Below are 72089 nucleotides of genomic sequence, written 5' to 3'. Positions count from 1 at the left end.
ATGATAGACCCTGTATGCTGTTTTGACATTATGATAGTCCCTGTATACTGTTTTGACCGTATGATAGTCCCTGTATTCTGTTTTGACCGTATGATAGTCCCTGTATACTGTTTAGTCCGTATGATAGTCCCTGTATACTGTTTAGTCCGTATGATAGTCCCTGTATACTGTTTAGTCCGTATGATAGTCCCTGTATGCTGTTTAGTCCGTATGATAGTCCCTGTATACTGTTTTGACCGTATGATAGTCCCTGTACGCTGTTTAGTCCGTATGATAGTCCCTGTATACTGTTTAGTCCGTATGATAGACCCTGTATACTGTTTAGTCCGTATGATAGACCCTGTATGCTGTTTAGTCCGTATGATAGCCCCTGTATTCTGTTTTGACCGTATGATAGTCCCTGTCTTCTGTTTTGACAGTATGATAGACCCTGTATACTGTTTAGTCCGTATGATAGTCCCTGTATACTGTTTAGTCCGTATGATAGTCCCTGTATACTGTTTAGTCCGTATGATAGTCCCTGTATGCTGTTTAGTCCGTATGATAGTCCCTGTATGCTGTTTAGTCCGTATGATAGTCCCTGTATTCTGTTTTGACCGTATGATAGTCTCTGTCTTCCCTTTTGACATTATGATAGTCCTTGTACGCTGTTTTGACATTATGATAGTCCTTGTACGCTGTTTTGACATTATGATAGTCCCTGTATTGTCTTTTGACATTATGATAGTCCCTGTCTTCCCTTTTTGACATTATGATAGAACTTGTACGCTGTTTTGACCGTATGATAGTCCCTGTATTCTGTTTTGACCGTATGATAGACCCTGTATGCTGTTTTGACATTATGATAGTCCCTGTATACTGTTTTGACCGTATGATAGTCCCTGTATTCTGTTTTGACCGTATGATAGTCCCTGTATACTGTTTAGTCCGTATGATAGTCCCTGTATACTGTTTAGTCCGTATGATAGTCCCTGTATACTGTTTAGTCCGTATGATAGTCCCTGTATGCTGTTTAGTCCGTATGATAGTCCCTGTATGCTGTTTTGACCGTATGATAGTCCCTGTATTCTGTTTAGTCCGTATGATAGTCCCTGTATTCTGTTTAGTCCGTATGATAGTCCCTGTATACTGTTTTGACCGTATGATAGACCCTGTATACTGTTTAGTCCGTATGATAGTCCCTGTATTCTGTTTTGACATTATGATAGTCCCTGTATTCTGTTTTGACATTATGATAGTCCCTGTATGCTGTTTAGTCCGTATGATAGTCCCTGTATGCTGTTTAGTCCGTATGATAGTCCCTGTACGCTGTTTTGACATTACGATAGTCCCTGTATTCTGTTTTGACCGTATGATAGTCCCTGTATACTGTTTAGTCCGTATGATAGTCCCTGTATACTGTTTTGACCGTATGATAGTCCCTGTATGCTGTTTTGACCGTATGATAGTCCCTGTATGCTGTTTAGTCCGTATGATAGTCCCTGTATGCTGTTTTGACCGTATGATAGTCCCTGTATGCTGTTTTGACATTATGATAGTCCCTGTATGCTGTTTTGACCGTATGATAGTCCCTGTATGCTGTTTAGTCCGTATGATAGTCCCTGTATGCTGTTTTGACCGTATGATAGTCCCTGTATGCTGTTTTGACATTATGATAGTCCCTGTATGCTGTTTTGACCGTATGATAGTCCCTGTATGCTGTTTAGTCCGTACGATAGTCCCTGTATTCTGTTTTGACCGTACGATAGTCCCTGTATACTGTTTAGTCCGTATGACAGTCCCTGTATACTGTTTTGACAGTATGACAGTCCCTGTATTCTGTTTTGACCGTATGATAGTCCCTGTATACTGTTTTGACCGTATGATAGTCCCTGTATTCTGTTTTGACCGTATGATAGTCCCTGTATGCTGTTTTGACCGTATGATAGTCCCTGTATTCTGTTTAGTCCGTATGATAGTCCCTGTATACTGTTTTGACCGTATGATAGACCCTGTATACTGTTTAGTCCGTATGATAGTCCCTGTATACTGTTTTGACCGTATGATAGACCCTGTATTCTGTTTTGACATTATGATAGTCCCTGTATGCTGTTTAGTCCGTATGATAGTCCCTGTATGCTGTTTAGTCCGTATGATAGTCCCTGTACGCTGTTTTGACATTACGATAGTCCCTGTATTCTGTTTTGACCGTATGATAGTCCCTGTATACTGTTTAGTCCGTATGATAGTCCCTGTATACTGTTTTGACCGTATGATAGTCCCTGTATGCTGTTTTGACCGTATGATAGTCCCTGTATGCTGTTTAGTCCGTATGATAGTCCCTGTATGCTGTTTTGACCGTATGATAGTCCCTGTATGCTGTTTTGACATTATGATAGTCCCTGTATGCTGTTTTGACCGTATGATAGTCCCTGTATGCTGTTTAGTCCGTACGATAGTCCCTGTATTCTGTTTTGACCGTACGATAGTCCCTGTATACTGTTTAGTCCGTATGATAGTCCCTGTATGCTGTTTTGACCGTATGATAGTCCCTGTATACTGTTTTGACCGTATGATAGTCCCTGTATACTGTTTTGACCGTATGATAGTCCCTGTATTCTGTTTTGACCGTATGATAGTCCCTGTATGCTGTTTTGACCGTATGATAGTCCCTGTATACTGTTTTGACAGTATGACAGTCCCTGTATTCTGTTTTGACCGTATGATAGTCCCTGTATACTGTTTTGACCGTATGATAGTCCCTGTATACTGTTTAGTCCGTATGATAGTCCCTGTATGCTGTTTTGACCGTATGATAGTCCCTGTATACTGTTTAGTCCGTATGATAGTCCCTGTATGCTGTTTTGACCGTATGATAGTCCCTGTATACTGTTTTGACCGTATGATAGTCCCTGTATACTGTTTTGACCGTATGATAGTCCCTGTATACTGTTTTGACCGTATGATAGTCCCTGTATACTGTTTAGTCCGTATGATAGTCCCTGTATGCTGTTTTGACCGTATGATAGTCCCTGTATACTGTTTAGTCCGTATGATAGTCCCTGTATGCTGTTTTGACATTATGATAGTCCCTGTATTCTGTTTTGACATTATGATAGTCCCTGTATGCTGTTTTGACCGTATGATAGTCCCTTAAACTATCAGTTTACCCCATGCTGTGCATTATTTGGGAAAATCCTTTACATGTTGTAGTCAAAGCCCAGGATGTCTTACAGGCCCAGGATGAATATGTTCTTCTCTGTGGTACTGTGTCCTTCCTATATAAGCAGGACAAATACAGTACAATGTATCAGATGGATAAATTACCAAAGATAACCTTGCTCTATAAAACAAATATGTATATACAAGTTGCTGTATACATCAACAGATTACGTTTTCATTTTACCGTTTTTCTCCATGCAGATATGATTATACGTGTGAACTTTATATTTTTTTTTCAAAAAGAATGTTCAGATACTTTTTAAACCCCCTTTGTGTTTTTTCACTATGCCCATATCTACTGTACTTACAGTATATTTGTGACCAGACAGGCCTTCTCTCTCTCTCGTCCCTGGTGTGACATCACTCAAGCTGTCCATAATGGCCACAGTGGGAACTCTTTCTTCCCAGCAGGAGCCACATTGCATGTGCTACAATCAATGACATCATCCAGCGTCAACCAGACCTCCTAGGGAGTGCTATAGAAGGAAATGATCTCAGTTCCACCTCAACTCTCTGAGCCGTTCGGGGTAAGGGAATAATAACGACATGAAATAGGTGCCCAAGGGACCCAGGGTCAAAGGTGACTATAAATCAAAGCCCTGTTCTAATGTAGCCGTCCTTGTTTCCTTGATGTGAGCACACAATGTATATACAGTGCATTCAGTGTATATACAGGAAAGTATTCAGACCCCTTCCCTTTTTCCACATTTTGTTACATTACAGCCTTATTCTAAAATGGATTAAATTAATTCATACATTTTTCCTCATCAATCTACACACAATACCCCATAACAAAAATCCCAAAATTGCAAATGTATTAACAATAATAAAGAAAATACCTTATTTACATAAATATTCAGACCCTTTACTATGAGACTCGAAATTGAGCTGTTTCCATTGATCATCCTTTTGATGTTTCTACAACTTGATTGGAGTCCACTTGTGGTAAATTCAATTGATTGGACATGATTTGGAAAGGCACACACCTGTCTACCTGACAGTGTATGTCAGATCAAAAACCAAGCCATGTGGTCGAAGGAATTCTCCTTAAAGCTCCGAGACAGGATTGTGTCGAGGCATAGATCTGGAGAAGGGTACCAAAAAATGTCTGCATCATTGAAGGTCCCCAAGAACACAGTGGCCTCCATCATTCTTAAATGGAAGAAGTTTGGAACCACCAAGACTCTTCCAAGAGCTGGCTGCCCGGCCAAACTGAGTAATCAGGGAAGAAGGGCCTTGGTCAGGGAAGTGACCAAGAATCTGATGGTCACTCTGACAGAGCTCCAGAGTTCCTCTGTGGAGATGGGAGAACCTTCTAGAAGGATAACCATCTCTGAAAAACTCCACCAATCAGGTATTTTATGATAAGAGTGGCCAGACGGAAGCCTCTCCTCCGTAAAAGCCACATGACAGCCTGCTTGGAGTTTGCCAAAAGGCACCTAAAGGACTCTCCGACCATGAGAAACAAGATTCTCTGGTCTGATGATACCAAAATTGAATTCATTGGCCTGAATGCCAAGCGTCACGTCTGGAGGAAACCTGGCACCATCCCTTCGGTGAAGCATGCCTCATGCTGTGGGGATGTTTTTCAGCGGCAGGGACTGGGAGACTGGTCAGGATCGAGGGAAAGATGAACAGAGGAAAGTACAGAGAGCTCCTTGATGAAAACATGCTCCAGAGCGCTCAGGACCTCAGACTGAGGCAAAGATTCAACTTCCAAAAGGACAATGACCATAAGCACACAGCCTAGACAAAGCATGAGTGGCTTCGGGACAAGTCTACGAATGTCCTTGAGTGGCCCAGCCAGAGCCCCGACTTGACCCCCGATCTGACATCTCTGGAGAGACCTGAAAATAGCTGTGCAGCGACACCCCTCATCCAACCTGACAGAGCTTGAGTGAATCTGCAGAGAAGAATGGGAGAAACTCCCCAAATACAGTTGTGCCAAGCTTGTAGCGTCATACCCAAGGAGACTCTAGGCTGTAATCACTGTAAAAGGTGCTTCAACAAAGTACTGAGTAAAGGGTCTGAATACTTATGTAAATGTGATATTTCAGTTTTTTTATTCTTAATAAATTTGCTAACATTTCTAAAAACCTGTTTTTGCTTTGTCATTATGGGGTATTGTGTGTAGATTGATGAGGGGAAAAAAAATATTTCATCAATTTTAGAATGAGGCTGTAACGTAACAAAATGTTGAAAAGGTCAAGGAGTCAAAATATTTTCCTTAGTGAGTGATTGGAGTGATTGGATACGTGAAAGCAAGGTCATTCTCCCTTTACTTTAACCAATCCAAAATAAAATGTGATCTGTGATCACTTCAAGGAAGGATGCATTTCAAACAGGCCTCAAGTCATGTTTCCTTGAGTGCTGGGGCATCTGTGAAGATGGTGAACATCCGGTTGAAGTTGAAAACTTCATCACAACCACATTTTCTAAATCTAAACTGAATAGAAAATAACAATTAATATACTTGTATTTTGTCCTCCACAATGAAATGGGGCAAGGGGCTGTGGATCTGTGTCCGTCCGTTCGCTTGTACCGTTAGTCACACCCAGGGGCGCCGCCGGGGATTTTGGCCACTATGGAAAGATATCACATTGGGGCCCCACCACCACAGGTCACACCAACCCTGCAAAATTGCTGTAACCACACACCTCCAGAACCCAATCGACCCATTCAAAGCTTTAAATAAGTCCTACCTTCGCAGGCTTGCAGCTCTCTTGTAGGTCAATATTTACTGTATGATATTTACTGACAGTGAGCTATGAAAATATAACACTGTGCAGACATGCATGCAACATTCTGCATACAGTGGAATTCACTCTTTGATGCAAGACTGATACCCTCTATAAGAAATGTGCTAAAGGCCATCTTTTATAGTGTAAATGTCATTTTAATGGGAAAATTATTGAATGGGAAATTCTCTTAGCATTAATGAATAACTTAAAATAAATATAACTTAAATATACATTAACCTCTTCCATTAAAATAACATCATTTATAGAATGATATAACAAACAAAATAATAAAATCAGCAGCGGATTTTTGAACAAAGTATACATACCAACGAGACAATAAGTAGCTGTAAAAATGGAAAATGGAAAAGAAAATGGAAATGAAAAGGCCTGATGGTGGCGCTAGAGTCAAGTGGTCATCAAATCAACATGTTTCTTCCACTTGGGGTTTTGATTGTGCGCAACTAATGTTATGGCAATCCAGCCATTATCATGTTCTCAGCCTGTGGGGCATCATGTGTGTAGTGATCCAATATCCATAGCCATGCCATTTAACAGCTATCACTGGCCCGTGCTCAGCCTTACTCACCGAGAGCCCAGCGCCGAGCCTTCCTGCTAGCAAAGTCACCGATCAAGTCTTTGAAGTCCAGCTTTGTAGCTAACTGACTTTCAATGGACAGCATGGCAAGACTGCAACGCCTGTCCTGGGACATAGTGGACCTCAAATAGTTGTTTATCAGTTTTAGCTTACTGAAAGCTTACTGAAAGCTTCCTCGCCACAAGCAACAGTCACAGGCAGTGTGCAAAATATACGTAAAGCAATGCTTTAAAAAGCATCCAAAAATGCTTTACAGCTGCATCTTACAAAATGCTTTCAGGAGACCAAGAGGGGACAAGTTAGAGGGGAAAGTGGCAGCATATACAGTGTTCAGGTGTCTTACTTCATTTTGAAACAACAGGTGTCAGATCTCTGGAATACTTCATGATCAGTGGTTGGCACACAGAAGGGACTTTATCCTGACTAATCTGCCCAACTTTCAGAACAGCAGAAAATTATTCTACAATTTTTTGCAGTGGTGTGGAGCCTAGTGTCCAAGTCACTTATGTTGTCCATAGCAGTAAAAAACACTGTTTCGAAACACTGTTGCTGCACTGTCCTGAGCCGTCTCTTCTTGAGAGGTCTCATCGTGGATTCTCTTCCTTTTCCTCTGGCGACTGTGTTCCTTGATAAATTGAGGTGCAACATCCATTTGCGTAGCAATCAGTGTTGCCTCAGACAGGAGAGACTCCCATCCATCTCTAAGAGCCTGCATCTCTTCCTTTACTCTCTGGATGTTTACCTTTTTTGCCAAAAACAAGAAAATAAAAAGAAACCGTTAGTTTTATTAGTGCATTGTAAATATTATATTAATAATGATAGGTTATTAATTTAATATTGAAAAAAATGTTCCTAATGTTGAAATAATTTGTTAGGGCCCCTGCCCTTTGAATCGTCCTGACTCCCCCCATACGGTGCCCCTGGTCACATGCGATATCTCAGACAGGACTGGGACAATTTTGACGAAACATGGGTGAATGGACCAAAGCAGGAGCTATGGTAATTAACAAAAATGTGTTAGTCACACGATATCTCAATTGGCACAAGTTGGGAGATGGGACGCGCTGCTTCATTCGTGGGAGACAATATGTTTACTATTGTCATTTGATTTGATTTTGATTTACTGTTCGTTAAGTTTATCAAATATTTTGTAGAGGTCACCCATCAAAATCTATTACAGTAGGAACCCTCTCACAGTTTACCTTTCAACAATCTCAATTTGACGGAAATGTATGATATCTCATTTCAACTTCCCTCTGGCCTGTCTCTCCCTGTTTTATAACACCCATCGTGATCATTGCCTATAAGTTAGCCAAGTAACAGGCTCTTTTTAAAAGCAGTCTTTTACAATAATTATGCTCATTATCTCCTTCAGCCTTCTCAGGGAAGGGCACACTGACATATTTCACTCTGGTCCCAGCGGGTTACATTGTAATCACCTGAATGCAACACGGGAGCCATTGGCACTGAAGGGTCTCGAATACAGAGCATGCTAATGTCTCAAAATAACCACTATTGACATTGTACCTCCTTTGCGAGAGTCTATTGGAGACGGGGGGAACGGAAAGGATACATGAAGGATGAAAATTCTAATATAGGTACCATTGACTTGCATTGGATTTGTGACATAAATGCTGAAAGGTTAGCATTTGAAACAGTGGACAGGTAAACAAAACCAAAGCATGGGTTGCTTTCATACCTGGTCCATAAACTGCTTACAGGGTAAGAAAACCAATATGTACATTTATTTGGGTTAACTATCCCTTTAACAATGGAAGAAGGGGGGATTCTTTAAAAAATAATCACCTAATAGCAGGAACAGCACCATCTAGTGGTCAGAACCTGGTAATATCCGAACGTAGGATGGGACATAAACCCAAAAACCTAAATGACTAATTTCTCTGAACAAGGTAACAAAAAAAGCATCACCAAATACACTGAGAATACATTACATAGGATGAAGAAACAATACTCTAAGCCGCAGCTCCGTAATACTTGTAAAACATAGAGATCTGATACTGTGTACTCGTTGTTGAGGTGGGGTGTGGGGGATGCGTGGGTGGCTTTTGACTATTTATTTGGATTCCTTATGTCTTACTCATTGTTCGAAAAATGTTTGGTCCAAATCGGATGTTAGGTACTAAAATTATTGAATATTATATGAATCCTATAACTGAAAATTTCCAATTTGGGTGCAATCAATTAGCTTAATTTCTCAGATCAGCGCATCTGCACTGTTCTTCAGGGTTACCACTCTATCACTTTCTAAAATACAACTAACCTGTGATTATTTCAAGGAAGGAAGCATTTTGAAAAACAATTGAACAGGGAATGTTTTCTTTTTTTTAGGTGTTTGAATGCAGTCAGATTTTCTTCCATCTTCCTATCAGCCCTTTTTTAAATCTACTTTTAAACTATATGAGACTTTTGTCCAATTTGAATACTTAAAAACGGTGTTTCCCAACCCTGGTCCTCCAGTACCCCCAACAGTACACATTATAGTTGTTGCCCTGGACTCAAACCCCTCATTCAGCTCATTTGAGGGCTTGATGATTAGTTGACAAGTTGAATCGTGTGTGTGTGCTTGTCCAGGGTTAAAATTAAAATGTGTACTGTTTAGGGTGCTGGAGGACCAGGGTTGGGGAAACACTGCTTTAAAACACTCTTTTCTCCCTTCCATGAACTAATCCCAGATTGAACACAAATTGATAGGTGTAAACACAACCAATGCAGCCATGTCAGATCAGGGATTTCTTCAAGGAAAGCAGTAAGGAGAAATGCATTCTTAAAGTATTGGAACGAGGCCATTGTGTAACATAATTCACTCTGTTATGGCTGTGTCAGTGGAACTTTTGATGCGATTTGAAATTGTCATTCACTACAACAAAGCAACGTGCAGGACTTTGGCGAATTACCATCAGGTTGCATTACCTAAATAAAACACTGAGTGCTCAAATTAATTCTGATGTAAATGCAGACGAGGCTTATATTATGTTGGCCTGCTTGACGACCATCTTGAGAACATGCACAGGGTGATGCTGATACTCAGATTTGTCACTTTAAAATGTGTCAATTGTGCTGTTGGTGCCGTCATTCTGTTACCAAACTTTGCCTCTGCACTGTTCTTCAAGTAAATGTGTTTCTGTCAAATGTTCAGTGGAAATTGTTAAAGGTTCAATGCAGCCATTTTTATCTCAATATCAAATAATTTCTGGGTAACAATTAAGTACCTTACTGTGATTTGTTTTTAAATTAAAATGGTCAAAAAAAATAAACAAATAGCTTCTTAGTAAAGATCAATTTCTCAAGCAAGAATTTTGCTAGGACTGTGTGGGAGTGGTCTGAGTGGGGAGGGGAAAACTGGAAATTAGCTCTTATTGGTAGAGAGGTTTGGAACTCTCTTTCTTATTGGATTACTAACTAATTTACCGACAGGTGATGTCACCAGGCAGGCCAAAACTCAAACCTACCAACAGACTTAAATTCCAGGCGGTCTTTTCAAGCAGCTCTTACACTAAAAGGGCATTATCATAATTTTCACAGTATTATTCCAACCTCATAGTGTGGAAATGTATATGAAACACAGGTAAATCATGTTTTGGATTGCACTGGGCCTTTAAAAGTCGTCTTTGTGGATAGAGTTGTATGGTATGTTTTAACTTTGCAATCACTGTTTTTTGATTGGAATACATTTTAAAGTGAAAAATCTGAGTCATTATCATTCTGTGTTGGAATTGCCCATCCCTAAAAGACTCTTAGTAGTGCTATATATTCTGTCTTTCATAGCTGATCTAGGATCATGTTTCACGCCCTTAGCCCTGACTTTAACCATTGCACAGATAAATAACAAAACAGGCCTTGGACCTGTTGTTTGGGGGCAATAACCTATTATAGGTTATGTAGGTTTACACACACAGTATAGTTATCCATACCATTTTTGAAGATGCACAATGTAGGTCTATCCACTATTCAACATGTAGATCTTTTGAAAACGTGACATCTACTTGTACTCGGGCAATGCTTATGCCTACGTACACCTAGTTATGAATAACAAAGCTAAAACGCTGTGGGGAAAGCAGTAGGCGAAATGTCTACACGCGCTTAGTAAGTACAAAGCGCAGAGGAAAACCTCGTGCTCTCTGTCAGAACGCTGGTTCGCTGTCCTTGGTGCTGAAAGCTGTGGGTTGAATGCCGATTTCTGGATTTCTTCGTGCGGTATGCATGGAAGTACGACAGCAATGCCTCTTAATCCACACACTGTTTTGCGTTGGTGCAACATATTGGCTTTTATAATGTGCAGTAAAGATCTGTAGGATATAGCATTTTAATATCGTAGACCTATGGCACACGGAGTAGACTAGGCTATATTAACTTGAAAAGCTGTGAAGTAAACTCAACAGTTTAGATACCTCAACGAATAACGAAAAGTTGAGCGGGGCTTTAGTTTATAGCCTACTTCATTCAATTGAAAATACGTTCCCACGTGTTGGAAATGTCTCCTTGCATGATCGACTCTTTCAATAGGTAAAGGGATCTTACTGTAACCTATAAAACGGCAAGATTCTAAAGCATATTTTTCTGTTCAATCCACGACAAATGAATTATCAAGCAAGACATTTTTTTCATTCCTGCGTGCCAGATATTATGTGGCAAGTCAGTATTGTTAGACATCAAATTCCATATTAAGGAAAAAAACGTGATCTTTTTGAATGGCATCAAATAGAACCAATAGAAACCCGATGAGGACGCGTTATAGCCAATTACATTCAGGCACCTCGATGCATCACGGTGGACGGAGCTACTCCGGGTATACTTCCGCGTGCATGCGTGCTCGTGTGTGTAGGTTGAATGGATGAAACAGCGAGAGCGGAGAGGTATAGCGTTGCTGTGATACGGCCCTATATATTTGCTGACAGGACTATCTTCCTTTTAAAGACAACCTCCTCCTTACATTGGTTTTCACTTAGTGATGTCGCGTATTTGTGTGGTGAACCTGTAAAGAGCAAGACAGGCAGAAGCCAGCTTTTTTAATTATTTGATTCATTTTATTTCTTCAGTTATTTTGATTTTATTTAATCCATTGGCTGAAAGGGACTCATTTCTGTATTTTGGTTAAATAAATATTTAATTTAATCATTTTATCTTGTTTATGTGTTGATTTTCTGTTTCCAAGTTTGAACTAAGAGAAAGGCCGAATTCATCTTTTTATAGCCTATTTGCAAGTGTCTTCATCATTCTCTATTTTTAAAGAGATTGTTTGGCTAAGGACGTCCGTAACTTTCATTTCTAGAAACGGTAAGACATTTATTCATTATTAGCCTATGTGAAATCGATATTTTGTGACTTCCAAGTTTTATAACAATATGATTTGTAGGCTATTGTTTGATATCGTAGCCTGCACTCTCATCGCATGAGGACCATAGTCAAATGTTCCAATTACATTTTTGTTGTAGTGTATTTTTTTCCAGAGATGAATTGTGTAGAATTGCGGTGTATAAATATGAATGTCTCGACTAGATCAATCCATCTGCGCCTAGATTCTTTGCTACCCATGTCAAGCTACATTCTGCGTGTCAGGTGAACGCGAATCTTTGGGTTTCGCATGTCTTATTGGTAACCAAGCCACGAGTGTGAATACTACAATATGTATTTGATAGGCTATAGGCAGCGCGTTGTCTTCAATAGTATTGGTTAAATTGGTTATATATTCTGTAGTCTTCTTTTCTATGCAATGGGAGTGACACATTTGCTGATAAGTAAGCCGGTCTCTGCACATGGATGGTTATTTTGCTTATTACCAGTTTACATGATTAGGGTCGCAATCCCAGACCCTATCCTACTTAACTGAGATAGGTTATGGTCTAAACTGCACGACAAAAAAAGTGCCATAGTTTTTCTGGGGGGGGATCAACTACGGATTGGTGGTAACCTTGGCTGCTTTATCGATTTAAAACTTGGTGCATTCATCTCTAAATACACTAATTGATAAATACAACTAAACACATGTAACTTATGCACTCACTCGTTTGCCAATACGATTGGATTGGCTATTTTTAAACAGGCCCTGGAATTAATTGAAGAATCGATGATGTAGGTCTAAGGTGTGAAACATTTTGCTTGCGAATTCACGTCTGATTTGCATTTTAAACCCAGACTACCTGAGAATAGCCTATGCAACACGAAGACCCACATTCAGGTGGATGTCTAGCAAAGGAGGCTGCTGAGGGGAGGTTCGCTCATAATTATGGTTGGAACGGAGAGAATGGAATGGCATGGCATCAAACACATGGAAACCATGTGTTTTGGTGTATTTCATATCATTCCACTCCAGCCATTACAACGAAGCGGTCCTCCACAATTAAAGGTGCCACCATCGTCCTGTGATGTCTTCAAAAAAAAGGCTGTAAATCAGAGACGCAGTGGTGGGACTTAAGGGCTCTCTATCCATTTAAAAGCATAATTAAAAGTACCCCAATCCTTTCACCTGCATCCTGCTTTAAATGGGCAATCTGAGATTCATACATCAATCTGAACTTTTAAATGAATTAAAATACGTTTTTTTTTTTTTTTTACTATTGTTTGTAAACAAACACTATAACCTCAACATGGTTAAAACTATAATGTTGTTATCATGGAGGGTCAGTCTTTGTATCCATTGATCTGTCTAAGAATTTGAGACTGGTTATCCTGGGCCATTCCTCAGCTGTTAACCAAAACAGTGGTGGGAATGGGCTTTGTTGTTTGCTACAACAGATTGCCCCTTCAATTAGTCAAAATGGAGGAACTCCAAATTGTAAAAAAAAACAAAAACATGATGGCAAAATAAACAATGCATTGCACTAGGCTGCAGGGTCTTCATTTTGATTCATGAATAAAACAAAACATGTTTAGCTAGTTTTTCTTCTTAATGTCTGGAACCTAGACCTGGATGACCCATGGTCTGTGCACCTGATGCAAATTAAAATGTGCCTCCCTTCTATTTGGGCTGGTTGACAAGTGGAATATTCCATATCCTAAAATTCCAAGTAGGATAACGCTGCTATTGGCTGCCTATCTTGTCGCTTTATTTAGGGTAGTTACGTTCCCGCCACTGTCCAACCATTCTCGACGTCGCAAACTTTGGAGAAGGATCGGTCATTTAGTTGCATGGACTTTCGTCAATTATACAAATTGTTGTAAACTGTATTTATTACCCAAGGTAAGAACTGTAAATAATATTTTACTGTATCCAACGAAGAAGCCAAACCGTAAAAACTACTAAAGAAAATGGCATGCGCTTTCAAATGCTACAGCTTGCTAGCTAGTTGGTTCGGTGGTCGCGAGCCAACCTTTGCAGGGACATCACAGCGTGGTACCACAGTATGTATTGGTTCACTTTCTAACGTTAGCCGGCTACAATTTGCACATGCATGATGCTTTTGCCCTTTTTTGTTAGTCAATGTTTTGTACTGGTCCAGGTAGCTAGTCCATTATAGCCGACTAACATTTAGAAAGTGAACTAATGTATTCCCACTAAGTGGATATAGCCAGCTAACTAAATAGGTAACGTTAGCTGCCGTAGACAATATAACGTTATAACGACGTGGCCACACTAGCTAACCTGCTTACTTGTTAGTCTAGTTAACCAATCTTCAGTCACGGGTTTAGTTACCTGGTTGGCTTATTCGATAGGCAACGCAGTGCTATAAAGTTAGTTAGTGACGGGTCGGCTGAGGAACCTGGGTTTAAATAGTTGTACTTTTGTACGACCGGTAACATTCTACTGCTTCGTGGAAGGCAATTTGAAACGGGCAGCGTGTTTTAATTAGCCACGGGTCAATTACCGGCATGCAGATTGTCATGCGGTTCATGTCAAGATGTGTACCCACGAGTTGGCTTCTCTCAGTCAATACATTTAATTGTAGTACTTGTATCTAGTTATATGCACAGACTCGAGATAACAAATCACGGTGCATATTCACCCATAGCACACGATGCAGGAGATAATTGATTGGTAATGCAGCGCGAGGTCAGCACATTTGTTACTCGAGCAATTAACGCAGGTGGCAAAGATGAACTAATTGTCATGGCAGCTCTCGTCTCCCTGCATGCAGTGTGGAATTCCCCTCCGTGAAACGCACACCTATTGAGGTATATTCCAGCTATTGAGGTAATTGCTGGTTCTGGTTGGTTGAACATCCAATCTTTATAGCTAGCTATGGTATTACAATATAACATTATGCATCCCACCCTCATGTTATTGTAAGACCTGTGTTCCCTGTTGACGCCTCATCATTGTATTAAAACATCCATATAGGGCACGAGGGTGTGGTATATGGCATGACGCAACGCCTTACCGTTATTATAAACTGGTTACCAACGTAATTCGAGCATTACAAATACACTATTTGTCGTACCCGTGGTATAGGTTTTGTTATATCACGGCTGTCAGCCAATCAGCATTCAGGGCTTGAACCACCCAGTTTATAATTAATTTTAATTGGCCTCCAATCAGAATATGCTTGAATAGAAATAGCACATAAATCTAACTGGGTTCAATGTCTTGACTTCTTAAAATCGTGTTACTACTGTATTTATCCATTAGTTCACTCATCTTGTTAACCCATTTGTCCACACCTCCTAAATGAAAGTAGTTTACGGACACAACTTTTCATCTAGTGGGTTTATAATTTTCTGTTAGATTCTGTTACTTATCGGTCTTTTTTTATAGTTCGACCAGCTATACACTCAGTTAACAACCGTGAGCACTAGGGATGCTATCTGACCTTGGGTACTGAACAAGCTGTGTCTGTCAAGATGCTTCAGCATTGTCTCAGGCGTTTTTTTGTTTTCCAGTGAGTAGGCAGTCTGCAGTGAGTAATCAGTCAGAAGGTCATGAATAGATTACGAATCGTCAAGGCAACAACTGTAAACGTGGCCAGTTAATATTTACTAGTAGGCTGCTGACTCATGTGTCCTCTCTGGTCTTGGAGGGAGGGGGGGAGGAGGGCGTGGTTCAGTGCTTCCCTCTAGTAGGCTAGCTCAAGTCTCATCTCTCCTCCCTGAACAATATTGCCACACTAAAAGCCAGGGATTCCCAAAACTCGGTCCTCAGACCCCCAAGGGTTGCAAGTTTTTTTTTTATTTTTTTTATTTTTTTTTGTGTCCTAGCACTCACTACACAGATGATTCCTGTAATCAACTAATCATTGAGCTTTGATAATTTGAATCAGCTGTGTAGTTTTAGGGCAAAATACAAAATGTGCAACCCTTGGGGTCCTGAGGACTGAGTTTGGGGGAAATGCAGGCTTAGGACAAGGTTTAATTTTTTTTTATAATAATAATAACTAGGTTTAAAATAATTAATTGGCAAGGTGGTAGTTGGTAAATAGAAACTAAAATTTGCTTGCCATTTAAGTTGATGTTCGGGGAACATAAATTGAGCTAGGTTCTTTTTGACGCTTTCCTGCAAGTCCCTAACAGTTTCCAAGAAATGTTATTCATTTATTAGCCTAGATGTTGCTTTTGGGCAATTCCCTTCCTCATATAGCTCATGTTCCTTCCATGATTTCAACAGATACTGTGAGGGACATAAGAGGGGATACGAGTGGTTGTCTTGCTGTATTATTGAGTCCAGGCATTTTGCCTTTCTAAATAAAGACTGCTGACAGAACGCCCTAAAACGCATGAGAGTGAGTGAACTTCCAAAGGCCATGTCAGTGTGCAGCCCTGTCAAGAGAAATGGGTTAGTTTACAGTGGTTGGTTCCAGCTGAAAAATATTACTCTCCTCCTCCCAGCTCTTTCTCCCTCTCTGCAGTGAAGGTTGAGTCCTGTGGTGTAGATGGTATGTGGGGCTCATGCTATATGTTGGCCACAAGGTGTCCCTCCCCACAGTGTGTGCAGGTCATTTACCCAAGGCCAGCGCCGCAGTGTCCTTGGACCTGTCTCTGCGTCATGGTAGAAGACCTCCCTCAACTCATGGCATGTGGCGATTCTGTTTTTTCAAATGAAGCAGATGCTGTTTCGACGTGTCTTTTATTACAGCCATGACTGAACTTCTCTGCCTTCTAATGAAGTGATCAAAGCAGGTAGCAATAACTTAATTGTTTTAAATCAATGTTTACATCATACACTCAAGTAGAACTCCTTGGTCTTACTTTAATTTTTAATTTTTTTATTTCTAGCTTGTAAAATTATTTAGCTAATTAAGTAGAAGTTCTGTCCCCCCAAAAGTCTGATTCTCTACTTTAATGTAACTAGAGGACCTACACTTTCCAGACCCAGCTCTGCCTTTAACTCACTGCAACTGAATTATCCTAGAAATGTTTTAACTCTCCAGTTATCAACATCAAGTTGTTCTCTTGGCAAATAGGAGTTTTATGTTAGGAAAGATGAACAAAAAAATATATATACAGATTGGCCTTTACATAAGTGAGGCTTTACATTTTTTTTGTCTCCTTTATTTGTTTGACAGCATTTGGTATGACTTGAATGGCATCTGGGAATGTCTTATGAAACTAAGTGCAATATGATCTAACAACCAATCATGCTCGGGACTGCTGGCCATTTCATAGCTATTTTCCCTGTACAGTCGGTGCCACTTCAGAAACCATCATTTTAAAGGAAATATTTTCTACGGGTAAAGTAGTGGTCTTTTTCTATTATACTGAACAAAAATATAAATGCGAACATTTCAATGATTTTACTGAGGTAAAGTTCATATGAAATCAGTCAATTGAAGTAAATTCATTAGGCCCTAATCTATGGATTTCACATGAGTTGGCAGGGGTGCAGCCCAGGCCCACCCACTAGGGAGCCAGGCCCAGCTAGTCGGAATGAGTATTTCCCCACAAAAGGGCTTTATTACAGACGGATATACTCAGTTTCATAAGCTGTCCGTGTGGCTTGTCTCAGATGACCCCCTCCCCGTAGGTGAAGCCAGATTTGGAGGTTCTCGGCTGGCGTGGTTATACGTGGTCTAACGTTGTGAGGCCGGTTGAACGTACTGCCAAATTCTCTAAAACATTGGTCACGGCTTATGGTGGAGAAATTAACATTCAGAACTCTGGCAACAGCTCTGGTGGACATTCCTGCTGTCAGCATGCCAATTGTACGCTCCCTCAACTTAAGACATCTGTGGCGTTGTGTTTTGACAAAACTGCACATTTTAGTGGTCTTTTATTGTCCCCAACACATGGTGCACCTGTGTAATGATCATGTTTAACCAGCTTCTTGATATGCCAAACCTGTCAGGTGGATGGATTATCTTGGCAAAGGAGAAATGCTCCTGAACAGGGATGGAAACATATTTTTGCATTTGAGAGATATGCTTTTTGTTCGTATGTAGCGTTTCTAGAATTTAATTTCAGCTCATGAAACATGGGACCAACACTTTACGTGTGTGTATCGTATATATTCTTAGTCCTGTCCCTCAAAAGGCGCCATTTCGTTAACTTTTGCATGGCTGCAGTGCTGTAATAGCAAGAGTCGTGTGTGTGTAGCTTGGTTGTCTTAGCCAATTTGTGGTGGTAGAGTAGCTACTCCTGTGACGTGAACAAAGAAATGTCAGGGCTCATTGTAAGTGATGAAGTGCTATGCATTAATGTTCAAGGACACACACACACACACACACACACACTGAAAAGGGCCCTTTGGAACACCCTGACCTTATCAACACAAAACTATGATTCTCCCTGTAGTCTAGTACGGCCTGTACATCTGCATGCTCCTTCCAGGAAGTGCTAACTGCAGTCCTAAGAGATCAATAGTGTCATTTAGCTGAGAAACACTGAGGGGGCTGCTTGTGCATGGCTGACTATCTAGTCAGCAGGTGTTTGTTTCGCATCAGCATTGGTTCAGAAACGTTCTTTCAGAAATATTGTATACTTAGATCATGGAAGTCTGTTGAACTTATTTAGTCGAGGCAAATGAGGCCTTTTTTTATCTACTTCCCCAGAGTCTGATCTCGTGGATAACGTTTTTATGTATCTGCGTCCCGTATGAAGGACATTGGAGGTAGTTTCGCTAGTTAGCAATTGCGCTAACGCTAGTTAGCAACTTCCTTCAAACTGCACACACAGACAAATGAAAAATGTTATCCACGAGTTCATCTTGACTGAGGAAGTAAATAAAAGGTCTCACTGCCAAAATCCTGAACTATCCCTTTAACACACATGCTCAAGTAGACTACTTTAACAGTGTAAACTAATAGTGAAAAACCTACTGCTAATATCTGCAACTCTGTACAATGCATTTGTACACTAACTAGATGCACTCACTGATGTCAGTCAGTGGTCATTGCGAAGCACTCACCAGAGAAACCTGATTAGGCTACTCAGTTTTTCACAAGCTGAAAAACAGAAAATATAAAATCCATTACGTTTTTTTTTTTTTTTCTGTTCACAGAAAATTGCCTTAATCTGCATTTGCTGTATCTGCTCATATTTCATTTTTTTTATCATTGATTTAATGAGGCTTGTGGAAGGTGAGGTTCCTTTTCCCACAGCATGCTCTGCTGTTTACTCTGAACTGCCTAGTGTAGTTGAATTATCTGGCCCATACGCTACCAGGGTTTTCTGCAAGTACATAGGAGTAGCCAGCCAGGCGTCCCCGATCCATGAGTGCGTGTCCCCCAGGGTTAGATACATTTTTATCCCCTTCCATCCGAAATACACAACGAAATTATTGAGAACTTTATCGCGTGTACCTCCCATATAGAAACAATTTGTGACAGTGTAGAAAGACAAAACATTTACAGTTTTAAATGTATGAATTCAGTGTGTTTTTATTTTTGTTGTAAGGTGGATTCGCTGTAGTGTTGCGTGCCCCAGAGATGCGCAAATGCAGAGTCGTTAGTGTCTTGGTTGCTCCGTTACTACAGTGAAAACGGCTTGCTTCTAGTTCAACCAGGTCAACAGATTTGACCTATATTACAGAGCGCAACATTTTTTACTTCCTATAGCGGCTCACTGGGAATGCTTTTTACATTCATAAACCATGTAGGGGTGCTGTTCTTAAACTACTCATGCGTCGACGTCGTTTACCATTTGTTTACACTTTGTTCAGTCATGTTATCCCGTTGGCTAACAAGCTAAACCTGGTAACCTTAACAGTATATCCAAATATTTGGGGTCACAGCGAGAACTTGATGTTCTTAAAGAGACGGTGTACAATTTTCTATGTCATGAATCTCAACAGGAAATAGTGCTTTTACACAATGTAGCAACCTAATATTCCACAAATGACTTTGTAATCTCAACAACGGGTATTCGTCGTTGGCTCTTTATAATAAACAAATGTTTTTACATGGTTACATAAGTTTCTAGCCCACCACGTGCTTCACAAGTAGCCTTTATTGGGCCTATATGAATTGTAGTTATCTCAATCAATAAAAATAAATCTTACTTTGTGGTGTTCCTCACTTTTTTGGGAGTATCAGTGCTAAGTTTTTATTTATTTAGAGCCCTGGTCTTATTATATATTTATGGTTTTATGTAGCCTAAATGTAATAAATGATCATTAGGTAGGGGGCTCTATTAAAATCAGTTTTTGCATGATTCCATCTTGGTCTTTTCCCACACTCGTATTCTGTTTGTTTTTCCCCAGGCTTCTGTGTTCCCCAGTTTTCAGTTTTTCATTCTCAAATTACACTTTTCTATTAGAACATCCATTTATTTATATATATATATATATATATATATATATATATATATATATATATATAAAATGTCAACAATGTTCAAACCAGGAGAGGTCTGGGGAAAAATCTGATAAATGTAGTTTTATGGGTGTAGTTACCATTTTTAATTCAAGTGCACACTTAGCGATATGCGGTTGTTGTATAGCGACGTGTTTGTAGCGCACATGTAATGGTAGTTTTACAAAGCAAGTACCCACTAGATTGATTAAAATAATCATTGTCGTTCTGGCAGGTAAGCGTAGGCTACTTTGCCGTTAACGTTTTGAGAAGGTTAGCCTGTTTCCACCAGCGTCATCGCTAACGGCTACACAGACGGAGACGAGCGCATCGCGGACGGCGACGTTTCTCATTGCCTCTTGAGAAAGTTGCAGGAAGTATGAATCGTGGATGCATTCTGTTCATGTTTTATGATATACTTGGGCAAATTTAGTTAATTTTCAAGCCATTTAGTTGGTTCCCTACTAAGAGAAAGACTTGATAGAATATTTTTTGAATTCCGTTTTAACCCCTGGATTCCGTGAGGGCCGTAACGATCACATTTGGAACAGAATGAGGCTCTCCACTACCTATTGTTCCTGCAGTGATGATTCGCCATCTTCAAATGTTTTCATTTTTTTGTTGTTGTTGTAGGTAATCGCCAACAAGTCTAAGCCTAACAGTAGCATGCAAATTTAAGGCGCTTAAGACTGTCAGCCAATCAGCATTCGAGGCTCGAACCACCCAGTTTATAATATTATATATCCATCCACATTGCAGGATTTGAATGGCAAAAGGGGCGTAGAAGAGAGACTATTCAATCGGACACCTTTTTAAAAATGAGTCAACACTTGCTTTTGTGAATCAAAGCTCAGGACATAAAAATAGATTGCTTCACAACTCTGTGGCTGGCTGTATGAAACGCGCGAAATAAAATAAAATGTGTCAACAATTTAGGCTAAGTGGATTTAGACTCATCGGTACCACTTGCATTACATGGGATGTGCAAATTCACTCATGCTTTTCCCCCTCCGTGTAAAGAAATTTTACTGCAACCAACCACAACACCCACAAATTGTACCGGGAGGCAGAACAGACTGCGTTTCCCTGTCATCGCTTGCGTCGACAGGCGCCTGTCCTATCAACGGATCACTAGAAGATGCATATCGCTCATGCTAGCTTGAGATGGCTCGACGGACTATCTTAATTTAAACTTTTAAATGAAAAGTAGCTACGTTAATATGAAGTCGAAAAAAATAATCGTCTGACTAGGTGAAGGCTGGCGCTAATGGGAAAACACTGGGTTGCAGCTCTAGTTTTTAAATTAAGTTTTATTAATGAACTTAACCTGTAAGTATTTGTCGGAACTAATGTGATTTCTGTAAATGCTTTTATTGCATTGAATCACTGGCTGTAATAAATCTTGCCACCTTTGTTTGATTGTCTCATGTTAGTAACATTTCTTTGTGGTTGGTAGTTCTGCAGTGGTAGAATTCTTTGTCATAACAAAAAAAGCATCATGTGCACAATGAGTCTATTCTTAGGGAAAAATTAAAGCTGAATCACCACCTAGACGTGTGTGTACTGAACAAAAATATAAACTCGACATGTAATGTGTTGGTTTCATGAGCTGAAATAAAAGATCCCAGAAATTTCCATACGCACAATTTATAATTTCTCTCAAACGTTGTGCACATTCCTGTTAGTGAGCATTTCTCCTTTGCCAAGAGAATGCATCCACCTGACACGTGTGGCATATCAAGAAACTGATTTTAAACAGTCATTGCGTAAGTGCACCTTGGGCTGGGGACAAAAGGCCACTCTAAAATGTGCAGTTTTGTCACGCAACACAATGCCACAGATGTCTCACGTTTTGAGGGAGCGTACAAGTGGCATGTTGACTGCAGGAATGTTTCCAGAGAATTGAATAGACAATTCTCTAAAATAATCTGCCTCCGACATTGTTTTAGAGAATTTGGCAGACCACGTGTATTGTGTCGTGTGGGAGAGCGGTTTGCTGATGTCAATGTTGTGAACAGATTGCCCAATGCTGGGGTTATGGTAGACATTTGCATTTTATCAATGGCAATTTGAATGCACAGAGACCCTGACAATATCCTGATGCCCATTGTCGTGCCATTCATCCACCGCCACCACCATGTCGCAAGAATCTGTACATAATTCCAGGAAGCTGAAAATGACAGTTCTTCTGTGCCCTGCAGACTCACAAAATGTCACCCATTTGCGCATGTTTGGGATGCTCCGGATCAATGTGTTCCAATATCATCAACTTCGCACAGCCATTGAAGAGGAGTGAGACAACATTCCACAATCAACAGCCTGATCAACTCTATGCGAAGGAGATGTGTCGCTCTGCTTGAGGCAAATAGTCACAACAGATACTGACTGGTTTTCTGATCCACACCCCTTCTTTAAAAAAAATAAGGCATCTGTGACCAACAGATGCATATCTGTGTTATTAGTCATGTGACATCCGTAGGAGATTAAGGAATTTATTTAAATTGACTGATTTCCTATTATGAACTGTAACTCAGTAAAGTCTGAGATTGTTGTGTATTTTAGTAAGGGGTAGACATGGCAATGGATAACCTTTTTTTACTGTAATGTTCTCGTGAAAGCAGTGAACTCCAGTTGGAGCTAATCGAGAGTTCAGAGGGATTGCAGCATCCACAGGACTCCCATTGTCCCACTGTCTCAATTGATTAACTGGCATGATTCATTCAGTAGAATGTCTCTCCCACATTCAAACACCCCGGAAAAGTGTCTTCTGAACCCTATTAATTAGCCCGGACACTAATCAGTGAGACAACCTGTACCACCCCCCGCCCCCCCTTTAGCCCTCCAAGACCAGGCTTGAGTAGAGGTACTTAATCCAACTAACTGAAACAACATGGCGCTAGATTTCAGCATCAGTAGTGCAACATCAACTTTGTATGAAAATAAGACCGAGCCAGCATGTTTAGGCTCTAAAGGCAGCTGGTCATGAAATATTTACTAGTAAGGGTGTCAGAAATACACATCTTTTCACCTTTTATTTAAACGGACACATTTACTCCCTAAATTAAGCCTTCTCTGCAGTCTTTGCCAGGTGTAGTTGCTTTTCATGGCTGCCGGGTGTAGTTGCTTTTCATGGCTGCCGGGTGTAGTTGCTTTTCATGGCTGCCGGGTGTAGTTGCTTTTCATGACGCTCATAGTCCCCCCCCCCCCCCCCCCGTGAGAGGGCTGTGGGATTTGAGAGAACCAGTAACTAAGCATGCTGCATTTTAATGAGTCTTAAAGGGGAGCCTGCTCAGTGAGGTAAAACGGAGGTGGATGGGTTTAGCCTAGCACACTGGTAAAAAGAAAACTGAGTTTATATATATTTTTTATTTTCAAAAACTGCTCAGTAAGGCCTCCAGGGGGACAAGATGCACCATGCTCAAATGCCAGGATGAGGCTGCTGGTTGGCTGCACATGCACAAAGCCTGTATTGGGACAGATTGAGGCAGAGCCTTGCCAAGTTCCATTTTCTAAGTGTTTATCTAATGAAATATTTGTGCCTTGTTGCAATGTCTCCAGTGGGACAATGGCCAATGTTTATACTTTGTACTTCTAATTAAAGGTGACGCTAAGAATGGGAGGTGACACAGCAAGTCTGTCTTCCCTCAATATTTGGGTGTTTTTGGTGGCGTCGTTGTCTGTTTTGGCCCAATTTGGAGAGACTAGGATATTTAGTGCATGTTTTTTTGTTGTTGATTTGTTGGGATGTAATGTGAACATTCTATTAGGGGAGAGTGAGTTGATATGGAAATGGACTTCATTCCCTTGTTCTCATCTGCACTGACCTGTAAAAGGTTGACAGGTTTTAAAAGCATTATGGGGTTTTTACCTTTCTCCTGTTGAATTATTTTCATATCAGGGTCCTGTATTCAGTGTTTCACAGTAGTGCTGAACTAGGATCAGGTTCTTATGATCTAAAAGGCTAATCTGATTCTAGATTGCTGTGAATGCGGGGCCTGTTAAGATGTTGAGGATGGGGACGGGGGGGCAGCGACGCCTAACTTTACAACCTGATTGTCTTGGTATTCTCAGTTGAATGTATTTTTTTTAAATTTATTGATGGGATTTATTCTAAAATGATGGTGTATGAAGGGTAACAGCAAGGTAGCACAATGTGTAGATTTCTTAACAAATCAGCCAGGTTTCAGTGGAGGCTGCTGAGGGGAGGAACGGCTCATAATAATGGCTGGAACGGAGCGGATGGAACGGCATCAAACACATGGAAACTGTGGTGGATGTAGTTGATACCGTTCCACTCCAGTTATTACCATGAGCCCTTCCTCCCCAATTAAGGGGACACCAACCTCCTGTGCCAGATGTATATATTTTATTAGGTCATAGCAAGAGTAACCTAATGCAGCGGGTGTAAAATAAACACCTGAAACTAGAGTCCCCTAATATACTAGTCTTGACGAAATTGGAAACATTGGGCGGAGTTTCTCTTCTGCACTGTTCAACCAATCCAGTAAATGTGGAGGAGGAGTTAAGATGTCACCTTAAGGTCCAAAAGAAGTGTCTCGTTAGAGGCTCTTCCTATATGTTTTGGACTCTGCAGAGGCTATAGCAAGAGTGAAGGCGGTTTTCTGTCAACCTAGGAGATGACAGATGGCGCTCTTGTGAAGTTTCAAATTAGTGGATTCGGCTATTTCAGCCGCACCCATTGCTAACAGGTTTATAAAATCAAGCACACAGCCATGCACTCTCCGAAGATAAACATTGGCAGTAGAATGGGCCGTTCTGAAGAGCTCAGACTTTCAATGTGGCACCGTCATAGGATGCCACCTTTCCAACAAGGAAGTTTGCCAAATTTCTACCCCTGCTAGAGCTGCCTCGGTCAACCATAAGTGCTGTTATTGTGAAGTGGAAACGTCTAGGAGCAACAATGGCTCAGCCACAAAGTGGTAGGCCACACAAGCTCACAGAATGGGACCGCTGAAGTGTGTAGCGCGTAACAATTCTGTCCTCTGTTGGAACACTCACTACCGAGTTGTGTCCAGATGCAGTTTGGAACGTCAGCACAAATGTTTGTTGGGAGCTTCATGCAATGGGTTTCCATGGCTGAGCAGCCGCATACAAGACTGAGATCACCATGCGCAATGCAAAGCGTCGACTGATGTGGTGTGAAGCTCGCTGCCATTGGACTTTGGAACAGTGGAATTTGGGTTTGGCGGATGCAAGGAGAACACTACCTGCCCCAATGCATAGTGGCAACTGTAAAGTTTGGTGGCGGATGAATAATGGTTTGAGCTGAGCCCATAAGTTCCAGTGAAGGGAACCTTAATTCTACAGCATACATACAATGACATTCTAGACGGTTCTGTGCTTCCAACTTTGTGCCAATAGTTTGGGGAAGGCCCTTTCCTGTTTCAGCATGACATTGCCCCCGTGCGCAAAGCGAGGTCCGAACAGAAATGGTTTGTCGATTTGGTGTGGAAGAATTTGATTGGCCTGCACAGAGCCCTGACCGCAACCTCAACGAACACATTTGGGATGAATTGGACCACTGACTGCAGGCTAGGCCTAATCGCCCAACATCAGTGCCCGACCTCATGAATGGAAGCAAGTCCCTGCAGCAATGTTCCAGAATCTAGTGCAAAGCCTTCTCCACTCTTCAGGGGCTGTTATAGCAGCAAAGGGGGGACCAACTCCATATTTTCTACCCATGATTTTGGAATGAGCTGTTCGATGGCATGTTTCACATACTTTTGGCCATGTAGTGTGTTTTCAGTAAACCAGCTAGTTCTGACAGTCGGCGACCATTTTTTTTGTATTTATTTAATTTTTCCCTAACAACTCAAAATGGATTATTAACCTTGAGGTGAAGTGTAGGCCCTACATTGATATTTGGTCTGGAGATGAAAATGAATTGAATCCATTGTTTTGCTGTTCATCTGAAGGGCTGTCCATTAATGATAAAAACCACACCAGTCAGATGAAGGGCTGCTCATAACTAAGAGCAGAAAAGCCATGTTATACACACCCTGTTGGAAATAATTCTAGTCCTGCCATGTTCAGCCTAACTGATCTCATTATGATGTCCTTGTGACTGCCACTACTGTTGTAAAGAGCTGTGTAATTCTGCGCGGTCAGCTGTAGAGTCCTAGTTTAGTTACAGCATTGACCTTGGTAGAGGGACATTACTACCTTAAAGCCTGTTGATGTTGCCTCACTGTAGAAGTTTGGCTTACTCTGTTGGTTTTAGGTTGACTGTCCTGGTTGCTGGCTTTGGGGCTTTTTTTTTTGACTGCCTGAAACAGAAATCTAGGGGAAACATGCATTGTGATACTCTAAATATTCATTAGAAATGCTGCCGTCTTAACAATTTTAACTTTTTAACCTGTTTGTTCGACCTATAGTTATCGAACAAGAAAGAACGCTAGCTTGGTTTGTCTCATCAGAATTCAATCATTTGTAAACTTCCTCGAACACTGTAGCCAATGGATAAATGCAGCAAGGTTAGTTTCAATTGAGATGTGTTAAGGTACATCATGTGGGCTATGATGTACGGCGCTAAGAGTCATGGGTAAAACCGGAAGGGGCTCTTTTCAGCTTTTGTTTGGCTAAGTAAACATAAGTGACTATTGGAATTCACGGGGAGACGGTAAACCATTGATTTTAAAGTGTATTTGTTTCAATTCAAAGCAAGTTGTCTTTTTCATAGTTCAATGTCAGTCTGTTGCCAATGGCAACATTGCTTCTGGATTGCACTATTGTGCGTGTATTTGAGTGGGCTGCAGATTCTCGTGTGTATTAAACTGTCGTACCCTGAGTATCGAACCATTTTGCAGTTGTGACATCAAGAGCTCAAACAGTCTGTTCCTACCAATAAAATATTGATTTAAAATGCAACAAATGGGCCTAGTCTTGTGTTCATATTTACAGAAATGCATACATTTAATTGACTTGTCAATATGATGTTTGGGATGATGACATGTAATGGTAAATTAGAATGTGCTGGCCATCAGGGCTCAGACATAACTGTAACATTTTAGGATTTTGACGGTGTTTCTGCGTTGGTGTTATGAGTAGTCGCAAAGGTAGTGACTTCACGATAAGAGCCCATGTGTCCTGATTGCATGTTTGCACTAAAACTGAGTAGCACTTGATACATGTACATTGAGCAAAATATAAACGCAACATGTAAAGTGTTTGGTTTCAAGATCCCAGAAATATTCCAGACAAACAAGAAGCTTATTTCTCCCCCAAAAAGTGACATTTGTTTATCGCTGCCAAGATAATCCATCCACCTGACAGCTGTGGCATATCAAGAATTTGCTTAAAAGGAATCATCAATACACAGGGGAAACCTTGTCCTCGGGACAATAAAAGACCACTAAAATGTGCAGTTTTGTCACAACACAACGCCACAGATGTCTCAAGTTGAGGGAGCGTTTAATTGGCATGTTGACCACAAGAATGTTCATTTCTCTACCATGAGCCGCCTCCAATGTCGTTTTAGAGAATTTGGCAGTACCTCCAACCGGCCTCACAATCGCATACCACGTGTATGGCATCGTGTGGGCGAGCAGTTTGCTGATGTCAACATTGTGGGGAAAAATTCCCCATGGTGGGGTTGTGGTATGGGGCATGCATAAGCTAGACAATGAACACAATTGCATTTTATCGATGGCAATTTGAATGCACAGAGATACCTTGAGATCCTGAATCTGCCGCCATCACCTCATGTTTCAGCATGGTGAAGCACTGCCCAATGTCACACTGCTCTGTACAACATTCCGGGAAGCTGAAAATGTCAGTTCTTCCATGGCTTGCATACTCATACACCCATTGAGCATGTTTGGGATGCTCTGGATCAACGTGTACGACAGCATTTTCCAGTTCCCTCCAATATCCAGCAAATTCACACCACCGTTGAGGAGTGGGACAACATTCCACAGGACACAATCAATAGCCTGATCAACTCTATGCGACGGGAATGTGGCGCTACATGAGAAATGGTCGCGCTAGATACTGGCTGGTTTTTTGATCCACATCCCTACCTTTTTTTAAGGTATCTGACCAACCGATGCATATCTGTATTCCCAGTCATGTGACATCCATAGATTGGGGTCTAATGAATTTATTTTAATTGACCGATTTCCTTTTTTATTTTTATTTTTTATATATATAATATTTTTTTTTAATTAATAAAAAAAATATATATATTTTTTTCTTTCTATTTTCTCCATTCTATTAAATGTAACGGTCTTTGAAATTGTTGCCTCTATATTTTTGGTCAGTGATTTAAAAAAAAAAAAAAAAAAATATATAATTTTTTTTAACACTTCCACTGCTTTGAGATGTTTCCTTTTTCCCATCATGCTTAGCTTTGTTTTCTGGTTACAGTTATGGCAGTTAAAGATGGTTTATTTTTTAACTAGGTGATGTTTCCATTTGCTGACTACATTGATTTTTTTTCTATTTATATATATATATATATATTTTAGTTTTAATACCAGTCTCCAGAGGGAGATCTGTCATGCTTTTGTTGGGGTTGAACTGGACCTTCCTCACACTTCGACTGTGGCAAAAGGTATCCACTTTGATTATTAGTGATTTGATGTAGCAGGCTTGGATATACCTGACTTGTTGTGGTTATAACCTGGCTTAGGGTTATAAAGACCCGACTGTAGCCCAGTTTGCTTGATCACATGAGACACAATGTAATTTGAATGACGTCAGATTGGAGGGGGGGGGGGGGTTTCAGTGCTTTTTTGAGCTACTTGATCATTGGTTAGTGAATGTGTTGGCTCTATATCTGGCGAGCTTCAGATGTAAGCTGTACTGTGCAACTCAATGGATTTTACTCTGACGCATCCCATCCATTCAACTAATTATCATTACTCATGCTTGTTGTTCCTGTTTGCGTGGCCTGATTTTTCTTGATTCTAACTCTCTACAGATATTTCCTCCCCGTCTCATTTGCTCCGTCTCATTTCTGCTCCTTCCTAAAGATGACTTCCTTATTATGACTTTCCCTCTCCCATCAATGAAGTGATCTCCCACTGACTTGCATTTGTTCCCCGTTGAATCTAACACACAGTACTTTTTTGTGTCCCATATTTGCAGACGGCAACTCCAAACTAACATGGCAGTCAGACTGTGCGACGTGGCTTCTCTGCTTAGAAGTGGTTCGTGGGCGGCAGAGCCTTGGACTGGGGTTGGTTGCACTTCATCTTCAATTCATTTGGCCGATAAATGCTCAACGTCTCAGGCCATACCAATGATTGACTAGCTCTCACCAATTTTGCCAGAATTGTCTTTTGTGTTCAATTTTAGGCTAATTTACGGTGCTTTTCCATTTTGGTTACGAGAAACTTGTCTGTCCATTTTGGTATGGTCTAAAACTGTCACTTTGATATTGACTGTCTGAATGTATGCACTTAGAAAGTAGTATAGCATTTGAAATACTTGTAGGGAGATGTAGTTTTTGTAGGAGAAGTATGACATCCTATCCCCTTGTACTTTATGTTTTTGTAGTCCCAGTATTCTCACGGTTGTAGTCTAGCAACTGTATTTGTATTCACACACTTGAATGATGGAGATTACCTACTGATTTTAACGGTCAGTTAGTGCTTGGAATTGCCAGGGACGTCACGATACTTAGGTGCCGATAGGATATATTTTGCGATTCTATATGTATTGTTGATTCAATATTGCGATTTGATGTTCCAAACATATTGCTCACTAGGTCTGCTGCAGAGAGACGTGTGAGAATGAGAAAATGTGATTTTGATCAGTCATGGAAATAAGTGCTGAGAAAATGTTGGCTCACTATTTACAAAGATGATGGAGAAAAAGCTATAAGACGAAAAATACCAGAGTTTTGGCGAAGTTACTGCCAACTAGTGCTGGCTAACGCAACCTAGCAAAAAACAAATCGATCCTTGCCGTCAAAGTAGCGATATTTCAGCCAAAATAATATTGTGGTATGCCCCCTTAATTTTTTTTATTTAAAAAAATATTATGATTAAATCCCCCCCCAATCATTACTATATATACGGTCGTGGCCAAAAATATTGGCACCCTTGCAATTTTTTGTCCAATAATGCCACATTTCTATCAGAAAACGGTTTAAATTAACCATATTTTGGTGTCCACAAAGTTAAACTCGGGAGTTTACATACACTTAGGTTGGAGTCATTAACACTTGTTTTTCAACCACTCCACACATTTCTGGTTAACAACCTATAGTTTTGGCAAGTCGGGTTCGGACATTTTTCCAACAATTGTTTACAGACCGATTATTTCACGTATAATTCACTGTATCACAGCTCCAGTGGGTCAGAAGTTTACATACACTAAGTTGACTGTGCCTTTTTAAACAGCTTGGAAAATTCCAAGCTTTAGAAGCTTCTGATACGCTAGTTGACATAATTATAGTCAATTGGAGGTGTACCTGTGGATGTATTTCAAGGACTACCTTCAAACTCTGTGCCTCTTTACTTTACATCATGGGAAAATCAAAAGAAATCAGCCAATACATAAAAAATAAATAAAAATGGGTGACCTCCACAAGTCTGGTTCATCCTTGGGAGAAATTTCCAAACGTCTGAAGGTACCACATTCATCTGTACAAACAATAGTACTCAAGTATAAACACCATGGGAACACGCAGCCGTCATACTGCTCAGGAAGGAGACTCGTTCTGTCTCCTAGAGATAAACGTGCTTTGGTGCGAAAAGTGCAAATCAATCCCAGAACAACAGCAAAGGACCTTGTGAAGATGCTGGAGGAAACGGGTACGAAAGTATCTGTTTCCACACTAAAACGAGTCCTATATCGACATAACCTGAAAGGCTGCTCAGCAAGGAAGAAGCCACTGCTCCAAAACCGCCATTTAAAAAAAAAAAGCCAGACTACGGTTTGCAACTGGACATGGGGACGAAGATCGTACTTTTTTGTCCCATGTGCAGTTGCAAACCGTAGTGTTTATACTTGCGTACTATTGTTTGTACAGATGAACGTGGTACCTTCAGGCGTTTGTAAATTGCTCCCAAGGATGAACCAGACTTGTGGAGGTCTACAATAATTTTTCTGAGGTCTTGGCTGATATTTTAGATTGTCCCGTGATGTCAAGCAAAGAGGCACTGAGCTTGAATGTAGGCCTTGAAATACATCCACAGGTACACCTCTAATTGACTAAAATGGTGTCAATTAGCCTATCAGAAGATTCTAAAGCCATGACATTTTCTGGAATTTTCCAAGCTGTTTAAAGGCAGTCAACTTAATGTATGAACTTCTGACTCACTGTAATTGTGAAATAATCTCTGTAAACAATTTATGGAAAAATTACGTGTCATGCACAAAGTAGATGTTCTAACCAACTTGCCAAAACTATAGTTTGTTTACCAGAAATTTGTGGAGTGGCTGAAACACTTAGGTTGGAGTCATTTTTTAAACAAATTCATGTAAACTTCCGACTTCAACTGTATGTATACACACAGTGCATTCTTACGTTACAACCCTATTCAAAAATGGATTAAATAATTTTTTCCCTTCAATCCACACACTAACCCCTAATGACAAAGCAAAAACAGGTTTTTAAAGTTTTTGCAAATTATGAAAAATAAGCACCTTTTATTTACATAAGTATTTAGACCCTTTGCTATGAGACTTGAAATTGAGCTCTGGTGCATCCTGCTTTCATTGATCATCCTTGATGTTTCTACAACTTGGAATCCACCTGTGGTAAATTCAATTGTTTGGACATGATTTGGAAGGTCCCACAGTTGACAGTGCATGTCAGTGCAAAAACCAAGCCATGAGGTCGAAGGAATTGTCCGTAGAGCTCAGACAGGATTGTGTCGCAGTACAGATCTGGGGAAGGGTACCAAAAAATGTCTGCAGCATTTGAAGGTTCCCAAGAACACAGTGGCCTTCATTCTTAAATGGAATTTTGGAACCACTAAGACTCTTCCTAGAGCTGGCCGGCCAGCCAAACTGAGCAATCAGGGAAGTAGGGCCTTGGTCAGGGAGTTGACCAAAAAACTATACTCTCTCTGACAGTTCCTCCTGTGGAGATGGGAGAACCTTCCAGAAGGAAAACCATCTCTGCAACACTCTACCAATCAGGCCTTTATGGTAGTGACCAGATGGAAGCCACTCAGTAAACAGTACATGACACCCCGCTTGAAGTTTGCCAAAAGGCACCTTAAATAAAACACTTTAATATATACTGGGCAAGTCAGTTAAGAACACATTCTTATTTACAATGACGGCCTCTTCCGGCCTAACCTGGACAACGCTGGGCCAATTGTGCGCCACCCCATGCGACTCCCAATCACGGCCGGTTGTTGATACCCTGGTTCAAATCCAGGCTGTCTGTAGTGATGCCTCTAGCCCGGAGATGCAGTGCCTTAGACCGCTGCGCCACTCGGGAGCCCTAAAGGACTCTCAGACCATGAGAAACAACATTCTCTGGTCTGATGAAACCAAGTTGGAACTCATTGGCCTGAATGCCAAGTGTCACGTCTGGAAGAAACCAGGCACCGCACATCACCTGGCCAAAACCATCCCTACAGTGAAGCATGGTGGTGGCAGCATCATGTTGTGGGGATGTTTTTCAGCTGCAGGGACTGGGAGACTAGTCAGGATCAAGGGAAAGATGAACAGAGCAAAGTACAGCGAGTTCTTTGAAATCCTGCTCCAGGGTGCTCTGGACCACAGACGGGCGAAGGTTCACAATGACCCTACGCACCCAGCCAAGGCAACACAGGAGTGGGTAGTCTCTGAATGTCCTTCAGTGGCCCAGCCAGAAGCCGGACTTGAACCCGACCAAACGTCTCTTAAGACCTGAAAAATAGTTGTGCAGCAACGCTCCCCATCCAACCTGACAGAGCTTGAGAGGATCTGCAGAGAAGAATGGGAGACACTCCCCAAATACAGGTGTTCCCAAGCTTGTAGTGTCATACCCAATAAGATTCGAGGCTGCCACAGGTGCTTCAACAAAGTACTGAGTATTTCATTTAAAAAATAATAATAATTATATACATTTGCAAAATATTCCTGACCTGTGTTTGGTGTGTCGTTATTGTGTGTAGATTGAGGGGGAAACTATTTAATCAGTTTTTAAAATTAGGCTGTAACTTAACGATGTTGAAAAAGTCAAGGGGTCTGAATACTTTCCGTATGCAGTGTTTGTATGCATACGTACTGAACAAAAAAATATAAATGCAACCATTTCAATTTACAGTTCATATACATACATTTGTCAATTTAAATTTCATTAGGCCCTAATCTATGGATTTCACAACTGGGCAGGGGTGCAGCCATGGGTGGCATAGGCCCACCCACTGGGGCGCCAGGCCCAGCCAATCAGACGATCCCACAGGTGAAGCCAGATGTGGATGTCCTGGGCTGGCTTGGTTAGACGTGGTTGTGCCTTTAGTTGGACGTACTGCCAAATCCTCAAAAACAACAGAGGTAGTTTATTGTAGAGACATGAACATGAAATACTCATCCAACACCTCTGGTGGACATTCGTGCAGTCCGCATGCCAATTGTACGCTCCCTCAATTTGAGACATCTGTGAAATTGTGTTGAGACAACTGCACATTTTAGTGACCTTTTGTCTCCAGCACAGGGTGCACCTGTGTAATGATCATGCTGTTTAATCAGCTTCTTGATATGCCACACCTGTCAGGTGGATGGTTTATCTTGGCAAAAGAGAAATGCTCATTAACAAGGATGCAAACACACATTTATGCAAAAGCTTTTTGTGCGTATGGAACATTTATAGTATATTTCAGCTAATAAAACATGGGACCAACACTTTACATGTTGCTTTTTTTCTTGGTGTGCGTGTATCTATATATCCATCTCTACATGACCAAAAGTATGTGGACACCTGCTCGTTGAACATCTCCTTCCAAAATCATGGGCATTAATATGGAGGTAGTCCCCCTTTTGCTGCTATAACAGCCTCTACTCTTCTGAGTAGGCTTTCCACTAGATGTTGGAATACTGCTGCGTGGACTTGCTTCCATTTACCCACAAGCATTAGTGAGGTCGGACACTGATGTTGGGAGATTTGGCATGGCTCGCAGCCTGCTTTCCAATTCATCCCAGTGGTGTTCGATAGGGTTGAGGTCAGGGCTCTGCAGGCCAGTCAAGTTCTTCCACACCGATCTCGACAAACCGTCTATTATGTCACTTTTGGGGGCGGCAAGTAGCGTAGTGGTTAGAGCGTTCGTCCAGTAAACGAATCCCCGAGCTGACAAGGTTAAAATCTGTCGTTCTGCCCCTGAACAAGGCAGTTAACCCACTGTTCCCCGGTAGGCCGTCATTGTAAATAAGAATTTGTTCTTAACTGACTTGCCTAGTTAAAGGTAAAATAATTTAAATTTCTGTATGGACCTTGTTTTGTCATGCTGAAACAGGAAAAGGCCTTCCCCTAACTGTTACCACAAAGTTGGAAGCACAGAATCTTCTAGCATGTCTTTTTATGCTGTCGTTAGGATTTCTCTTCACTGGAACTAAGGGGCGTAGCACGAACCATGAAAAACAACCCCAGACCGTTATTCCTCCTCCACCGAACTTTACCGTTGGCACTATGTATTGGGGCAGGTAGCGTTCTCCTGGCATCCGCCAAACCCAGATTTGACTGTCAGTGTCAGATGGTGCAGCGTGATTCATCACTCCAGAGAACGCATTTCCACTGCTCCAGAGTCCAATTGCGGTGAGCTTTACACCACTCCAGCCAATGCTTGGCATTGTGCAAGGTGATCTTAGGCTTGTGTGCGGCTGCTCGGCCATGGAAACCCATTTCGTTAAGCTCCCGACGAACAGTCCTTGTGCTAATGTTGGGACTCGGTAGTGAGTGTTGCAACCAAGGACAGACTGTTTTTTTTACATGCCTCAGCACTCTGCAGTCCCATTCTGAGTGCTTGTGTGGCTTACCACTTCGCGGCTAAGCCGTTGTTGCTCCTAGACCAGGGCTCCCCAACCTTCTTCCTGGAGATCTACTGTCCTGTGGGTTTTCACTAATTTAGCTGCTCAACAAGACCTTAACTAGTTGATTCAGATATGCTAAATTAGACACTGAACCTACAGGACAGTAGATCTCCAGGAAGAGGGTTTGGCAGCCCTGTCCTAGACGTTTCCACTTCACAATAACAGCACTTACGGTAGACCGGGGCAGCTCTAGCAGGGCAGAAACTTGACACTGACTTGTTGGGAAGGTGGAATCCTATGACAGTGCAACATTTAAGTCACTGAACTTTTCAGTAAGGCCATTCTACTGCCAATGTAGCAAGGCAGCCCCTCGGCACCCCTGATTCAGAGTTTGGGCAAAATGCGGACGACACATTTCAGTTGAAGTCATTCAGTTGTACAATTGACTAGATATCCCCCTTTCCCTGTCTCTCAATCAGGCAGGCACAGGTGCCAGTTCTCCGGTAGATTACTGTTCGTTTCCAAATTGCTATCTGCAAAACGCTAGTTAGTCTTAGCAAGCTGCACATATGCAATTCTGGTTAGGGAACTTTAGCTCTAATACAGTGGTGCTATACCTAGATCTGCATATTTGTGCTACCGCATGTTCTGAATCGGGACAGGAATGTGAAGATAATTTTGAGTATTCAAATGTCACTAGGGTCCCCTGGGAAACGCTATTCCAATCATATACTTGTTTTATTACTATGATTCTAACAGTTCACCCAAGTGTTTTGAAAATCTCACTAGCGATATTTGGTAACATTTTTTGCAATTAGTTGCAAACAACCTATCGTGCAAACCTACAGCAGTGCAGATTCTCACTTTAGTTGATCAGTGATTTCTGCCAGCTTGATATCCGCTTGACATTACAATGAAGTGTTTCTCTTATTGGCCTCTAAGAGGAAAGCACCGCAGCCTGCAGTAACCATTTTGGTTTCCCTTAAAACGTCTCAACTTTACAAGTCTTGACCAGGGCCAACTTAACTGTAATTATGGAACCAGGAAGTTGATAACTTGATTACAGTAACACATTGCACTTTTCATGGTCCTTTAGTAAGGTCCCATCCCTGTTACACGAAGGGAAATTACACATTGCTGCAGCATCCTGAAAGTTTATTTATTTAGAGGGTACAAATAGTTTGCGCCCTTCCGGAAACTTCTTTATCCGAACTAAGGGTCCAAATAACGTTTTGCGCGTGTTATTTTACACATTCAAGTTTCTCACTATGCTTTGCGCTCACCCTCTTCTGAACCCTCAACCCATTTAATTATATATATAATTATTACCGTTCAAAAGTTTGGGGTCACTTAGCAATGTCCTTGTTTTTGAAAGAAACGCAAACTGTCTCTAACCTGAGTAGAAAGAGGAGTGGGAGGCCCCGTTGCACAACTGAGGCCAGCATCCCGGAGTCGCCTCTTCACTGTTGACGTTGAGACTGGTGTTTTGCGGGTACTATTTAATGAAGCTGCAAGTTGAGAACTTGTGAGGCGTCTGTTTCTCAAACTAGACACTAATGTACTTGTCCTCTTGCTCAGTTGTGCACCGGGTCCTCCCACTCTCCTCAGGTTAAAGCCAGTTTGCACTTCTGTGAAGGGAGTCGTACACAGTGTTGTGTGTGATCTTTAGTTTCTTGGCAATTTCTCACATGGAATACCCTTCATTTCTCAGAACAAGAATAGACTGAAAGTTCTTTGTTTCTTGCCCTTTTGAGCCTGTAATCAAACCCACAAATGCTGATGCTCCAGATACTCAACTAGTCTAAAGAAGGCCAGTTTTATTGCTTCTATAATCAGCACAACAATTTTCAGCTGTGATAACATAATTGCAAAAGGGTTTTCTAATGATCAATTAGCCTTGTAAAATGATAAACTTGGATTAGCTAACACAACGTGCAATTCGAACACCGGAGTGATGGTTTCTGATAATGGGCCTCTGTACGCCTATGTAGATATTTCACAATACAAATCAGCCGTTTCCAGCTACAATAGTCATTTACAACATGAACAATATCTACACTTTATTTCTGATCAATTTGGTGTTATTTTAATGGACCAAAAGGGCTTTTCTTTCAGAAACAAGTACATTTCTAAGTGACCCTAAACTTTTGTGTGTGTGAGAACAAATATAAATGCAACATGTAAAGTGTTGGTTTCATGAGCTGAAATAAGAGCCCAGAAATTTTCCAGATGCGCTAAAAGCTTATTTCTCTCAAATGTTTTGCGCAAAAAGGTACCGTGACGAGATCTTGAAGGTCATGACAATGGGCGTCATCTGCCACCATCACCTCATGTTTCAGCACGATGATGCACGGCCCCATGTCGCAAGGATCTGTACACACTTCCTGGAAGCTGACAATGTCTCTGTTCTTCAGTGAACTAAATGTAACCCATTGAGCATGTTTGGGATGCTCTGGATCGACGTGTACGACAGCGTGTTCCAGTTCCTGCCGATATCCAGCATCTTCGCACAGCCATTGAAGAGTGGTGCAACATTCCACAGGCCATGATCAATAGCCAGATCAACTCTATGTAAAAATGTGTTGCGCTGCATAAGGCAAATGGGGGTCAAATTTCTGATCCACTCCCCTATTTTTGTTTGTACACCCTGCGCAGAAATCTGTCTTTAGTTCCCCATATTCCGGAACCGCAGCCACCGAATAATATAATGGGGATACAATAGCCTATGCCTGTAACACACGGATCTGGGAGGGCTGTGTTTTCAGGTTTAATTATTTAGGCCTAATGGTAATAATCTTGAGTACTCTGTGATAACTAGCATTGTGTTCAATAGCCTATTATAATGGGTCTTCTCACACTAATTGTTGTTCATGTAATTGTATTCTGTTGAATTTTCCAGTTCAGTCCAACTTTACTCTTCCCAAAAAGTGAGAGGCTATAAGCGTGATATGGCTTCAGTTTGAATTCCATCCTCCATGTGAATAGCATCCTTTAACAATCCAACTTGTCAGCTTGCTGTTGAATTAATTAACATTAGCTGGCTTCAAATATATGTGTATTTGAGTATCTGGTATTTAATATACCTTTTTTCTTTGCGCATTTAAATATACACAGATCAAGACAAATGTTTTTTGTTTGAGTATTTTAAGGGTTATTTGTAAATAAAAATATATAGAATTTTGGTAAAACATTTTATTTATTTGACAGTTTTCAAATATCGGGGTTAATGCATTTTAGAATTGAAAATGCTTTCCAAGTTTATTTCCAAATTCATTAATATCAAAAAACGTGTATTTTCAAATAAAAGATATGAAAACTTTGAATGTATGTAGAAGTAATTAATGTTTTTGAAATAGTATTTGTACCCGGTCTGTGGACTTTTCTGTCTCTTTAGCAGGTAATTGCAGCCATGGAAACACAGCTGTCCAATGGGCCCACTTGCAACAACACGAGCAACGGTCCCTCAACAATCTCAAACAACTGCTCCTCTCCGGTTGAGTCGGGGAGCATGGAGGACAGTAAAACTAACTTGATAGTAAACTACCTGCCTCAGAACATGACCCAAGAAGAGCTCAAGAGTTTGTTTGGGAGCATCGGGGAAATTGAGTCCTGTAAATTAGTTCGAGACAAAATAACAGGTAAGGTATGCAGATGCCATTGAATTGTTAAGAGATGCTCAATTGTTGTTGTTTTTTTAAAGTTAATGTTTATTTTTTGGGAGGGAGTATATCAGTTGAGACCACAGCCATGTGGTGGTTTACGGGTGGATGATGTCATGGGCATTTGTCTCTTTTGCATACATTTTTTCCCTCGCTAACTTGATGCCATTTTATTCTCCAGTGTCATGAATTATGGAACGTTGTGCTTTTTATCCCCAATTAAAGCATGGATCTTGCTTTTAAAGATTATATTTAGTGAGGCGATTAAGTCTCTGAGCAAAATGTTATAATTAGATGGCATCTCTAAGTGAAAGCCATTATGAAATTTACCCAGCAGCAAACCAGATTGACTTACTCTAGAAAGGACTGATTGTTAAATATCACTCGTTTAACTTGTTCTTTTAAGACGGGTTGCTCCTGTCATCCATCATGCCACAAGCAATGCCAAAGGGGGGCGACCCTTTGGGTATCTGGACATGAAACATTCGTTTTCCTTTTAATGGAAAAGGACTACTTCCTAGGTTAACATTTTACAGGATTTTGTCCAGAAATTTTACCTGAGGTGACATTTTCACTGTAATACACCTGTATTTGTTGAATGGCTTTTCTAGGTGGAAATCTGAATGTCACCATTTTTCGATCAGTGGCTGTGTGAAGGAAGGGCAAACGCTGCCGAGCTCAAGCAAAAGGCAAAAGCACACATTGACGTGACATCTTGGACATGACTATGTAGATCACGTGTCAAACTCGTTCCACTGAGGGCAGAGTTGTCTGCCTGTTTTTGATCCTCCCTTGTACTTGATTGATTGAATTAAGGTCAATGATTAGTTAGGAACTCCCCCTCACCTGGTTGTCTTGGTCTTAATTGAAGGTAATAAACCAGCAGACACTAGACCTTCCATGGAAAGAGTTTGAGACCCCTGGGGTAGATGAGGCCACTGTCGCTGGATCATGACTGCTCAGTGTATCAAGGTTCCCTAGACCTCTCTGCTGGTTATAACGCTCACACACAGGGACTTGGTAGTGAGTCTGTAGCTATAGTGAGAATTGTATCCGTTTTCATTTGCATTTGACCCTGAACCATTTACCGTGCCTCAGTGTAGTGCGTTACCTTATGACCTTCAGAGTCTACCAATGGTATAAGACCCCCCCCCCCCCCCACCACCCATAACAAGTGGAACAGTTTGAATTGACTCAATGTGTTTTTGTACTCATAAGCAATGTTCCAGAAGACTGCTGCGCAGAAGAAATATCAGCCCACTGAAAGAAACATGAGATTTCAACTTCACTCAACTTTCTGGAGTTTTTCCCCTGTGATCATTATCAACGTTTCCCTTTTTAACGTGGCAGTTGATCAAATCAACACAATTTTAGCGACTTTCAATGCTACATACCAAAACAAACTATGCACGAGATTTTGGTTGTAGGCAGAACACATCTATATGCTAATGCATAATTATCATATGGATCTGTCAGTCCCTTTTTGAACTGGACTGTGTTTACAGCATGAGCGGTCGTGAGTAGATGCAGCTCTCGCTTTGATCTCAAAACAAGCTGCATGTACTGTAGCCACGTGTGCACATTTTTGTTCATATTTGTTGTTAGTTATTAGCCCAGTTATAGATATTCTAGTCAGCAATATGGGTGCGATTGCTTCCTACAAGAGCACAAAATGTGTACATTTCTATGTCTTTGAAAATCGCTTTTTTTCCCTCTGTCTTAAAGGAGTGTTGTATTTTAATGGGCTTGAATTAGCCAATAGGAAGAGGGTAGCATAATTTGTCCTTTCTGTAATAATTTTATGGGAATTGTCTTTTTTATTTTTTAAAGTGGTTTCTTGCATCAAACATTCAGTCACCGTGTCTGAAGGACAAGTGGATACACAGGGTCATTTTAAGCTTTGCATGTTTTTTTGTTTTTTCAAAAGTCTCGTGGAATGCACATAGCCAATGTGGTGTTCAATGTATGCCTGCTACTGTATGCTGACTGATAGAACAGCTGGTAAAATGTTGTGGAAGGCTTTTTCTCCATTGTTTTTGATGGTAGACCTACATTATTAAAATAGCCGTAGTAGCCTGTTTGGCCACTGTTAGTTTTAACTTAAAACTGGTACAGCCTCCGTGTTCACAGTAAATGAGCGCTGGAAGTTGCAGAGTTTTTACAACATTCACGTTCGCGCTCAGCACAACAAATTTGCTCAGTCTCCCCCACCACCCAAAAAAAAAACATTTGAGCAAACATTCATAAGTTTGTAAATTTTAGTCCTGTTTGTACCTGCCATGTCGGTTATTTTTTATATGGCGGGCGAGTACAGTATTTATTTAGGCAAACTCCCAAGGTCCTCTGATAGTACTAGCCCTGTGCAACAGGCCTGTGTTTTACCAGACATTCCTTTGACAGGTGCTGTTTGCAGTTTGAGCAAGAAAACAACTGATTTTGATAATGCTGTGCATATAGTTCATATGAATTACCTACATTTTTATCAAGTTTCAAAATGAGTACTTATGTTTATAAGCATGTTTTATGCCAATGAATAGAATGTAAACATCTCCAAATCCATCAGTTTAATTAAATGGCAATAAAAATCCCAGATTTCGCCACTGAGCTAAACTTTTTGGAAATGGCCAGTTCACTTCCTAATAACGCATCTCAGGTGTGCTGTTCAGCAGCTCGCGGAGGGGGGCTGTGTGTGTTTTCATTAGGAGGGGGGCGTCTACTGTGGCTCGCTAAACTAATGATCACGCTGCCTCAAAATATTATGGGGACACCTATACATTTGGAAGCCAAGCACGAGTTATTAGTGTAGCCTTATATTGTCTCGACAGGTTGTTGAATATCTTCATACCTAGAATAAAGTCTCCAGCTTTCCGTCATGAATCAATTGAATGAGAGAAGTAAAAAAAGAAATATATATATATATTTTTTTTTACATGGGGTGGTTTGGAAAAAGGAATCCCGTGTCAATCGTCTTTAGGAATAAGGCACCTGCTCGGTTAATAATTACACAACCAACTTCTCTAGTAATACTAGTCACATTGAAGTAGAGCTGTAGATGATTTGTCAATGATATTGATCTATTCCCGGTGTAGCTCGTCTTCATTAAATAGGCCTACCTGTAAACGAACAACTCTCTCCCTTCTAAAATATGAATGGTGTTGAATATTTTACCATGCTTACATATAGCTGAGAAGCTTTCAAACGAAAGACTGTCTCCTGGTAGGCTCCTGTGCGTGCTTCTCAGTAACTCCACCTCGTAATGGTTTGTTCAAGTCTAAAAATACAATGCTCTCAGTGTTTTGAGCTAAATGCATCCGTGTCCCTGCATGCCCGGTACTACACTGTGCTCTGTGTCTAATGAGGGATACCCATTCTCTCTGAGGGGGGGAAAAAAAAGCCACTCGCCATAATTATACACAATACGCAGCGAGGCTAACAACCTGTGAAATTACTGTGCTTTGTGCCATATTCTGCTTGTCTCCATTTTGAAAAAGTGATGTGTTTTGCATGTGAACTGGCTATACTATTTACTGTCACATGGGATGATGTCTGGATTAAGCCTTTTCTCCCATGAGAGATGCGTATGGAAACCGTATGAATGGATAGGGGTTCGGGGACGATACTAGCGTCGCAATACGCGTTCTCGTTGTGGCAAAGGAAATAAAACACGGAAGTGGTTTTAACTTCCTTAGGAAAACGGCCCTAATGTTGGAAACATTGTCATCCAAGCTATAATCACACAATATTTACATACGGCAGCATTTTTTGCCATGAAACCTATTGCAATACTGGCATTGTCCCGGGACTAATAATGGGACTGGGCCTTTTTCTTTTATTCTCTTGGTAGTCTTCTAAACAAACAGATCAGCCTTGAGTGGTGTGTTACTTTTGACAGATGAGATTATTTATTAGTGGAAGTTGTCTGGAATACGTCTGAATTGTTAATCTGACAACGGTGTTTAAATAATGTAACTATGAGGTGGCTAAGGACTGTTATGATGGTTTGGACTAAGTGTGATTGTCTGCTTTGGTAAGCTTTTAGCTGTTGGCAAGTGAGATGGGTATGGATTATTTTTTTAAATCTTCAGACGAGTGTGAACAACAGGAAGTGTCTCATGCTAGCTACCTCAGATGTTGAGTAATCACCAGACATCCTGAGAGATTAACCTGTATGTCCTCTAGTGCAATCTTCGTGTTTTAAATGTGCCCCCCCCCCCCCCCCCCCCCCTGGATTGCCTGCAATGTCTGGGGAACCAATTAGAGTATGGGCTCCTCAAACATCTGCCTAATCAGAACAAAGGGATTATCCATAGGAAAGGACTATCCATAGGAAAGATCTGTAGTTTTCTCAACATAGCAGAATCCAGTCAGGATTTGTTTGCCCTCCAGGCTCAAATGGAAGTGTCATCTCACCGGCTCATTTCAAAGGCTCACTGTTTCTCCTGGCTATTGCGCTTCCCCGATATGCAAGGTGAATTTAAGTTTATCAACTGGTCTTTATAGCAGCCGAGGAACCCGTGCGAGCACTGGGCTCACGGTGATGGCCCACATTGAGCCAGAATGGGAGTGAATCTCCCAATCTCTCATTTTTTTAAATATTTTTTTATAGCAAGTAAAATGGCAGACTGTTTGAAGAGAGGCCTGTTGAATCTGCATCCCACGTTGAAGCATTACATGTGTACGTTTGAATTTGGTTTAAGGGGGTAATTTGTGGGTGCTACCATGGTATTATGAAAATGCCCTCCCCAAGATTTCAATCTAATCTCATTTTAGGTTTCCATATCTTAATTTATTAATATCTTTATTTATTCATATATTTTGAAGTTGCTTGTGAACTTGACCACCAGTCGAATTGCAGACTAAATGGAGTGGGTGGAGGAAATTGAATTGACAGTGTGCACATAAGGAGTGGGTGTCAATCTATTGTAGATTTTGGAAATAAATGATAGAGGGAACACGTTGAACCTCGGCGCTCGTCTGTGTCAGATGACTCACTTCGAAGCAGAGGAATCTTCCGGCAATTGGTGACTTCACGACCTTTTGTCAAGATGGGCCAAGATTCTGAGCCTAGGCCTTAATAGCTGTTTCAAATGCTGCCAGTTGGCATGTGGATTCATGTTTTAGAATATCCTGTGGTTGAATGCATTGTTATTGAAAGACATTGGATGTCCTCTATTGTAGATATCCAGGGTACAGGGCTGCAAGCTAGAAGGGGGCGGGACGTACAGGGCTAGAAGGGGGCGGGACGTACAGGGCTAGAAGGGGGCGGGACGTACAGGGTGAGATGGGGGCGGGACGTACAGGGTGAGAAGGGGGCGGGACGTACAGGGCTGCAAGCTAGAAGGGGGTGGGACGTACAGGGTGAGATGGGGGCGGGACGTACAGGGCGAGAAGGGGGCGGGACGTACAGGGCGAGAAGGGGGCGGGACGTACAGGGCGAGAAGGGGGCGGGGACGTACAGGGCGAGATGGGGGCGGGGACGTACAGGGCGAGATGGGGGCGGGGACGTACAGGGCGAGATGGGGGCGGGGACGTACAGGGCGAGATGGGGGCGGGGACGTACAGGGCGAGATGGGGGCGGGGAGTACAGGGCGAGATGGGGGCGGGACGTACAGGGCGAGATGGGGGCGGGACGTACAGGGCGAGAAGGGGGCGGGGACGTACAGGGCGAGATGGGGGCGGGGACGTACAGGGCGAGATGGGGGCGGGGACGTACAGGGCGAGATGGGGGCGGGGACGTACAGGGCGAGATGGGGGCGGGGACGTACAGGGCGAGATGGGGGCGGGGACGTACAGGGCGAGATGGGGGCGGGGACGTACAGGTCTGCAGGCTAGATGGGGAAGGACGTCTTGTGATTTACCCAACATCTGAGGTAGCTAGCACGAGCAGCATACGGCTTAAGCTAAATACACTGGGCCATGGGAGACTCTAAATCACCAGCCAGTCAAACAGAACATGAAGAGAAATGAGGCCAGAGATGTGCAGTATGTAAAGTCAAGTTATGAGAATGGGAGGGCCCCAGGACTAGTTTTCCTCGGTGTTCAACAGACTCAGTGACATTTTCCACTTCCAAACACCTTCTAAATCTGTGGTATTCAAAGTCGGGAATCTGGATTTTTTTTTGTGTGTGACTTTAGCTCAGAACCATTGTGGCTTCAAGTTCATCATATGCTCTTTAAAGTGGAACTGTTGTACATCCTGTTGAACTGTTGTACATCTATCTAGTCTTATGCATTGGTGGGGTGGCAGGTAGCCTAGTGGTTAGAGCGTTAGCCCAGTAACCGAAATGTTGCTGGATCGAATCCCCTAGCTGACAAGGTAAAAATCTCATTCTGAACAAGGCAATTAACTCACTTTTCCCCGGTAGGCCGTCATTTGTAAATAACAATTTTGTTCTTAACTGACTTGCCTAGTTAAATAAAAGAAAGACCTGATCTGCCCACAGTTGAACTTTTAGTAATTCTAATTGGTTTGTTTTCTGATTGCAGGGCAGAGCCTAGGTTATGGATTTGTGAATTACGTGGACCCGAAAGACGCAGAGAAAGCCATTAACACATTAAATGGCCTGAGACTACAGACCAAAACCATTAAGGTAAGCAAACACCCACCGATCACTCAAGTATCACATGGGATTGTTCATCCAATTGTCCACTATGATGGAATTTTAACCTGGTAACTTTATTCTTATTGTTCTATTCTGTTATCCTAATGTTCTATTATGTTACTTTAGAATATAACAATGTTCTATTATGTTACGGTTATATTCTAATGTTCTATTATGTTACTCTATTCTGTTATTCTAAGCCATTTCCATACGCTTAGTATCCAGTTGCAAAAAAGGACCATTGCATGGTAATTGTGTGCTGTCCAAATGTTCTAACTTCCTGTTTGGTATTAAGTAGAGTCATTGTGAAGCAAGGAGAGGGGAGCCTGTAATATGTAGAGCAGAGCTGTTTCTATGGTTGCATGTGCTGCTGTAGTGCGCCGAGCGCCTGTGTATGATGCCGGTACAGGGAGGTGGCTCTCTTATTGGTATTCATCTGGCAGAGCCGGTATTGATGTGCTGGAGAAACTCATTTGCTTCATGCAGTGCGTCAGGACCTGTGAACGCTGGGGCTGATTTTTATTGGATGTGATTTTCCACGGTACATACACTGGCCTGATCCAAGAGGGGGAGAAAATGGCTGCTTGTGAAAACATGTTCTGCGTCTCTAAACCCCCCCCCCCCGACGTCTTAAATAGGAATGGGCACGTTTATTCAAATATACACAGGAACGTTAAGTAAATAGCCTTTACTTTTTTTATTTTTTTATTTAACTAGGCAAGTCCGTCAACAAATTCTTATTTTCAATGACGGCCTATGAACAGTGGGTTAACTGGTCTAGGAACAGTGGGTTAACTGGTCTAGGAACAGTGGGTTAACTGGTCTAGGAACAGTGGGTTAACTGGTCTAGGAACAGTGGGTTAACTGGTCTAGGAACAGTGGGTTAACTGGTCTAGGAACAGTGGGTTAACTGGTCTAGGAACAGTGGGTTAACTGGTCTAGGAACAGTGGGTTAACTGGTCTAGGAACAGTGGGTTAACTGGTCTAGGAACAGTGGGTTAACTGGTCTAGGAACAGTGGGTTAACTGGTCTAGGAACAGTGGGTTAACTGGTCTAGGAACAGTGGGTTAACTGCCTTGTTCTGCCCCTGAACAGATTTGTACCTTGTCGGCTCGGGGATTCGATCTTGCAACCTTTCGGTTACTAGTCCAACGCTCTAACCACTAGGCTACCTGCCGCCTCTAACCACTAGGCTAGTTGCGCGCGTTAGTCAGAGGTTCCATGTGTAGCAACGCGAAGTGGGAGATCGCTGATGCAAAATGGCATTAAATAAATAAATGAGCGGATTAAGTAAGCTAAATTAGGAGTAGGCTACAACGAGTAACCAACAGGTAGCATGTATAATCTGAATGGCGTTGTTGTAGATGAGGAGCGTAAGCAAAGCAAAACTTCCTCAGTTTGCCTAGCTGGCTAGCTAACGTAGCGCTAAAGACAGCCTCTTACAGATCAGTTCATAGACCACCTATGGCAGCTACACGTATCGATCTAGCTTGGCTCTGGCTACTTTATCTCTCCCATGCCTCAATGTCACGTGCCAGCCCCTGCTCATCTCCCCCTGCAGTCAGCGTGCACCTTCTCTCCCGAGTTGCCCAGGCTGCGCAGAAAGCATGAAGTTACAGTCCCCAATAAATGGTTTTATCTCGATATCCATATTTTTATTATTCGAATAGTGAAAGTATTTTGAATATTTGTCCCTACTCTGAAATTAGGACACTGGCATTAATATGGAGTTGTCCCCTCCCCCTTTGCTGCTATAACAGCCTCTACTCTGCTGGGAAGGCTTTCCAATAGATGTTGGGAACATTGTTGCGGGGACTTGCTTCTATTCAGCAACGAGCATTAGTGAGGTTGGGCACTGATGTTGGGAGATTAGGCATGGCTCGCAGTCGGCGTTCCAATTCATCCCAAAGGTGTTCGATGGGGTTGAGGTCAGGGCTCTGCAGGCCAGTCAAGTTCTTCCACACCGATCTTGACAAAAAAATTCTGTATGGACTTCTGCTTTGTGCACGGGGACATTGTCATGCTGAAACAGGAAAGTGCCTTCCCCAAACTGTTGCCACAAAGCACAGAATTGTCTAGAATCTCATTGTATGCTGCATTGTTAAGATTTCCCTTCACTGGAGCGAAGGGGCCTAGCCCGAACCATGAAAAACAGCCCCAGACAATTATTCCTCCTCCACCTAACTTTACAGTTGGTACTATGCATTGGGGCAGGTAGCGTTCTCCTGGCATCCTCCAAACCCAGATTCGTCCGTTGGACTGCCAGATGGTGAAGCGGGATTCATCACTCCAGAGAACTTGTTTCCACTGCTCCAGAGTTCAATGGTGGCGAGCTTTACACCGCTCCAGTCGACGCTTGGCATTGCACATGGTGAGCTTAGGCTTGTGTGCTGCTGCTCGGACATGGAAACCCATTTCATGAAGAAAGGTGCGGCAGTTAGCCTAGTGGTTAGAGCGTTGGGCCAGTAACCGAAAGGTTGCTAGATCGAATCCCTGAGCTGACAAGGTAAACATCTGACAAGGTAAACATCCTTCTGCCCCTGAACAAGGCAGTTAACCAACTGTTCCTAGACCATCATTGTAAAAAATAATTTGTCCTTAACTGACTTGCCTTTTTAAAATAAAATGAAGCTCCCGACAAACAGTTCTTGTGCTGATGTTGCTTCCAGAGGCAGTTTTTACTTTACAATACAGCACTTACAGTTGACCGGGGCAGCTCCAGCAGGGCAGAAATTTGACTAACTGACTTGTTGGAAAGGTGGTATCCTATGACGGTACCACGTTGAAAGTCACTGAGCTCTTCAGTACGGGCCATTCTACTGCCAATGTTTGTCTATGGAGATTGCGTGGATGTGCTCGATTTTTTTCCTTTTTTTTCTACATCGGTCAGTAACGGGTGTGGCTGAAATAGCCGAATCCACTATTTGGAAGGGTTGTCCACAACCACCGAAAGTGTGTGTGAGAGAGAGATATAGAGATATATCACACAATTCTCCAGCTGCTCTTTCAGAAGTACAAAAGAACATGAGCCAGTAGAATATACTTTGTATTGGCATCAAATGCAGTGTGTTTGGAGTTTTAATTGGAGTGAGTGAATTTTATTGATCAAATCCATCGGGCCAGATTGCGAAGCTGGTCTTGGTAGAGGACCGTTTAGCGGGTTTGACACCTAATGAAATACAGCCGTGGTAAACGGCCCCAGATAATAGACAGGTCTGACACACACAGACCTGTAGGCAGCCACCCACACTGCTCAACACTGTCCCCACGCTTAAACTCTCACTCTGTGTGTACTCTCACTCTGCGTAGAAGGGGAGGGTATCCTCAGAAAATGAAAAGACTGTTGAGGTGTGTATTCTATTGATCTTCAGGTCTAGTGGACTACCTTGTGTTTTCTATTACACGGATGTGTTTTTTTTTAAACTATTTTTATTTGTATATGTATGTTCTTCTGGCTAACCAGTTTTGGTCCCAGTGTTAAGGCGAAACGTACCTACAGATTGTGTACAGAAGAACTTGGATGAGGGGGGTTAGAAGGATTACTTTATCCTATCCTAGGTATTCCTTAAAGAGGTGGTGTTTCAGGTGTTTCCGGAAGGTGGTGATTGACTCCGCTGTCCTGGCGTCGTGAGGGAGTTTGTTCCACCATTGGGGTGCCAGAGCAGCGAACAGTTTTGACTGGGCTGAGTGGGAACTGTACTTCCTCAGAGGTAGGGAGGCGAGCAGGCCAGAGGTGGATGAACGCAGTGCCCTTGTTTGGGTGTAGGGCCTGATCAGAGCCTGAAGGTACGGAGGTGCCGTTCCCCTCACAGCTCCGTAGGCAAGCACCATGGTCTTGTAGCGGATGCGAGCTTCAACTGGAAGCCAGTGGAGAGAGCGGAGGAGCGGGGTGACGTGAGAGAACTTGGGAAGGTTGAACACCAGACGGGCTGCGGTGTTCTGGATGAGTTGTAGGGGTTTAATGGCACAGGCAGGGAGCCCAGCCAACAGCGAGTTGCAGTAGTCCAGACGGGAGATGACAAGTGCCTGGATTAGGACCTGCGCCGCTTCCTGTGTGAGGCAGGGTCGTACTCTGCGAATGTTGTAGAGCATGAACCTACAGGAACGGGTCACCGCCTTGATGTTAGTGGAATGGAAGCCTCTATGGAAGGTGAACAACATACACAACCCAACCATGTTAGAGCCAGCTAGCCTGTCTATGGAAGGTGAACAACACACACTAAGCCTACACAACCCAACCATGTTAGAGCCAGCTAGCCTGTCTATGGAAGGTGAACAACACACACTAAGCCTACACAACCCAACCATGTTAGAGCCAGCTAGCCTGTCTATGGAAGGTGAACAACACACACTAAGCCTACACAACCCAACCATGTTAGAGCCAGCTAGCCTGTCTATGGAAGGTGAACAACACACACTAAGCCTACACAACCCAACCATGTTAGAGCCAGCTAGCCTGTCTATGGAAGGTGAACAACACACACTAAGCCTACACAACCCAACCATGTTAGAGCCAGCTAGCCTGTCTATGGAAGGTGAACAACACACACTAAGCCTACACAACAGACCTGTATGAGATTTGGCTTGAATGGACCATATACAGGTAACTGCCAAAGTAAAGGAAACGGCAAGGTGTCTTAAAAGGGCGTTGGGCAACTACGAGCCAGAACTGCTTCAGATCACCTCGGCATAGATTGAGTCTGGAAGTCTATTGGAGGGATGTGACACCCTTCTTCATTTTGGTGTTTTTTTGTTGGTGGGGGAAAACGCTGTCTCAGGCGTCGGCTTCAGAAACTCCCATACATGTTCAATTGGGTTGAGATCTGGTGACCTGAGACGGTCATGTGATTTACAGGGTTTTCATGCTCATGGAAACCATTCAGTTACCACTCGTGCCCTGTGGGTTGGGGGGCATTGTCATCCTATGGGGGCATAGCCATGGTAGTCAAAATAATGGCCAGCCCAGCATTTTAATACATGACTCTAAGCATTATGGGATGTTAATTGCTTAATTAACTCGTGAACCACCTGCTTTCAATACACTATAGTGGTAGGTGTGTGTGTGTGTGTGTGTGACGATGTCACAAGGATAATACAATTTAATCAGCTTTTCTTTTTTCCCAAATGGATCTAAACTCATTCAAGTGATCAAATACTAACATCCCTTTTGAATATTTGTGCCCATCCCTAATACCAACCTCCCGCAAACGCCCACTTATTATTATTAATATTATCCTTCAATACTTTTTATATCAAACAAGCCTACTAAGTGTCTACAAAAAGGTCTGGAACCTGAAATGTTTTCATCAGTGCAGAAAACACTTGGTGTCACTCCCACCCAGGTTCTGTTCCCTCCCCGCTGTTCACACACCGCCTTGGGTTTGGAACATTCCAGAAGCCGTCATGGAGACTCGTGAATATGAATTTCCCCGTAATTGTGTCAGAAGTAGATTATTATTTTTTTGTTCAAATAAACAACAATTTATTCAGAGCACTGGATGTTGATCATTGAATTCACTGCTTTTGATTGGCCCTCCACTCGTTAGACATAAACACGGGGGGGGGATTTTGCGCGTTTCTCCACTGCTGGTAGTGTGTCAGGGCTGTCGTCACCGTTTCAGTAAGGGCACTAGTGGTATTCTTCACTGTGAACTGTCATTGGTTAGTGTCCTCTTCTATACACCAGTCTGTGGTTGGTGTATTGAAGAGGACAATTAACCAGTCTCTTGTAATTGCTCCCGCTCTAGGTTTCCTACGCTCGTCCAAGCTCAGCCTCCATTAGAGATGCAAATTTGTATGTCAGTGGCTTACCAAAAACCATGACTCAGAAAGAACTGGAGCAGCTCTTCTCTCAGTACGGACGAATTATTACCTCACGCATTCTGGTGGACCAAGTGACCGGTGAGTAGGAAGTTCCCACTCGCTCTCTCTTTGTGTTTTGTCCCAGTACCCCCCCCCCCCCAGCCAGGCCTCAGGAATAAATTTGAGGTACCACTGTGTCCCAACATGCCATTTTACTGCTGTAGCCTTTCATAAATGTACATAGCTGGATGAAATATGAAATTGATTGTAGAGTAGAAAGATTGAAGTGTAGTAATTTAATAGTATGTACATCTTCCCTCTATCTCTACAACTTCCTTCTGCCCTCCCCTCGCTCTCTGCCCTGCCCTCCCCTCGCTCTCTGCCCTGCCCTCCCCTCGCTCTCTGCCCTGCCCTCCCCTCGCTCTCTCATATTGGCTCGCTCTCCCTCCGTATTGCCCCTGAAGGTGTAGCTGTAATGTCTGTTTCATGGCAAGAAATAATATAAATGTTATTATCTCCTCCATTTCTAAACTGCCATGTGGAAATGGAATCTGTACGCTCCTTATGAAATACTAATAAACACAATCTCTCTGCTGTAGAAATGTATAATATTCAGTCAAGGGTTAGGGACAAGGCTTCCAAATGTAATTTGTTGCCAATACAATTATAATTTTTTTTGTGTAAGAATGTGTGCCTATAGTGGGTTTGGAGAAGGAATCTTATTCATGCTTCTTTGTCTGCGGATGGGTTCAGTTAGCTTATTGACTAAATTATATCGTTGCCATGTGGGATTTGTTGTGCTGATTTTGAAAAATAACTTCAAAAAAAATAACTCAGTTGTAGGCTTGATGTTTTGATGACCCAGGTTGACCACAAATGTCTGTTTTATATACAGCTTTTTATTTTCCCAAGTATATTGACATTGCCTTGCAATAAACTAGCAGTGTTTCTGATTCACGGTCCTGGCAACTAGCGTCTTCACTAGCGTCCTGTACAGGCGGTGTACTTGTACGTCAAGCTGCCTCACTTTTTCTGCAGTTCTGGCTCAGACTAGGCTTACTTAGTAATATGACATGTAGCTAACCAAGTCACAGAGCTCCACGATATTGCCACCTGTCTAAACATGACGTTTGTGTTTCCCAGGTGTCTCCAGAGGGGTGGGTTTTATCCGGTTTGACCGGCGAATCGAAGCAGAAGAAGCCATCAAGGGCCTGAATGGCCAGAAGCCACCGGGCGCCACAGAGCCCATCACCGTGAAGTTCGCCAACAACCCCAGCCAGAAGACAAGCCAGGCTCTGCTCTCTCAGCTGTACCAGTCGCCCAATCGAAGGTACCCCGGACCCCTCGCACAGCAGGCACAGCGCTTCAGGTAAAAGGGGTACACCAAAAACAAACCCACCTACCATAGCAGGCACAGCGCTTCAGGTAAAGGGGTACACCAAAAACAAACCCACCTACCATAGCAGGCACAGCGCTTCAGGTAAAGGGGTACACCAAAAACAAACCCACCTACCATAGCAGGCACAGCGCTTCAGGTAAAGGGGTACACCAAAAACAAACCCACCTACCATAGCAGGCACAGCGCTTCAGGTAAAGGGGTACACCAAAAACAAACCCACCTACCATAGCAGGCACAGCGCTTCAGGTAAAGGGGTACACCAAAAACAAACCCACCTACCATAGCAGGCACAGCGCTTCAGGTAAAAGGGGTACACCAAAAACAAACCCACCTACCATAGCAGGCACAGCGCTTCAGGTAAAGGGGTACACCAAAAACAAACCCACCTACCATAGCAGGCACAGCGCTTCAGGTAAAGGGGTACACCAAAAACAAACCCACCTACCATAGCAGGCACAGCGCTTCAGGTAAAGGGGTACACCAAAAACAAACCCACCTACCATAGCAGGCACAGCGCTTCAGGTAAAGGGGTACACCAAAAACAAACCCACCTACCATAGCAGGCACAGCGCTTCAGGTAAAGGGGTACACCAAAAACAAACCCACCTACCATAGCAGGCACAGCGCTTCAGGTAAAAGGGGTACACCAAAAACAAACCCACCTACCATAGCAGGCACAGCGCTTCAGGTAAAGGGGTACACCAAAAACAAACCCACCTACCATAGCAGGCACAGCGCTTCAGGTAAAGGGGTACACCAAAAACAAACCCACCTACCATAGCAGGTACAGCGCTTCAGGTAAAGGGGTACACCAAAAACAAGCCCACCTACCATAGCAGGTACAGCGCTTCAGGTAAAGGGGTACACCAAAAACAAACCCACCTACCATAGCAGGCACAGCGCTTCAGGTAAAGGGGTACACCAAAAACAAGCCCACCTACCATAGCAGGCACAGCGCTTCAGGTAAAGGGGTACACCAAAAACAAACCCACCTACCATAGCAGGCACAGCGCTTCAGGTAAAGGGGTACACCAAAAACAAACCCACCTTCCATAGCAGGTACAGCGCTTCAGGTAAAGGGGTACACCAAAAACAAACCCACCTACCATAGCAGGCACAGCGCTTCAGGTAAAGGGGTACACCAAAAACAAACCCACCTTCCATAGCAGGTACAGCGCTTCAGGTAAAGGGGTACACCAAAAACAAGCCCACCTACCATAGCAGGCACAGCGCTTCAGGTAAAGGGGTACACCAAAAACAAACCCACCTACCATAGCAGGCACAGCGCTTCAGGTAAAGGGGTACACCAAAAACAAACCCACCTACCATAGCAGGCACAGCGCTTCAGGTAAAGGGGTACACCAAAAACAAACCCACCTACCATAGCAGGCACAGCGCTTCAGGTAAAGGGGTACACCAAAAACAAACCCACCTACCATAGCAGGCACAGCGCTTCAGGTAAAGGGGTACACCAAAAACAAACCCACCTACCACAGCAGGCACAGCGCTTCAGGTAAAGGGGTACACCAAAAACAAACCCACCTACTGCGTTTATGATTAGAGCCAAGTCATAGCCTACCTACAATGACATGAAATCCATTTATTCCTCATAGGGGAGAAACATTTTAAAAACCTCATTTGAATTGTCTCACTTTACAGTGGAATACTTTAGACTACATGACGCTATAACGTTCTGTTTTACTCACTATCAAAACATCCCAGAGTTATTCAAAATAATTACGCTATTCACATTTTTACTTTGTGTTCCTCCTGTTACAAATATCTAATCTTGTTGAATGTGGGTCTGAGGGATTTGAGTATTTTGGTCATTAAAACACTTAACTATTTGAACCCCCCCCCCCCAAGGAAAAGAGACAAAAAAACAAATTAGCTTATGTTCTGTATTGCCACCCTTCCTTATTGCTGCTGAATGACTTCTTATTGAGCTGTCCAAATTCACATTTTTGGCAGTCTTGGTGTAAGAAATGTTGGTGGCAGTCTTAGCACATTTTTGGCAGTTTTGGTGTAAGAAATGTAACTATCATAAAAGCTGAATATTTATTGAAGGGTCAATGCAGCCTTTTTTTTAATTTAATTTTTTAATCTCAATATCAAACCACTTCTGGGTAATTATTTAAGTACCTTACTGTGATTTTTGTTTTCAATTAAAGTGATTTTTTTTTAAAGCCTTTAGCTTGGACGGAGTGGGGATGAGAAAAGAGAACATTTTGTTCTTATTGGTAGAGGTTTGGAACTCTCTTATTGGTCTATTAGCTAATTTACTGCATGGTGATTGGTGGTCACTATGCAAAGCCAAAACTCCATCCCACCAAAACGGGCAGAGAATCCAGGCGGTCTTTTCAAACACTAAAATGGCATTATGATAATTTCCACAGTATTATTCCATCATAGTGTGGAATTGTGTGTGTGTGTGTGTATATAAAACACAGGAAAATCACATTTGACTGCACTGGCACTTTAACAATACTTATCTTCCCTAGTGACTCACTTTTTTTATTTGCCTTTTTTTTTTTAAATGTGTGTGCACTTGTAGTGCACAATGGCTTTTGTGTTTCTTTTCATTATTCTTGTTGACATATAATGGCAATGCGCTTGTCCTTTACATCAACGTTAGTGCGTCTATACCACACAATGTAAACAAGGCAATTTGAATGTAATTTCCCTGGGGATTCCCAACGAGTTAAATTGCTTAGCTCGCGTTAGCCAAGTCAATTATGAGAGACAAATCTCTGAAAACATATGCTCATTTGGGGGTCATCTTTTTATGAATGTGTTGAACTTCAATGTTCTGCAGACTGCTGTATTTGCTGTATTACTAAACTCCACTTTCATTTCAGGTTGGACAATCTGCTCAACATGGCATATGGAGTCAAGAGGTAATACATCTATTACAGTTGCAGTTTTGCATTAGGACATTTCTTTGGGACTCATTGGGTGTTTTCCATCCGAGGTGAGGCCTAGATCATTTCCCCATGACTGTATTCAGCTGTTCCCTGAACCCTATACTGACTAGAATGTTGAGGTTGTCGGTCAAATATTCTGGCGTTTTGTGTAAACCAGTGTGAGGGCTATGGGGAGGTTGTGTGTGTTAGTGGAGCGCGGGTCAGCTGTTTGTTCCTCAACCACCCGACTAGATGTGACAATCCGAGGGCTGCACCCGACCCTAACCCTCTTAATATAGAACATGTTCTGTAGGCTACAGTCAGATGGCGGGATGATTTTGACAGGGGATGCAGGATTTTGTTGGCCTGATTTTTACATATGTTTCTGCTTACAACTTCCTGTATTTTGGTAAGCTATTTGTTAGTCAACTTGTCTATAATTTAGATACATGCAGCTTCTCTTCTGTCATTATGTGTTGCCCTGTAAGACTAAAATAAATCCCTTGCTCACCAGAATGATAAAATGAATGCTTCAAATCTAGTTTACATCTGTAAAGTTCTGTCATCTCTGCTTCTTTCGTGGAAACAAAGATGTTTAGGGACCGGGGCGAAAATGCAAGAAAAAAATGTTGGTGCAAAATTTTGAAATTATATCAGTTTGACCGGTTGTTTTAAGGTCATGGAAAGCTTTGGAAACAACCCAACATGTTTCTGATAAGATTTCAGTTTGGCTTGAATACATATTTTATGTGTTTGAAAAAATACTATCAGCTTTTATGATGCTGATAAAGGTTGCACCTCTACACAGACGTTATTGAACTGCACATTCAAAATATTGAATGAAGAAATCATATTTCTCCCACTCCTGTTCCCGAGTCAAAACATTTGGGTTAAAATGTTTAATTCTGCAGGAGTTAATATTAAGGCTGTGTGAGTTTATAGACCTTCATTCAGTGTCTAGATTTCAGTTTCCATTTAACCCATCTGAACAGTAGGCTAGAGTTCCCTTATGGTGCCGTAGGTCTATTTTGAAGTCCCCATCTTGATTGTCGAATTTGTATAGCGCCTCACAATCATCACACATAAAATAGGCACTGCCATCATCCTCTTCTACCCCTTAAAATCTTTCCCAAACATTACTGTTCTGACCCTCCCTCCTCTTCAACTCTAAATTCCACAGCTTTCTCTTATTGACTTAAACGTTGACATTGCCCTTTTTTACCGCCGTGGATGGACATTAACTTTTTCTTCCCCGTTCCCAAAAGTATTTGGTGTGTAGGCTATTGGGCCCATGTACAGTTATTCTCTAAAGCTCAGACTCGCTCACTAATACCAGATAGACTTCACTAATGAACAAAAAAAACCTCAATGTAGCCTATAGATAGAAATTGCACAAGAATGTGATGTTTTTCTAAGTTATTTTCTCTCAATTCGACCCGCCTCACGGATATCACCGTGAAAACTGCAGGTCAACCCGCACATCGCGTGTGTGTGCGTGCGTGTGTGTGAAGGAGAGCGGGTCAGGGGCGAACAAGCTCCCGGGTTCTGAGGCTGATTCACGCTGGCAGGAGAGATGCCAGTGACGGGTCACATGTCAGACAGTGAGTGCCTACCTGATCCTATAACCCTGGGCACTCTTTCTGCCTCTCTTTATTCCGCCTTTCTCTCTCTTGCACGCTCTGCCTCTCGCGCTCTTACCTTGATCCATTATTGACAATCGTGTCCCGTTTTTAAACAACAGAGACGGCAGTGTCAGCCGCCTCTCAGGAACTTGACTCCAGTCTGGCATTTTTTTGTTTCAGCTTCATTTCACCCCCCCCCCCCCCCCCTTTTCTTCCTTGAAGCCTGATTGGAAGTTCAATCCTTCTGAAGGCTCTCCTTTCCTTCACTGGTAGACTTGTGATTTCTTACTGCTCGTGGGCTGGTGTCTTGGTTCTGTGATGCTCTGAGCACACCTGTCATGACGCATGTTCCCAGAGAGGACAACTAAAGCAGCTTATCTCATCTGACAACTGCTGAAATAATTCATGCTCTCCTGTGCACTTTGCTTTTTATTTTATTTTTTTCTCTCTCAAACTGCAAAACCACGATTTACCTACGAGCTGAGATTTTCAGGAGACTTCATTATTGTCTTTTTGTAACCTGACATCTAATTTCATATGGTGGGATTTCCCTCCTGGTTTTTCCAGGAAATTCCTCCACTCTGCTATTTAGGAAATATCCCATGTTTTTCCTAAGGTGGTCGGTCACGTGGCAATGAGAAAGTAGGGTTATGGTGGTTAATCGGTTAGTCACCGAAAATACATTTGCTTTTGGGTTAATATGCATCATTTAGTGAAGTTAAATTGGTGTGTATATTTTTGCTAATCGTCATGCATTTTATCTATCACGCGCACAGCATACAGAGCCTAAATTGAGAGGAATATTACCTGTCAGACAGCATACAGAGCCTAGTTATAAACTCAGCAAAAAAGAAACATCCTCTCACTGTCAACTGCGTTTATTTTCAGCAAACTTAACGTGTAAATATTTGAATGAACATAAGATTCAACAACTGAGACAAACTGAGAGTTCCACAGACATGTGACTAACAGAAATGGAGTAATGTGTCCCTGAACAAAGGGGGTGGTCAAAATCAAAAGTAAGTCAGTATCTGGTGTGGCCACCAGCTGCATTAAGTACTGCAGTGCATCTCCTCCTCATGGACTGCACCAGATTTACCAGTTATTGCTGTGAGATGTTACCCCACTCTTCCACCAAGGCACCTGCAAGTTCCTGGACATTTCTGGGGGGAATGGCCTTAGTCCTCACCCTCCGATCCAACAGGTTCCAGACGTGCTCAATGGGATTGAGATCCGGGCTCTGCGCTGGCCATGGCAGAACACTGACCGTCCTGTCTTGCAGGAAATCACACACAGAACGAGCAGTATGGCTGGTGGGTCATGTCAGGATGAGCCTGCAGGTAGGGTACCACATGAGGGAGGAGGATTTCTTCCCTGTAACGCACATATTGAGGTTGGCTGCAATGACAAGCTTAGTCCGATGATGCTGTGACACCATGACGAACCCTCCACCTCCAAATCGATCCCGCTTCAGAGTACAGGCCACGGTGTAACGCTCATTCCTTCGACGATGAACGCAAATCCGACCATCACTCCTGGTGAGACAAAACCACGGCTCGTCAGAGAAGAGCACTTTTGCCAGTCCTATCTGGTCCAGCGACGGTGGGTTTGTGCCCATAGGCGACGGGGTTGCCGGTGATGTCTGGTGAGGACCTGCCTTACAACAGGCCTACAAGCCCTCAGTCTGAGCACTGATGGAGGGATTGTGTGTTCCTGGTGTAACTTGGACAGTTGTTGTTGCCATCCTGTATCTGTCCCGCAGGTGTGATGTTCGGATGTACCAATCCTGTGCAGGTGTTACACGTGCTCTGCCACTGCGAGGATGATCAGCTGTCCGTCCTGTCTCCCTGTAGCGGTGTCTTAGGCGTCTCACAGTACGGACATTGCTATTTATTTCCCTGGCCACATCTGCAGTCCTCATGCCTCCTTGCAGCATGCCTAAGGCACGTTCACACAGATGAGCACAGACCCTGGGCATCTTTCTTTTGGTGTTTTTCAGAGTCAGTAGAAAGGCCTCTTTAGTGTCCTAAGTTTTCATAACTGTGACCTTGCCTACCGTCTGTAAGCTGTTAGTGTCTTAACGACTGTTCCACAGGTACATGTTCATTAATTGTTTATGGTTCATTGAACAAGCATGGGAAACAGTGTTTAAACCCTTTACAATGAACATCTGTGAAGTTATTTGGATTTTTACGAATTATCTTTGAAAGACAGGGACCTGAAAAAGGGACTTTTATTTTAGGAGAGGAATAGTCTACCACCTGTCAGACAGCACCAGAGTAGATCTTCAAGTAGTCTTTTGTAAGCCTTTTGTAAGCCCATTCATTGGTCAGCCCAGTCATTGTACAACAAATAACAATTTCTAGATGCAATCGAGTGTTAGCGTTGATGGCCATGATTTTAAAAGGAGCTTTTTATTATTTGTCCAGTCTCAACTTGTAATTAAACGACGCCTCCCATTCGACCTGAATAGGGTTGCAACCATAGCCTGCCTACCGTTACATTTACATTTAAGTCATTTAGCAGACGGTCTTATCCAGAGCGACTTACAAGTACATACATTCATACTTTTTTGTACTGGCCCCCTGTGGGAATCAAACCCACAACCCTGGCGTTGCAAGCGCCATGCTCTACCAACTGAGCCACACGGGACCGTTGACTCTCAGCGCATCACCCACTGCTTGACCGCTTTGCACTGGGAGCTTGAGGCAGTGTAATTGTTTTGAAACCTCAATGTTATACTTTAAATAAAGGCATGCCATACCTTGCTTCAAAGTAGCCTAGTGAAAGTCCATCCACAGAAACGTGGAGGCAATTATTTTTTTTTTATAAAGACTTCCTCATGCCATTTAACCAGCATTTCTCTCCTGCTCTATTGGTTTTCAGATCAACATTCTTTCATTTTCCAGAAGCCAAAGGCACAATCCTAGTCATATTAGCAACCCATCATTAGTTGTTGGTATTAGATATCCTCCTCTTTCTAAGTTTTTTATATAACTGAGATTTTCATCTGTCACATGGAATTACTCGTTAAGTTGTGCTGTTTTTAGAACTGGGTTTTCCTCTAATTGCATTTTGACATATAGCCTATTATTAAACAAGACGATAGGCTTGCTATTTTTGCATGTTTCTATTAAGCTGGTTTGAAAAATGTCCAATCCATGTATACATGCATAGTATCAGAGAGGGCGAAGCGAGAGGTTTCATGCTCACCAAAATCTGTCCTAAATAAGCCCATTGCGTTTCTATTAATTTGGGCCTAAGCTTGTCACCTGCCTTCCTCCTTGGGTCGGAAACATAAGCATCTTGTCATTTATATACAGGTCTCTGATCGTTTTTTCTGTCGGTCACGTCATTTTACTGTTGTCTGGTTAATGAGGGTCAGTTAGTCGGCAGCAAAATTGACTGAAATGGTCATCCCTAAATGGGGTACGTTTTGGCTCAATTTTAATGTGGTCATAAACATGCAGTGGCAAGTGAACATCAGTTTTTGTGCAGTTATATAAACCTAAAAGCTATTTAATTTCAATGAAAAGTCACTGAAATGCAGTACTGTATTTCATGACAATAATATTGTCGCCACCTAAAGTGATGCTTGTCTGCTGTTTGGGTTTTGTATTGACCCATGCTTGTCTTTTTTTACAGCCGGTTCTCCCCCATGGCCATCGATGGGGTGACCAGCCTGGCTGGCATCAACATCCCAGGGCACGCGGGCACCGGCTGGTGCATCTTCGTCTATAACCTGGCTCCGGATGCAGACGAAAGTATTCTGTGGCAGATGTTTGGGCCGTTTGGCGCCGTCACAAACGTCAAGGTCATCCGGGACTTCAACACAAACAAGTGCAAAGGGTTCGGATTTGTCACCATGACTAACTACGACGAGGCAGCCATGGCCATCGCCAGCTTGAACGGATATCGCCTCGGGGACAGAGTTCTGCAAGTCTCGTTCAAAACCAACAAAACGCACAAAGCCTAATCTCCATCTCGGATTGTTTATAGAAAACTCTATGGAAAAACCTAAAATGGAAACGTACCGAACGTAAACTTTCTACATGAGTAAAAACATCTTTGTAAATCAGTGTTACGAAGGGAAACTATACTTAGCGTCCAACATTGGTTTTTCTTTCTTTTCCTTCATCGCTAGGCTTTTGAAACTTCTTAAAATACTTTGCGTTAAACCAGAAAAAATACTGCAGGTTTTCACGCCTGTCTTTAAAGCTGGACCTTTTAAAATGTTACTAAAGGTTTTTTTTGTTTTTTTTTGTTTGCACCATCTGCTGTACAACAGGAAGTTTTGTAAGGCTTTGTGTAGTGATTTTTCTTTTGTATTTTTCTGTGTCCTGATTTGCCTTGGTGCTTTTTTGAGTCTTAAGTGGTTAACGAAGTATTTATTTTTTGATTATTCAGTAAAAAAAAAAAAAAAAATTGTTAGTATTATGTTTATCGTAATATGAGTTAGTTATTGGTTGGCTGCATAATATTGCTTATTGTAAAATTAATGGAGAGGAAAAACACACAAAAAAAGATATATTAAAGCAGTACCTTGCCAAAGAGCTAAGAACCTCTTTGATGTGGGTTTAAAAAGCATCTATTTTTATAAAAAGACAAATTTGGAGAAACTTTTTACTGGACCTGGAACAAATATTTTGACTTGGATACTTTGAGAAATATCTTCATATGACACCAGGAAGTTTGCAGTGTGTTGACATTTCTGGAGAGATTTCTGATGTAAAAGATACTTTTTGAGAGCTTTGTATTATCTTTCAATTCTAGAATCAATGGCAGTGATGGTTTTCCATTTGTATAATTATCTGTGGGTTGTCCTATCATCCTGGCTGTTATAACTAGCAACTCCCATTCACTTTTGATTTGGAAATGCAGACAGAAAAAATACAAAGGTTTATTTGCAAAAGTGCATGCAAAATTATAGTGGAAATATCTTCAAGGTAAAAAAAGGGGGGGGGGGGGGATAAAAATCAGTTCTTCCTAAAGAATTCCCTTCAGACAGAGCTCATGGTGGTTTGTGGTGTACTTACTATATAATTTACTCATTTTGTCTTTATATTAAACAAATAAGGGTTTTACCTACTTTGTATGAAAGAGGGAGAGGACCAGCTGACGAAGGCAGCTGATTTAAGTAAAGTAGTTTGAATGAACGATGGGGGAAGATTACTCCTGGGCTTAGAGCTATGTAAATAAGTCCTTTTTTTTATGTTGAGTATTTAGCTAGCATATTTTTTTATTTTTTGGGGGACTTTATGGCAAAGTGCTTTTTTATTTGAGTGACTACAGTGTGATTTATTGATTTTTCTGGGGAGAGATTGCCTTATTTTGATTTTCAGTTCGACTTTGAAAGTTGTTCACATTCAGTTAAAATACTTGATTTGTTGTCCTATGGACTAGCATTACAGTGTCAGATTTGTTGGTGATTTGGTCTTTAGATGGTCTTGCTTCTGCTATTAAGAAAACTATAGACATTTAAGTTTGTTTTATATATAAACATTATAGATATATATTTATGTGGTAAAGAATGGATATAAACCAGTTTTTAGCTATCTGATTTACTTTTTTTTTCTCTTTCATATATACGTAATGCATAATTACCTGTCTTTAAAAAAATCGTAAAAGGTGTATATTGCTTTATTCACTTGAAGCGGTTCCATGACCATATCAAAAAGGGTTGCAAGAGATTTGCCAAACAACATCTTGCTTCTCTCGAACAGAGGCTGGTCCTGCACCTGCATCCTGCTTGGTCTTGAGCTCATTACTAGTCATGCGTCTCCTTATTGAGCAGTGTGCTGTGCATTATATATATATATATATATATATACATTATATATTTACCAACTGCTTTTCTTAGACTTTTTATTTATTTTCTTTTTGGTTACTTGTACAAGTTCAACTTTGATTATAGATTAGCTGTGACACTGCTGCTGTGGGGGAGGGGGCCCCCATTTTACTCATGCCCCGGGCCTCTCTCTGGTCTTGATTGAGGATAACTTAGTCAGAGCCTCCCTCGGGTCCGTTATCTAGGCATGGCAAAATGAGCCCCCACCCACCCACTTTATTTCAATTCTAAATGTGAAGAATTATTATTTATTTGAAGTTGTACAGTATTACTTGGTTCCACAGCATTTTTTGGGGATAGAATATATCTTGAGTATTTAAAAGGATGTACGTGTTATTTTCTTTGTGTTTTGGAATACGTTGTCTTTTTTCATGTTCAGTACATCAATAAATACGTTGAAGGGAAATGCAGCTCTGTGGATGGACCCTGTGTGTTCAGCACAACCCTCGAGTTAACTTCTCCAACATGTCTCATATTACACTACATGACCAACAGTATGTGGACACCTGCTCGTCAAAAAATCTCATTCCAAAACCATGGGCATTATTATGGCGTTGGTCCCCCCTCTCCCCCTGGCAGCTACAACATCCTCCACTCTTCTGGGAAGGCTTTCCACTAGGGGTTGGAACATTGCTGTGTGGGGGGACAGCAACAAGAGCATTAGTGACGTCAGGGATTGATGTTAGGGCGATTAGAACTGGCTCAAAATCAGCGTTCCAATTCATCCCAAAGGGGGTTGAAGTCAGGGCTCTGTGCAGGCCAGTCAAGTTATTCCACACCGATCTCGACAAACCATTTCTGTATGGACCTCACTTCGTCATGTTGAAACAGGCTAGGGCCTTCCCCAACTGTTGCCACAAAGTTGGAAGCACAGAATCATCTAGAACGTCATAGTATGCTGTAGCGTTAAGATTTCCCTTCACTTGAACAAAGGGGCGTAGCCTCTACCAAACTCTACAGTTGGCACTTTGCATTGGGGCAGGTAGCATCTCCTAACATCTGCCAAACTCGGATGCATCCTTCAGACTGCCAGATGGTGAAGCTGCTCCAGAGTCCCAATGGCGGCGAGCTTTACACCACTCCAGCCGACGCTTGGCATTGAGCATGGGGGATCTTAGGCTCGTGTACGGCTGCTTGGCTATGGAAACCCATTTCATGAAGCTCCCGACGAACAGTTCTTGTTTCGGATGTTGCTTCGAGGCAGTTTGGAACGCTATAGTGAGTTAGACAATTTTTACACGCTTCAGCACGTCCCGTTCTGTGAGCTTGTGTGGCCTAACACTTCGCGGATGAGCCGTTGTTGCTCCAATGTTTCCATTTCGCAATAACAGTACTTAACTGTTGACCGGGGCAGTTCTAGCAGGGCAGAAATTTGACAAACGGACTTGTTGGAAAGATGGCAGCCTATGACGGTGCCACATTGAATGTCACTGAGCTCTTCATTAAGGCCGTTCTACTACCAATGTTTGTCTATGGAGATTGCATGGTTGTGTGCTCAATTTTGTACCCCTATCAGCAGCAGGTGTAGCTGAAATGGCCGAATCGACTAATTCTGAAGGGGCGTCCACATACTTTTGTGTGTGTATTTAGTGGGAAATACCATCTAGAGGCAATGTGTTGCAAAGCATGTCCATGTGGATTTGACTTTATTGCTGGTTGTGATTGATCTCCATCCCTTCATTTTCCTTTTATACTGCATTTTACCACAAAGGGAACGGCTGGTGCCTGGCCACCAGACAGACACGGAAGAGCAGGTAGGAAGACCACCGTGGTAGATACAGTGGGGCAAAGTATTTAGTCAGCCACCAATTGTGCAAGTTCTCCCACTTAAAAAGATGAGAGGCCTGTAATTTTCATCATAGGTACACTTCAACTATGACAGACAAAAGGAGAAAAAAAATCCAGAAAATCACATTGTAGGATTTTTAATGAATTTATTTGCAAATTATGGTGGAAAATAAGTATTTGGTCACCTACAAACAAGCAAGATTTCTGGCTCTCATAGACCTGTAACTTATTCTTTAAGAGGCTCCTCTGTCCTCCACTCGTTACCTGTATTAATGGCACCTGTTTGAACTTGTTATCAGTATAAAAGACACCTGTCCACAACCTCAAACAGTCACACTCCAAACTCCACTATGGCCAAGACCAAAGAGCTGTCAAAGGACACCAGAAACAAAATTGTAGACCTGCACCAGGCTGGGAAGACTGAATCTGCAATAGGTAAGCAGCTTGGTTTGAAGAAATCAACTGTGGGAGCAATTATTAGGAAATGGAAGACATACAAGACCACTGATAATCTCCCTCGATCTGGGGCTCCACGCAAGATCTCACCCCGTGGGGTCAAAATGATCACAAGAACGGTGAGCAGAAATCCCAGAACCACACGGGGGGACCTAGTGAATGACCTGCAGAGAGCTGGGACCAAAGTAACATAGCCTACCATCAGTAACACACTACGCCGCCAGGGACTCAAATCCTGCAGTGCCAGACGTGTCCCCCTGCTTAAGCCAGTACATGTCCAGGCCCGTCTGAAGTTTGCTAGAGAGCATTTGGATGATCCAGAAGAAGATTGGGAGAATGTCATATGGTCAGATGAAACCAAAATCTCAACTCGTCGTGTTTGTAGGACAAAGAATGCTGAGTTGCATCCAAAGAACACCATACCTACTGTGAAGCATGGGGGTGGAAACATCATGCTTTGGGGCTGTTTTTCTGCAAAGGGACCAGGACGACTGACCCGTGTAAAGGAAAGAATGAATGGGGCCATGTATCGTGAGATTTTGAGTGAAAACCTCCTTCCATCAGCAAGGGCATTGAAGATGAAACGTGGCTGGGTCTTTCAGCATGACAATGATCCCAAACACACCGCCCGGGCAATGGAGTGGCTTCGTAAGAAGCATTTCAAGGTCCTGGAGTGGCCTAGCCAGTCTCCAGATCTCAACCCCATAGAAAATCTTTGGAGGGAGTTGAAAGTCCGTGTTGCCCAGCAACAGCCCCAAAACATCACTGCTCTAGAGGAGATCTGCATGGAGGAATGGGCCAAAATACCAGCAACAGTGTGTGAAAACCTTGTGAAGACTTACAGAAAACGTTTGACCGCTGTCATTGCCAAAAAAGGGTATATAACAAAGTATTGAGAAACTTTCGTTATTGACCAAATACTTATTTTCCACCATAATTTGCAAATAAATTCATTAAAAATCCTACAATGTGATTTTCTGGATTTTCTTTTCTCATTTTGTCTGTCATAGTTGAAGTGTACCTATGAAAATTACAGGCCTCTCATCTTTTTAAGTGGGAGAACTTGCACAATTGGTGGCTGACTAAATAATTTTTTGCCCCACTGTAGTTCGACTCAATGATCCCTGACCATAGCAAAATGCACTCAACCTCGTTTGAGGTATTTTGTGGGTTTTATTTGCTAATAATATAGATGTTTATTTTACTTTTTTTTTTACATTAAGTAAATAATGTAAGTGGGAGGTACAGTTCTAAAGATGTCTGTGCCCTGGGTAGTCTTGGTGCCCCTGGCACTGAGGGTGTGGCCCATATCACAAGGTTGCAGGCGTCAAACCTGTTACTGTAGGTCCTCTGTATCAGCAGGTTACTGTAGGTCCCCCTGTATCAGCAGGTTACTGTAGGTCCCCCTGTATCAGCAGGTTACTGTAGGTCTCCCTGTATCAGCAGGTTACTGTATCAGCAGGTTACTGTAGGTCCCCCTGTATCAGCAGGTTACTGTAGGTCCCCTGTATCAGCAGGTTACTGTAGGTCCCCCTGTATCAGCAGGTTACTGTAGGTCCCCCTGTATCAGCAGGTTACTGTAGGTCCCCCTGTATCAGCAGGTTACTGTAGGTCTCCCTGTATCAGCAGGTTACTGTATCAGCAGGTTACTGTAGGTCCCCCTGTATCAGCAGGTTACTGTAGGTCTCCTTGTATCAGCAGGTTACTGTAGGTCCCCTTGTATCAGCAGGTTACTGTAGGTCCCCCTGTATCAGCAGGTTACTGTATCAGCAGGTTACTGTATCAGCAGGTTACTGTAGGTCCCCCTGTATCAGCAGGTTACTGTATCAGCAGGTTACTGTATCAGCAGGTTACTGTAGGTCCCCTTGTATCAGCAGGTTACTGTAGGTCCCCTTGTATCAGCAGGTTACTGTAGGTCCCCCTGTATCAGCAGGTTACTGTAGGTCCCCCTGTATCAGCAGGTTACTGTATCAGCAGGTTACTGTAGGTCCCCTTGTATCAGCAGGTTACTGTAGGTCCCCTTGTATCAGCAGGTTACTGTAGGTCCCCTTGTATCAGCAGGTTACTGTAGGTCCCCCTGTATCAGCAGGTTACTGTAGGTCCCCCTGTATCAGCAGGTTACTGTAGGACCCCCTGTATCAGCAGGTTACTGTAGGTCCCCCTGTATCAGCAGGTTACTGTAGGTCCCCCTGTATCAGCAGGTTACTGTATCAGCAGGTTACTGTAGGTCCCCTTGTATCAGCAGGTTACTGTAGGTCCCCTTGTATCAGCAGGTTACTGTAGGTCCCCCTGTATCAGCAGGTTACTGTAGGTCCACCTGTATCAGCAGGTTACTGTAGGACCCCCTGTATCAGCAGGTTACTGTAGGTCCCCCTGTATCAGCAGGTTACTGTAGGTCCCCTTGTATCAGCAGGTTACTGTAGGTCCCCTTGTATCAGCAGGTTACTGTAGGTCCCCCTGTATCAGCAGGTTACTGTAGGTCCCCCTGTATCAGCAGGTTACTGTAGGTCCCCTTGTATCAGCAGGTTACTGTAGGTCCCCCTGTATCAGCAGGTTACTGTAGGTCCCCCTATATCAGCAGGTTACTGTAGGTCCCCCTATATCAGCAGGTTACTGTAGGTCCCCCTGTATCAGCAGGTTACTGTAGGTCCCCCTGTATCAGCAGGTTACTGTAGGTCCCCCGTATCAGCAGGTTACTGTAGGTCCCCCTGTATTAGCAGGTTACTGTAGGTCCCCTTGTATCAGCAGGTTACTGTAGGTCCCCCTGTATCAGCAGGTTACTGTAGGTCCCCCTATATCAGCAGGTTACTGTAGGTCTCCCTGTATTAGCAGGTTACTGTAGGTCCCCCTGTATTAGCAGGTTACTGTAGGTCCCCTGTATCAGCAGGTTACTGTAGGTCCCCCTGTATCAGCAGGTTACTGTAGGTCCCCCTGTATCAGCAGGCTACTGTATCAGCAGGTTACTGTAGGTCGCCCTGTATCAGCAGGTTACTGTAGGTCCCCCTGTATCAGCAGGTTACTGTAGGTCCCCCTGTATCAGCAGGTTACTGTAGGTCCCCCTGTATCAGCAGGTTACTGTAGGTCCCCCTGTATCAGCAGGTTACTGTAGGTCCCCCTGTATCAGCAGGTTACTGTAGGTCCCCCTGTATCAGCAGGTTACTGTAGGTCCCCCTGTATTAGCAGGTTACTGTAGGTCCCCCTGTATAAGCAGGTTACTGTAGGTCCCCTTGTATCAGCAGGTTACTGTATCAGTAGGTTACTGTAGGTCCCCCTGTATCAGCAGGTTACTGTAGGTCCCCTGTATCAGCAGGTTACTGTATCAGCAGGTTACTGCAGGTTACTGTAGGTCCCCCTGTATCAGCAGGTTACTGTAGGTCCCCCTGTATCAGCAGGTTACTGTAGGTCCCCCTGTATTAGCAGGTTACTGTATCTGTAGGTCCCCTTATATAGGCAGGTTACTGTAGGTCCCCCTGTATCACCAGGTTACTGTAGGTCCCCCTGTATTAGCAGGTTACTGTAGGTCCCCCTGTATCAGCAGGTTACTGTAGGTCCCCTGTATCAGCAGGTTACTGTAGGTCCCCCTGTATCAGCAGGTTATTGTAGGTCCCCTTTATCAGCAGGTTACTGTATCAGCAGGCTACTGTATCAGCAGGTTACTGTAGGTCCCCCTGTATCAGCAGGTTACTGTAGGTCCCCCTGTATCAGCAGGTTACTGTAGGTCCCCCTGTATTAGCAGGTTACTGTAGGTCTCCTGTATCAGCAGGTTACTGTAGGTCCCCCTGTATCAGCAGGTTACTGTAGGTCCCCCTGTATCAGCAGGCTACTGTAGGTCCCCCTGTATCAGCAGGTTACTGTAGGTCCCCCTGTATCAGCAGGTTACTGTAGGTCCCCCTGTATCAGCAGGTTACTGTAGGTCCCCCTGTATCAGCAGGTTACTGTAGGACCCCCTGTATCAGCAGGTTACTGTAGGTCCCCCTGTATTAGCAGGTTACTGTAGGTCTCCTGTATCAGCAGGTTACTGTAGGTCCCCCTGTATCAGCAGGTTACTGTAGGTCCCCCTGTATCAGCAGGTTACTGTAGGTCCCCTTGTATCAGCAGGTTACTGTATCAGCAGGTTACTGTAGGTCCCCCTGTATCAGCAGGTTACTGTAGGTCTCCTGTATCAGCAGGTTACTGTATCAGCAGGTTACTGTAGGTCCCCCTGTATCAGCAGGTTACTGTAGGTCCCCCTGTATCAGCAGGTTACTGTAGGACCCCCTGTATCAGCAGGTTACTGTATCAGCAGGTTACTGTAGGTCCCCCTGTATCAGCAGGTTACTGTAGGTCCCCCTGTATCAGCAGGTTACTGTAGGTCCCCCTGTATCAGCAGGTTACTGTAGGTCCCCCTGTATCAGCAGGTTACTGTAGGTCCACCTGTATCAGCAGGTTACTGTATCAGCAGGTTACTGTAGGTCCCCTTGTATCAGCAGGTTACTGTAGGTCCCCCTGTATCAGCAGGTTACTGTAGGTCCCCCTATATCAGCAGGTTACTGTAGGTCCCCCTGTATCACCAGGTTACTGTAGGTCCCCCTGTATTAGCAGGTTACTGTAGGTCCCCCTGTATCAGCAGGTTACTGTAGGTCCCCTGTATCAGCAGGTTACTGTATCAGCAGGTTACTGTACCAGCAGGTTACTGTATCAGCAGGTTACTGTAGGTCCCCCTGTATCAGCAGGTTACTGTAGGTCCCCCTGTATCAGCAGGTTACTGTAGGTCCCCCTATATCAGCAGGTTACTGTAGGTCCCCCTGTATCACCAGGTTACTGTAGGTCCCCCTGTATTAGCAGGTTACTGTAGGTCCCCCTGTATCAGCAGGTTACTGTAGGTCCCCTGTATCAGCAGGTTACTGTAGGTCCCCCTGTATCAGCAGGTTACTGTAGGTCCACCTGTATCAGCAGGTTACTGTAGGTCCCCTTGTATCAGCAGGTTACTGTAGGTCCCCCTATATCAGCAGGTTACTGTAGGTCCCCCTGTATCACCAGGTTACTGTAGGTCCCCCTGTATTAGCAGGTTACTGTAGGCCCCCCTGTATCAGCAGGTTACTGTAGGTCCCCTGTATCAGCAGGTTACTGTAGGTCCCCCTGTATCAGCAGGTTATTGTAGGTCCCCTTTATCAGCAGGTTACTGTATCAGCAGGCTACTGTATCAGCAGGTTACTGTAGGTCCCCCTATATCAGCAGGTTACTGTAGGTCCCCCTGTATCAGCAGGTTACTGTAGGTCCCCCTGTATCAGCAGGTTACTGTAGGTCCCCCTGTATCAGCAGGTTACTGTATCAGCAGATTACTGTAGGTCCCCCTGTATCAGCAGGTTACTGTAGGTCCCCCTGTATCAGCAGGTTACTGTAGGTCCCCCTGTATTAGCAGGTTACTGTATCAGCAGGTTACTGTAGGTCCCCCTGTATCAGCAGGTTACTGTAGGTCCCCCTGTATCAGCAGGTTACTGTAGGTCCCCCTGTATCAGCAGGTTACTGTATCAGCAGGTTACTGTAGGTCCCCCTGTATCAGCAGGTTACTGTAGGTCCCCCTGTATCAGCAGGTTACTGTATCAGCAGATTACTGTAGGTCCCCCTGTATCAGCAGGTTACTGTAGGTCCCCCTGTATCAGCAGGTTACTGTAGGTCCCCTGTATCAGCAGGTTACTGTATCAGCAGGTTACTGTAGGTCCCCCTGTATCAGCAGGTTACTGTAGGTCCCCCTGTATCAGCAGGTTACTGTAGGTCCCCCTGTATCAGCAGGTTACTGTAGGTCCCCCTGTATCAGCAGGTTACTGTAGGTCCCCCTGTATCAGCAGGTTACTGTAGGTCCCCCTGTATCAGCAGGTTACTGTATCAGCAGGTTACTGTAGGTCCCCCTGTATTAGCAGGTTACTGTAGGTCCCCCTGTATCAGCAGGTTACTGTAGGTCCCCCTGTATCAGCAGGTTACTGTAGGTCCCCCTGTATCAGCAGGTTACTGTAGGTCCCCCTGTATCAGCAGGTTACTGTAGGTCCCCTGTATCAGCAGGCTACTGTATCAGCAGGTTACTGTAGGTCCCCCTGTATCAGCAGGTTACTGTAGGTCCCCCTGTATCAGCAGGTTACTGTAGGTCCCCTGTATCAGCAGGCTACTGTATCAGCAGGTTACTGTAGGTCCCCCTATATCAGCAGGTTACTGTAGGTCCCCCTGTATCAGCAGGTTACTGTAGGTCCCCCTGTATCAGCAGGTTACTGTAGGTCCCCCTGTATCAGCAGGTTACTGTAGGTCCCCCTGTATCAGCAGGTTACTGTAGGTCCCCCTGTATCAGCAGGTTACTGTAGGTCCCCTGTATCAGCAGGCTACTGTATCAGCAGGTTACTGTAGGTCCCCCTGTATCAGCAGGTTACTGTAGGTCCCCCTGTATCAGCAGGTTACTGTAGGTCCCCTGTATCAGCAGGCTACTGTATCAGCAGGTTACTGTAGGTCCCCCTATATCAGCAGGTTACTGTAGGTCCCCCTGTATCAGCAGGTTACTGTAGGTCCCCCTGTATCAGCAGGTTACTGTAGGTCCCCCTGTATCAGCAGGTTACTGTAGGTCCCCCTGTATCAGCAGGTTACTGTAGGTCCCCCCTGTATCAGCAGGTTACTGTAGGTCCCCCTGTATCAGCAGGTTACTGTATCAGCAGATTACTGTAGGTCCCCCTGTATCAGCAGGTTACTGTAGGTCCCCCTGTATCAGCAGGTTACTGTAGGTCCCCTGTATTAGCAGGTTACTGTATCAGCAGGTTACTGTAGGTCCCCCTGTATCAGCAGGTTACTGTAGGTCCCCCTGTATCAGCAGGTTACTGTATCAGCAGGTTACTGTAGGTCCC

At 42.9% G+C, this 72089-nt stretch overlaps 1 protein-coding gene across 6 annotated transcripts; it reads left to right on the top strand.

The window, feature by feature from the left end:
• The first annotated feature begins 29340 nt into the window (after positions 1-29340).
• On the top strand, positions 29341-61110 carry LOC120049193 (ELAV-like protein 2). Of its 6 annotated transcripts, none has more exons than XM_038995424.1 (7): positions 29341-29412; positions 38545-38785; positions 45293-45396; positions 51156-51309; positions 52354-52579; positions 55468-55506; positions 60780-61110. In XM_038995424.1, exons 1-7 carry the CDS (start codon positions 29341-29343, stop codon positions 61108-61110), a joined length of 1167 nt encoding a protein of 388 aa, XP_038851352.1. The 6 variants fall into 6 exon arrangements, with proteins under 6 accessions (XP_038851352.1, XP_038851351.1, XP_038851353.1 ...); XM_038995423.1 differs by having other exon boundaries at positions 38542-38785; XM_038995426.1 differs by lacking the exon at positions 29341-29412 and adding an exon at positions 31775-31801 and having other exon boundaries at positions 38542-38785.
• Positions 61111-72089: the final 10979 nt, after the last annotated feature.

Source organism: Salvelinus namaycush, chromosome 6 (genome assembly GCF_016432855.1).
Source record: "Salvelinus namaycush isolate Seneca chromosome 6, SaNama_1.0, whole genome shotgun sequence".
In the NCBI taxonomy this organism is placed as follows: Eukaryota; Metazoa; Chordata; class Actinopteri; order Salmoniformes; family Salmonidae; genus Salvelinus; species Salvelinus namaycush.
Note: the sequence above shows the minus strand (reverse complement) of the source record. Positions and strands in the feature narration are given on the sequence as shown.

Bases quoted from the DNA above. Each gene is read 5' to 3' on its own strand.
- LOC120049193 (XM_038995423.1), top strand. From the start codon at position 29,341: ATGGCAGTCAGACTGTGCGACGTGGCTTCTCTGCTTAGAAGTGGTTCG. The intron at 45,397-51,155 runs GTAAGCAAACAC...CTCCCGCTCTAG, and splicing joins TACAGACCAAAACCATTAAG to GTTTCCTACGCTCGTCCAAG. The intron at 55,507-60,779 runs GTAATACATCTA...CTTTTTTTACAG, and splicing joins ATGGCATATGGAGTCAAGAG to CCGGTTCTCCCCCATGGCCA.